This window comes from Tenrec ecaudatus, chromosome 8 (genome assembly GCF_050624435.1).
Source record: "Tenrec ecaudatus isolate mTenEca1 chromosome 8, mTenEca1.hap1, whole genome shotgun sequence".
NCBI lineage: Eukaryota > Metazoa > Chordata > Mammalia > Afrosoricida > Tenrecidae > Tenrec > Tenrec ecaudatus.
In genome coordinates this window covers 5,086,849-5,158,937 of record NC_134537.1, presented here as the reverse complement: position 1 = coordinate 5,158,937, position 72,089 = coordinate 5,086,849, and the positions used below count along the sequence as shown (strand labels likewise).

General features: G+C 38.6%; 1 protein-coding gene across 3 annotated transcripts; it reads right to left on the bottom strand.

Annotated features, from left to right (window-relative positions):
• Positions 1-17,757: 17,757 nt before the first annotated feature.
• Positions 17,758-67,893, bottom strand: TSC22D2 (TSC22 domain family member 2). 3 transcript variants are annotated; one of them, XM_075555931.1, is made up of 4 exons: positions 65,263-67,888; positions 52,616-52,687; positions 20,353-20,404; positions 17,758-19,341 (listed from the first exon to the last, which is right to left on the bottom strand). In XM_075555931.1, exons 1-4 carry the CDS (start codon positions 66,858-66,860, stop codon positions 19,081-19,083), a joined length of 1,983 nt encoding a protein of 660 aa, XP_075412046.1. In that variant the 5' UTR covers positions 66,861-67,888; the 3' UTR covers positions 17,758-19,080. The 3 variants fall into 3 exon arrangements, 2 of the variants coding, with proteins under 2 accessions (XP_075412046.1, XP_075412047.1); XR_012785703.1 differs by lacking the exon at positions 52,616-52,687 and adding an exon at positions 38,561-38,720 and having other exon boundaries at positions 19,254-19,341; positions 65,263-67,893; XM_075555932.1 differs by lacking the exon at positions 52,616-52,687 and having other exon boundaries at positions 65,263-67,886.
• Positions 67,894-72,089: the final 4,196 nt, after the last annotated feature.

The following is a 72,089-nucleotide window of genomic DNA, read 5'->3' as shown; positions in this document are numbered from 1 at the left end:
TTAGACACTGGTTTTTCAGTTTGTTTGTTTTATTTGTTTCTATGTGTTTTTAAAATGTTATTATTAATAAATCATTTTATTGGGGGATCTTACAGCTCTTATAACAATCCATACATCAATTGTATCAAACACATTTGTACATATGTTGCCATCATCATTTTCCAAACATTTTCTGCTTTAGCCCTTGGTATCAGCTCCTCTTTTTTTCCCTGCCTCCCCTCCCCTCCCACCCTCGTGGGCCCCTGATAAATGATAAATTATTATTATTATTTTTAACAATTTATTAGGGGCTCATACAACTCCTATCACAGTCCATACATATACATACATCAATTGTATAAAACACATCTGTACAGTCTTTGCCCTAATCATTTTCTTTTTTTCTCCTCTTTTCTTTTTTTACATTTTATTAGGGACTCATACAACTCTTATCACAATCCATACATATACATATATCAATTGTATAAAGCACATCCATACATTCCCTGTCCCAATCATTCTCAAAGCATTTGCTCTCCACTTAAGCCCTTTGCATCAGGTCCTCTTTTATTTTCCCCTCCCTCCCCTCTCCCCCCTCCCTCATGTGCCCTTGGTAATTTATACATCGTTATTTTGTCATATCTTGCCCTATCCGGAGTCTCCCTTCCCCCCCCCCTTCTCTGCTGTCCCTATCCCAGGGAAGAGGTCACATGTGGATCCTTGTAATCAGTTCCTCCTTTCCAACCCACTCACCCTCCACTCTCCCAGCATCGCCCCTCACACCCTTGGTCCTGAAGGTATCATCCACCCTGGATTCCCTGTGAGGCAAAGGACATTAATAGAGGTCTAAATAGAGGCATGTACATCTATGTTCAATATATGATGATGGGGAAATAGATCAACATACATATATTTATATGTTAAGTATCAAGGTATCAGACAGACATTAGGTCTCTACTCAACTACATTCCCTCAACACAAGAACACTTTGTTCTAATAACTCGGCATTCTGTGATGCTCACCTTCCCGACATTATCATTGAAGACAAAAATGGGTGCATAAGCAAATGTGGTGAAGAAAGCTGATGGTGCCCGGCTATAAAAAAATATAGTGTCTGGGGTCTTAAAAGATTGAAGATAAACACGCAGCCATCTAGCTGAGAAGAAACAAAGCCCACATGGAAGCACACCAGCCTGTGTGATCATGAGGTGTTGATGGGATCAGGTCTCAGGCTTCAAAGACCCAGAACAAACAATCATCTTGATGGGAATGAGGGGGAGGGCGGGTGGAGACCCAAAGCCCATCTGTAGACAACTGAACATCTCTTCACAGAAGGATCACAAGGAAGAGACGAGACAGGGTGCAGTAGAGCACTGCTGAAACATACAACTTTCCTCTAGTTCTTTAATGCTTCCCCCTCCCCCCACTATCATGACTCCAATTCTACCTTAAAAATCTGTCTAGACCAGAGGATGTACACTGGTACAGATAGGAACCGGAAACACAGGGAATCCAGGGCAGATGATCCCTTTAGGACCAGTGGTGTAAGTGGCGATACTGGAAGGGTAGAGGGAGGGTGGGTTGGAAAGGGGGAACCGATTACAAGGATCTACATGTGACCTCCTCCCTGGGAGATATCTGGACAACAGAAAAGTGGGTGAAGGGAGACGTCGGACAGGGCAAGATATGACAAAATAATAATTTATAAATTATCAAGGGTTCATGAAGGAGGGGGGCAGGGAGGGAGGGGAAAAATGAGGACCTAATGCCAGGAGCTTAAGGGGAGAGCAAATGTTTTGAGAGTGATGAGGCAATGAATGTACAAATGTGCTTTACACAACTGATATACATATGGATTTTGATAAGAGTTGTATGAGCCCCTAATAAAATGATTAAAAAAAGAAAAAAAATTCTAGCTAGACCAGAGTATGTACACTGGTACAGATAAGAGCTGGAAACACAGGGAATCCAGGACAGATAAACAGGACCAATAATGAGAGTAGTGATACCAGGAGGGGAAGGGGAAGGTAGGGGAGAAAGGAGGAACCGATCACAATGATCTACATACAAGCCCTTTCCAGGGGGACGGACAAAATAAAAGTGGGTGAAGGGAGTCAGCGGTCGGTATAAGACATGAAAAAACAAGAATCATTTATAAATTATCAAGGGTTCATGAGGGAGGGAGGCGGAGGGGGGAAATGAGGAGCTGATACCAAGGGCTCAAGTAGAAAGCAAATATCTTGAAAATGATGATGGCAATCTATGTACAAATTTGCTTGACACAATGGATGCATGTATGGATTGTGATAAGAGCTGTAAGAGCTCCCAATAAAATGATTAAAAAAGGGAAAAAAGGAACAATATTATAGGAACAGGTAATAACTTAGGTAGGACAGGCTTTTGGTTAAGTCCAGTCCATAATTAGCTACCGGATCTTGAAAGCATCCTGCCTTTTCCCATATTTCAATCTCTTAAATTTCAGCCTTTCGCTACTGTTTTAGAAGCCACTTTAAAGTAGCTCTGCCCCCCTGGGACTGGCGATGTTTGATGGCGGGCAGTGGGATAAGAGAACTCCTCTCCTTACTACAGGGGCGATGACACTTTGAGAAGCTGCATATTTGGTTGCTTGATGATTAACAAGAGTATTTCCCCTGATTTATCCTGTTTGGGGGATCCTTTTAGTAAGCCTTTATTTTTACAACAGCCCCCTCAGTGGGGAACAGCAGACTATCGAAAGGGTCTGCCACTGTAGCTCCATTTTTAATAGTAGTTCTAGTTATTGTTAGGTGCTATAAAGTTGGTTCCGACTCCATGGTTCTTCGTACAACAGGATAAACGTTAGCCAGTCCTGTAGGATTCTAATGTTGGAGCCAATAGTTGCACCTGCTGTGTCAGTCCATCTCCTTGAGAGTCTTCTTCTTCTTCACGGATCCTCTTCTTTACCAAGCCTGATGTCCTCCTCTTGGGATTGCTTGCACCTGAAAATATGACGGAATTACTTGAGATGAAGTCTTGCCATTTTCACTTTAAAAAAAACCAACATTTTATTAGGGGGTCATACAACTCTTATCACAATCCACACATATACATACATCAATTGTATAAAGCACATCTGCACATTCCCTGCCCCAATCATTCTCAAAGCATTTGCTCTCCACTTAAGCCCTTTGCATCAGGTCCTCTTTTTTTCCCCTCCCTCCCCGCTCCCCCCTTCCTCATGTGCCCTTGGTAATTTATACATTGTTATTTTGTCATATCTTGCCCTATCCGGAGTCTCCCTTCCCCGCCTTCTCTGCCATCCATCTCCCAGGGAGGAGGTCACATGTGGATCCTTGTAATCAGTTCCCCCTTTCCAACCCACTCACTCTCCACTCTCCCAGCATTGCCCCTCACACCCTTGGTCTGAAGGTATCATCCACCCTGGATTCCCTGTGCCTCCAGCCCCCATATGTACCAGTGTACAACCTCTGCCCTATCCAGCCCTGCAAGGTAGAATTCGGATCATGGTAGTTGGGGGGAGGAAGCATCCAGGATCTGGGGGAAAGATGTGCTCTTCGTCGGTACTACCTCGCACCGACTGACCCATCTCCTCTCCTAAACGGATCTCCAGTGGCCGACACTTGGGCCTTGGGTCTCCACTCTGCACTTTCCCCCTCCATTCAATATTGTATATATATATATATATATATATATATATATATATATATATATATATACACACACACACATACATACATACACACAAATATACATATCTATTTTTTTTGTGCATGATGCCTTATACCTGGTCCCTTTGGCACCTCGTGATCGCACTGGCCGGTGTGCTTCTTCCATGTGGGCTTTTTTGCTTCTGAGCTAGATGACCGCTTGTTCACCTTCAAGTGCCATTTTCACTTCTAAGGAGCTCCCAGTGGGAGTTATTCCAAGAAAGATTTGATTGTTCTTCTGGAAGTCCATGGTATATTCAATATTAATTTTTAAAATCATAATTTAATGCATCTAGATTACATGTTTGATCAATTTGAGACTGAAGAAATTGGAATAATTCTTTAATTTCTCTGTCATTGGTTTTAGTGGTTGGTGAATACATTTGAATAATAGACATATTGACTGGCCTTCCTTTGAGGTGTGTGGGGACTAACCAATCACAGACAGAATTGAACTTCAAGCTATATCTTGAAATGTTCCTATCTTTTAAAATAAACCTCATTTTATTGGGGGCTTGTACAACTCTTATAACAATCCATCCATCCATTGTGTCAAGCACATTTGTACATTTGTTGCCATCATCATTTTCAAAACATTTTCTTTCTACTTGAGCCCTTGGTATCAGCTTCTCATTTTTCCTCCTCCCTCCCCCACCCTTTTCCCTCATGAACCCTTGATAATTTATGTTATTATTTTTTAATGTCTTACACTGACCAATGTCTTCCTTCACTCACTTTTCTGTTGTCCATCCCCTTGGGAGGGCATTATATGTAGATCATTGTGAACAGTTCCCCCTTTCTCTCCCCACTTTCCCCTTCCCCTCCTGGTGTCTCGACTCTCAATATTGGTTCTGAGGGGTTTATCTGTCCTGGATTCCCTGTGTTTCCAGCTCTTATCTGTACCCATGTACATGTTCTGGTCTAGCCGGATTTGTAAGGTTGAATTAGGGTCATTATAGTGTGGGGGAGGAAGCATTAAAGAACTAGAGGAAAGTTGTATGTTTCAACAGTGCTATACTGCACCCTGACTGGCACGTCTCTTCCTTGTGACTCTTCTGTAAAGAGATGTCTAATTGTCTGCAGATGGGCTTTGGGTCTCCATTCCAATCTCCCCCTCATTCACATTGATATAAGTTTTGTTCTGGGTTTTTTATGCCTGATACCAGATCCCATTGACACCTCATGATCACACAGGCTGGAGTGCTTCTTTCATATGGGCTTTGTTGCTTCCAAGCAAGATGGCTGCTTGTTTATCTTCAAGCTTTTAAGACCACATATGCTATATCTTTTGATAGCCGGGCACCAGCAGCTTTCTTCACCACATTTGCTTATACACCCATTTTGTCTTCAGTGATCTTGTCAGGAAGGTGAGCATCACGGAATGCCAGGTTGTTAGAACAAGGTGTTCTTGCGTTGAGGGAGTACTTGAGTAGAGGCTCAATGTTATGTACATAGATCTATTTTCCTATCGTTATATATAAATATATTTACATATGTCCATGCCTGTATTTAGACTTCTATAAATGCCCTTTGCCTCCTAGTTCTTTCCTCTATTATGAAATGTTCTTTTCAATGGTGAATGTGACACCATTCCTCTTCAATTTGTTCTTCTTTCCTGGAGTATAAACCATGTAACTGTTTCAAAAATGGCAGATAGCCATTCAATTTCAGCTCACCAATGTCAATACTGTTGCTCTGGGTTCCATGTAATTTTTGATAATTTCCAATTTTCCTAGATTCATATCTAGGATGTTGTCCCAGTTACTAAAGGCTGTTTGTAGCTGTTTCTTCCCACTTGTTTTGATATGTGCCCCGTCATCAGTGAAGGTTCCGAAAGTTTTGTTCCAACCACTTTATTTGTGGCTAACTTTGGTTTAAGGAGGAAGCTCCTCTCCAATTGTATTCAAGTTCTTTCCCACCCCGGGGTCGCATCTCTCAGTACTTTATCAGACAATGTTCTGCTATTTTCATGGGTCTTTTCTTTTTTCAGAAGTAGATAATCACGTACTTCTGATTGTAGGAATGTTGTTAGTTGCCATCAAATTGGCTCCAACTCATAGTGGCCAAATGTTCAACAGAATAAAACACTGCTTAGACCTGTGTCATCCTAAACAATTGTTATTCTTGAGCCCACTGTTGCAACCACTGTATCAATCCATTTCCAGGGTCTTTCTCTTTTTCGCTGGCCCTCTAGTTTCCCAAGCATGCCACCCTTCTCTAGGTAGTCGTTTTTCTGATAACATAGCCAGAGTAGGTGATAGTAAGGCTCCCAGCCTCACTTCTAAGGAGCATTCTGGCTTCCTTCCTTCAAGACACATTTGTTTGGCCTTTTGTCAGTCAATGGGACTTTCAGTATTCATTGTCCAATTTCACATGCAAGTGATTGAAAGGACCATGGCTTGGGTCAGGCACACCTCAGTCCTCTCAGTGACATATTTGCGCTTGAACATTTTAAATAGGTCTTGTGAAGCAGATTTGTCCAAAGAAATACATCATTTGAATTCTTAAAAGCTTGTTTGGAAGGAGAGTGCAGTTACTTGTATTCCCTTTGATAGTTACATAATCTCACGTCAACTTGAGGGTGTTGAGTGAAGGGGTGGAGTTTAGCCCATCAATCAGGACACAGCCTAATGATGCCTCCTTGTGGGTATGACCTTCTCATGAGAATTCTGGGAACTTCCTCGCTTTCTGCTTCACTTTCCTGTTGAGACACTCAGAGAGCAGAAGAAGCCACAAGGTGACCTACACCAGCACTGAGATGCTTCCACTGCCACTGGATCCTCACCACTTTCCACTCACCAGCCAGCCTGTGATCTTCCTGCATTTGGTATCATCGCATATGCTGCAGGAGTCTGAAGAGGAATTTATGGACTAATCTGGGACATATGGCTAATATTGTACTTAAGGACTTGATCTGGACTGGGCTGTTTCTCAACATACAATTGCTCTTTGATAAAAAGCACTCTCACATACAAAATGAGTCTCTGAATTTGTTTCTCTAGTCAACCTGGCCTAATTCAACCCTTGCCCGAAGGACTGTCATCTTTCTAGGGAGAAGGTAGTCTTCAATTGAGTGAGCAGCTTCAAGAGGGACAAAATTAGCTTAGTGAGGGAGGAAGGGGTCAGGATCATATTTCCCCTAGTCTTCATGAGCTGCCCTCAGCTCTTTACTTCCTCATTGCCTTCATTTGCATTAGCTATTCTGTGTGCAGAGCCATCTAACACCCTTGTGGAGCCCTGGTGGGATAGTCCTTAGAAGCTGAGCTGCTAACTGCAAGGTCGGTCGTTTGAATAAAACCACCAGCTAACACTGTGGGAGAAAAACAAGGCTTTCTACTCCTGTCAAAAGTTATAGTCTCGAAACCCGCAGCGGGGTGGGAGGGGAGGGTTGAGTTTAACATCCACTTTGGTCTTTTCTTTCTGGCCTGTCTTTTAAATCGTCTTTTGCTTTCTCCATGTGTGTTGTTCTTGCTGTCCTCCCACAACTCGTCTGGCCTTGGGTTATTAGTGTCCCAGGAACCAAAAATGCTCTTGAGACCTACTACAGGTTATTTGTACTCAAGGTCGCATTTTGGCTCTCACTGACTCATCTTAAGTTTCTTGAGGTTCAACCTGAACATGCAAATGGGCAATTCATAGTTTGTCCCACAATGGATCACTGGCCTTGTTTGACTGAGGACATTGAGTTTCTCCATGATCTCTTCCCACAGCTGTAGCCAGTTTGACTGGAACGTAGTCCATCTAGTGAGGTCCAAGTGTATAGTCACTGTGTATGTTGTTGCAAAATGGTATTTGTGATAAAGAAGTCATTGACTTTGCAAAATTCTATCATGTGACCTCTGGCTTGAATTTCTACCACCGAGGTCATATTCCAATCTATTCTTTGTTTTGGTTTGGACTCTCCATCGAAACCTAGGCCCCTATCGTTTTGATTTAAAAAAAATAGTTTTGTTGGCATATATTTCGCATCTCATACAATTCAATAGTTCAATCATATAAGAAGGATTGTGTGGTTCCTATTATTACATGAAATACCTTTCATGCCCTTTCCGGCACCAGAGCATCATACTAACCCCCAGAGTAGTGCAAACTGACAGATGAATGGTGGATTGGTGGAATAGTTTCAGGGGAGCTTTAAGATCTTCCTGATTCCTAAGTCATAACAAAAGTATTCCCAAAGATAAAAGAATAGCTAGCATTGTATAAATAGTGGTAGACTTTCCTAAGATTAGTTTACAAGTTCTTGTAAGAGCAATAATCTCAGCTTGTGGAAATGAGGTAGATTAGAGGTGGGCTTGACTTTCAAGGTCCTCCCTCAGTCATCTTTGACTTCACATCCAGCTTGGTAACGAAAGCCAGTAGAATCTGGTTTTAACTAAGAGCCAGCGATAAACAGAATCAAATCAGGATTATCTAAAGGGATTTCTTTCAGATATTTTTGGAAGCCAAAGTTGCTAAATCCAGGAAATTTTACATAAAGTGATTTTCATGATCAGTCTTAAGGAAAAGGGTAGCAGGATTTAAACAAACTTCAGAAGGTAGTCTGTTGTTGCATCCAGCCAGAGGAAAACTTCACAGGAAGTGAGCTGCCTGGCAGAGAACTGACTACGGTACGGAAACATTCCAGAAAGATTCCTGGGACTGCAACGCTCGTTGGTGATCTCTATGAAGTTGGAAGTTAACAGCTCAGAAACAAGGAAAGTACTTTGGCTACGGGGTCAAACTGAAGCTTATATCAGATTAAACATTTTTGCTTTTTCCCATATTTCTGGGTCAGAATGTCTACTGTCTTCAGAAACTTTTATGTATAAACAAGAAAAAAAATCTATGTAGTAAGTAGTTAGGAAAACCTAGTGCAGGTATGCTATTTTTATTTTTTATCTTCCTTTATTTATAGCCTTCTGCTTTTCCAGTGTTAATTGGAAAATAATCTGGTTCAGAAGCTTTGACATATCTCTGAGTTGGGCTAACAAGGGGATATTGAGTTCAAGTTCCACAGCCGTTGCAGAGCCCCAGGGATTATGGAAGACCCCCCCACGTCAGTCAGCGGTTGTGGTGAACCAAGTATTTTCAGACACAGTGAAACAAAGATCCGAGGGAAGTAGTTAGAGGGGGTCCAATGGTCTCTGCTTGACACATGCTTGCAAACAAGAAGCTTTGCCCTTTTGGATCCATTCCAGTTCAAATTTCTCATTGAGAGTTTTTGGGACATCAGGTAAGTTTAAGGCTGTTCTTCCCTTTCTGTGCGTTGTCAATGGAAATTCCATTTGGATAAAAGGCTCCCACCTAACAACCAGACCAGGGTTTCAGGACGAAGATTAAAATGATATAAATCTTCCATGGGCCCAAGGAATGTCCCAAGGTTGAGAAGGAACCCGTGTTGGTGGTTGATTAGTGGCCCTGAGGTTTTTGTACCCCGGGGCAAGTGCTATTATCAAGATGTGAGGTTTAATTTTGACAGGGAGAGTCCAGGATCAAGGGCAAATGGGCTGGGCTCTCCATTGGTATGGTTGCTCTTTGTGAGTTCAGTGGCTCCCTGAGCTTGTGTTTCCCCCCAGTGTCTTCATTCAATGACAGACTGAAGGGCATTCTGGCGAGGTGTCTTTATTGAGCGGTTTGTGGTAGCAGTGTCACAGCAATAGGATTTTTGCATTATTGGCAAACATCTGGTTTGAAGTTGGAGTGAGGGTAGATGGGACTTGCAATTGTTAAAACGTTAGTACCATATTAGTTTGTCTTTTCCAGCCTAATCCAGTTTAAAAGTCTAATAAGTTAATTCATTAATGAAGACTGCTTCCCCCCTCCCCCCAGTTATTCTGTTGCAGTTAACTAATTCAGTTTTAGTTCAGGATACAAACTAGTTAAACACACTGAATATAATGCTGCTTCAGCCCTGATTTCAGTAGTTTTTAAAACATCTGGGGTGCTCTGTAAAAGCTGTAACTAACCAGAGTACAAAATTGTAAACACGTTCATTTTTGTTTGCAACTTAAGAGTTTTGGGGACTTTTCTGGGAGAAAGCTTTGGGGATCACCTATGAGAGCTCGGAGAACTGTTGATCTGGAGTCTTAGAAGTTCGGTGCAGGGCATTCACCTGTGTGATGAAAGATCTGACTCGCAAGCTCCAAAAACGGACTCATCGCATCTGCAGTCCTACTTCGCTGAGGCTGCTGACACACGGATTAGTGGATAGAAATCTGACAGCGCTGGCTAAGTTCTCTTCAAACGTTAGAGGATTTCCACGGGGAACAGGGAGCTTCTTTACCATACTGTGGTGCTTGGCTTTAGAGGTCAGAAACTGTGACCTGCTAGGTGCCCTGAAGGAAAGTCCGAAAGATTATCAATACATTTAGATGATTCCTCTTGCCTTGGTTGGAAGAAAGGACAGATGTGCAGAGAGCCTGTTATCAGGAGCATGCAGAGGTAAACGATTTGGCTACCTTGATGTCTCCGAGGAGTTTCTAGGTAGCGATCCCTTTGTGCCGACTTAATCTGGGGACTTTCATTTCCAGCTCTTATCAGTACCCATGTGTATGCTCTGGTCTAGCTGGACTTCTAAGGTAGAATTGGGGTCGTGACAATGGGAAGGAGGATGCATTGAAAACTAGAGGGAAGCTGTGTTTCATTTGTGCTAAACTGCACACCACGGGCTCATCTCTCTTCCTTGTGACCCTTCTGTAAGGGGGTATCTAATTGCCTACAGATGGGCTTTGGGACTCCACTCCACTCCCCCTCATTCACATTGATATGATATTTTGTTCTGGGTCTTTGATGCTTGATACCTGATCCCATCGACACCTCATGATCACATAAGCGGGTGTGCTTCTTCCATGTGGACTTTGTTGCTTCTCAGCTTTGTTATCTTCAAGCCTTTAAAACCTCCGCACATGATCCATTTTGAAGAATAGCATTTATCATCGTCTCAAAGTCAAGATAAAATTCCCATTGGGGGTTTTGGGTAGTGTTGGTTTTTAACCCAGGTGTGGCCGACTTGCAAGCGTTTGCGTTTTAATGGGTGCGTAGCCTTAATGCTCTAATCTCTTCTCTGGTTCATCCTGCCTCAGGAACCTTTTAGATGGTGGTGGGGAGCACCCCAAAGGTTTTTAACTGCTCACCTCCTCTCTGCAAAGCCTGTAGCTTGAAGGCGTTGTGATCCCTTGTTACTGTAACAGTGCATCCACATAAGCTTGCAGGAACAGAAGAGATCAGCAAGCAAACTCAAAAAGCTATGATACATACCTGTGGTGACCCCGACACTTCATGGCGACAGACAGCTCAAGTGGTTCAGCTGGTTATCAGGGCCTGGATCTTCAACTTGTGGAGGGCCGAAGCAGGTGCCATAATTTTAAATCCTACTTCTGACACCAGAAGTGATGCTGAATAAAAGATCTGACCCACTGTAAAAGCATAAATGGTGAGGTTAATTGAGGAAAGTAGCAATGAGAATCGGTCAGCGTACGTGGACAGTCCACACATGGACGGCCATCGTGTGTGCACCACTGTGCTGGAGGGAGAGGATGAGTTTAAGGACAAAAATAACAGGAACTCACAACTTTTCTGAATGACTGATATTAGTCACAAGGTTATCCTGAGATCCCAGAAATTTCTGTCGAAAAACCATAAAACATTTCAAAATGCTTTGCAGACATCCTGGGGCTAGCATAGAGAAGTGTTTTACAAAATGAGTTTGGGAGCGGGGCTGATGTAAGCATTCCTTCTAAGTCAGAGCCAGTTGTGCAAGAGAGGGAGTGGGCAGCAAGATCCCTGGAACAATCTATTGTAAACTTAACTACATTCCTGGTCCCCCTCCCCCTTATTTTCTAAGGGCAGGTAAAGTGTTACAAGCTGTACCACAAAAGCAGAAACAGGGCTCAAGGGGGTGGGGGCCATGGAGGGTAAAGTAAAATGGAGTTGGAGCCTGACTTGAGGCAGTCAGGTTAGTTTTGCCAAATGTTTCCTCAGGTTTGGGGTCTGCTTCCGTAGTGGGAAACCAGAGGAGCGAGACAAGAAGAAAGACAAGAGAAAGGGAAGAACAATGCAGAGGAGGGAGGGAGGGAGGCTTGACGAGGAGCACCAGTGGAGACAGTAGCAGCAGACAAGAAGGAGACACCTATTTTACTTCATTTCTAATTTATTAATGTCATCTTACAAACAATACATGAATGCATACTCAAAAAAACATCACGTTACAGATGAAGCTAATGCACGCCACCAAACTACAGTTAACAGTTTGGTTAGAGCCCTTCCAAACCTTTCCCATACATTTATAGAATAGTCATGTACTTACATAAGTGTACTGTACACTGTTTGCCAATGTGAGGTGTCTGTTTCAACGTGAATGGTATCCTATGTATGACATGTAGAGTTAACTTCTTGAAAATAAAGCTTAAAATTGTATCTTAGAGATTTTTCTGTTAGTTCACATAGAACCCTCTCATTCTTTTTCATAGATGCCTAGTATTTTGTAATAGGTACTTCATCCTCTTGATGGGCATTTTGGTTTTTCTAATTTTATGTTTGCAATTCTATTCTAAATTGACATCATTGCATAAACCACCTTGTGAATATTGTGTTTCCAGAGGTATAGATTAAAAAATAAAATTTCTGGGTCGCAGTTAGTGAATTTAAAATTGTAACGGATCCTACCTCATTACCTTTAAAAGAGGGGAGCCAATTTATATACTTGCTAGCAAAGTAAGGTTCCTATTTTCCAACACTCCTGCCAGCTCATCTTTTTATACACTTTAATAATATTTGCCAATCTGATCTCTCTTTCATGCACATCTTTATTTGGCTGAAGTTGTGCATCTCTCCTAAACTGTACACCTTTTCACTCGTGTGCATATTCACAGGGACAATTTCTACAAGGCATGTGTGACTCAGAACAGGATGAAACTCACTGCTAATTTAGCTGGAATTTTTTGTGTTAGAGATCTAAATTTATTTTTTTTCCCAAATGATTGCATTGTCCCACTATTTATCGAATGATTCACTCTTCCTTTACTAATTTAAAATGCTGCTTTGATCATGTTTCTAGATTCTCAGTTCTATTAGAGATTTGTTTCTGGCATGAGGCACCTGCGTTCATTTAATTTGGTTCACTGAATGGTGGCTTGATTTTTCACTGAAGAAAATGAGCGTGTTGTTTATGTGACGAGACAATATACTTATGAATACACAAATCCTAGTGAAGCTTAATATAAATCAGTTCAATTACCTATAAACTTAAGACTATTTAAAAGTATGTAAACTTCTCTCAGATAAGACAGTTCCTTTTTTTGTTGTTTAGGGACACATCATGGATCGTATGCAGAGGTGAAGTGGACCAGGAGGTACACCACCCCTCTCCCTTGTCCCTGAGTTGTCCTCTAAGAAAGTAGGAACCCCACCTTGGCCCAAGTGAGATGGTTTTCACCAGTTTCTCTCTTTCATAAAATATTATTTGATGTTAAAGCTTTTTGTTGATTTACAGTATTGGGGTTGTTTTCCCTTTTTTTCCCTGGCAATGCCAAAGAGTTTCACACGGCATGGCAAACATTACTGTTGGTTTACATGAACCCTCTTTTACTCAATAAATGATGTGAGGTCTATCTTCTATCTACAAGCATGTAGTCCTAATAAACAATATGGCACTTCAGCATTGACTTTTACACAAGACTCCTGCAGGGCACAAATCACGTCCTATTCACTTCTCTATCCCCAGATATCTAACACAGGGTGCAGCACCTGAATTGAAGTAGATTTAAATTGCATTTCAGTATGTATCTATATATAATATCCAATAAAACCTAACTTAGCAAAAACTGTTGCTTGAGCTTTGCAAGTTACATATATTTCTTTTTCCTGTCCATTCAAGACTGCCACCTGCCCAAATACACTTTAGTATTTTTAGTAGGAACACTAAAATTAGACATGGACTTAAAATTACTTTTTTTTTGCATCAGGGTGGGGAAAATGCCACCTTGCTGTCCGTAGACGCACTCAGGTATTATCTATCTATAGACGAGCTGCTTGCCTGGAGTGATGGCAAGAAGTGTGATCTGGGAAACATTTTGGGATTCAGTGGATATTATTAATACCTTAGTTTCTTTTGTTTTTGACCTTATTTATGTGGAAATATTTTAGGCATACAACAAAATGTAAAGGTGACAGCATTTTTTTCCCCCTGGGGAATAGTGGTGGCATGGGACTTCTTAGAAAATTCAGAGTTTTTAAAATAAAATGTTGTATTTTAGCAGTTTTTTTTCTTTCCCATTTCAGCGATCATGATGACTTCTCTAAGAAATGAAGGTGGTGTTTGTAAACAGGCGGTGTACTATAGCTGATTCTGAGATCACAAAATGGAAAAGCTCCCCCAACTCCGTCGGCTGCATTTCTCTGGTAAGGCATAGGACCCATCAAGTTAACTCGCCAGCCCAAGTACGTGTCAGGCAAATTCAATGTGCAAGTGAGCTGTGTTAGCGCACAATACAAGCCGCCCACTTTGCTATCACCAACCCTGAAAAAGTGCTTTTATCTTTACGTAGGATGATTTCATTTAAAAATAAATGTCTGTGAACTTTTTTGCTTTGTACATTTAATTCCAAAGTTAGCACTTTTTATGTGGGAACACAGCATGCCATACCATTTCTTATTAAGAACATGACTGTAGTACCTTTACAATAATGCTTCCACTGACGAGACCGACTACATATATTTGTTTGCAGGGTGGATTTTGCTACAGACAGTTTGTGAACTGGGGTAAAAATTACATATACGATAGGGTGCATTCTGGAAAGTCACATAAAAGAGGGTGCACAAAAAAATATACTAATATTGCTAGGGAGTAAAACAAGTATCACCAGGAAGCTGGAGGCAGATGGCGATGGGGGGCTAGTTCTGTCTAGGCAGGGGGCTCACAGGCAAGAATGAAGATGGTAGATGGGCCTGTTTGACAAAGCAGTATACTTCAATCATCAGAATCTGCAGTAAGGCCTCCACTACCCTTCCTGGGAGCAAGGAATAGCTCTGAGGGACAGGCTTTGAACCTTCTGACCCTAACCACCATAAAAGGACTCTATTTGGTTTACCTTTAGGGCTGCGCTCTCAGGGGCTTAGTGACTGCCAAGTCTCCAGATTGCCTCCACCCTTTTGTTAAATTCTTGAAATTCCTTTAGCAGGAAACAAAAACTTGTTTTTCCTAGATATATGGCTGTTGGAAGGAAAACATTAGGCTCCAACTTAGAAGTATACATCGGGGTCCCTGATTTTCTTCCTCGGGAGAACACGAAAGATTTGATGCTGGGTACCAGAAGGCCCATCATGGGGGGACTATGGATACACTTCAAGCAGTTCACATAATCCCCCTTTGCAATTTTGCATTCATTTAGCTTCTAGAATACCGCTTGTTCTAAATTTTTCCACTTCCAATGTCAGTCTCCTGTCGGTCCCTGACTGGAAAGGCTAGGTTCTGTTCTTTTTAGAAAATCCGAATCTAAACATGAAACCCTGAACATCATTAAAGGGTCATTCCTGCTGTCTGCACTTAAAGCCACTGGGTAGGTGGAGTCTAACAGCTGCTCCTAGACAGGCCAAGGCGCTCAGTCTCACAGGAGCAGGCACTTTCATCTTTCTCCTGTGGAGCAGCTGTTGAGCCTGAACTGACAACAGTAGGATTGATCAGCACCAGGCCTAACCCTCACACACAAAAATCATTTTTCTGCCTCCTGTGAAATCTTGTGGCTGCTCTAAGAGCCTTGGCCATATTCTCCTTTAAATCTTTGCATGGTAGTTTTTTGTGCTTGGAATGACTGTCCCGCCCGTTGGCTAACTCACGCACGCCCACCAAGACTCAGGTGCTATCTCTGAGAAAACCTTCCCTACCACAGCTAACCTCGCCTATACATACCAACAAGCACTAATCGTTGCCCGGTGTCATTTGGCTCATCTACATCCTCAACTAGACTGTGCATCTTTAGATGTGGGCTATCCTTTTTATCTTTGATAGGATTACTGAAGAAAATGGAGCCATTTCACTAGGTACCTACCAATAAGATTCCTTTAACAAGTCCTTAATTTTAAATCATCTTAAAATTGTTTCCAGAAAAGTATTCTATTTCTGGTTCTACAAAAATATAACCTATGAAGTGCAGAGGTATTCTGGTTATTCTAATTTCAGAGTCCTAACGATGCCTTTAAAAAATTATCGACAAGTTTGGAACTTGGCTAAATACCGCAATCTCTGATCTATGATTCTTTGTATATGACAGTTGGGAAGGACAATCTCGGGGTATCTAATGGTAAAACATCCTTTATCTCAGTACTTCTAATTATCTCAGAATATTGGAAATAGAAATTGAAACCTCCAGCAACTAATTTGGACAATCAGTTCAAGAAACTGCGTTCTTGATGATGGCTCCATGCCCCGCCCGTCCCCCCGCACACACACCCCTGCAGTATGGCTAATGATTAAGATCACATTGGAACTACTCAAAATTTTGAGGAAAACTAGGTTTGTATTGCAGACATGATGCCATATTAGGTGCAAATTAACTGATTTTCTGGTTGACTACATAACCCAATGAAAGGCTTATGAGGCACTTTGGTCTGTGGGTTTTACAGTAAACAAATTAATGGTAGCTGGTATTCCTGTGCCCCCAAACTGGGACCTCATTTGACTCCAGGCATGTCGAGCAGGAAATCCTTAATTTCTGAGTTAAACTGTTCTAGTAACTGTTTACAGTAATTACATTTATTCCTGGCTTTGAAGGTGGGTGCATCACCCACCCATCAGTCAATATCTATAAAGGCTTCCTTCTATAGTTCGCAGCCCCACTCCCTGGGGTAGGGCATAGTGGGGTGGCCCAAAGAAATGGAGGGCATGACGGGAGAGCCGAGGACACGCATTACTTTTTTTGTTTTGTGCATTACTTTTAAATTGCATTATCTTCATGTCGCTGCTTATTATACCGTTTTATCGATGCAATCATTTAGTTAAACCTTGTTTTTAATTTTCCAAACACCCTTAATTGCACTTCTAAATCATTTCTATAGATTTTACTGAGACAACTATTAATATTTAAGGCTCTGAAGCATATTGCCAGATCACTTCCTAGAAGTACACAGAAAAGCCTATCTTGTTGTATGAGGCATATATATTTTTTAAGTAGAAAAAAGTTAAAGTGGTAATTATAACTTTAAACTTTAAGATACAATTTCATTTGTGACTTATTACTTTTATGATTATAAAGCGTTTTTCTTTCACAAGGACAAAACTTCACCAAAATCTCAAAATGTTTCCTAATACTAGTTTTTCTCCAGTTGTCTAAGATTGCACTGATAGCATCAGAGGGACATTTTCAGTAAACCGTTTGGTTAACATTCCAAAAGTGAAATTTCACATTCTACCTCAAATGCAGTGGCTTCATTTAAAATCTCTCTATATTCTTAAGGTTCCTTAGTCAAGCCTCTGCACTTTGTTCCTTCAACACTAAAATTTTGCTAATTGACCAATATATCTGAACACAACTAAAATAGAAAATATTTGGTAATTCCACTTTTATCCCGATTTCATGCCTCTGTGTGACTAACCTGTGTCTTTATCAAATCGATAGCTTTCTTTAACATGAAGAATTAATTACTGGGTCTCACTGTAACTCCCGCTGAACTAATTGGCTAGAAGTACAGCGCATGTTAATTCCTACAGGCACCTCTCTGAATTCAAGTAAAAGTTTTGGTAGACAAGGATTTCCTACTTAAGTATCATTAACATATGAATAGAGTACAAATATTGCTATTTTCGATTCCTTTAGTCACTTGAAAAATTTTAAACTACCATTAATGACATAATTTCATTTAAGGAACATTTTGAAATGTGAAAATACAAATCCAATCAAATTAAATTTTGAACACATATAGAGCCAAACATTTCAACAAAACTGCAGTTTAATTTCAGAAAATGTGTTAAAATATATATTTATACATCAATTTCTGACATACACTTACTGTGTTAGTATACACAAAAGGATGCTTTCTCTTGAAACTGTATTTATGAAATGTACATTTTAATTTAAATACTCAGTATACACTGCACTTAATCTGCATGTTGCATTTATTAAATACATTAAAATTTGCAATGTAACAAAACGTCTTCTGCATACGAAATTCAAAACACCATTTTAAATGAACAAAAAGATGGCTCACTTCATTTTTTTTTTTTTACAACTAGTGCATAGTACACTAGCTCAGCTCCACCAGACCACCTGCTCATTCTTTTTATTCAACATTGTTCACAGACTAGTACATATTACAATAAGAGTGCTGGATAAAAACATGAGGTACGAAAGTGGTTCAAAGATTATAGGTCATGCAGATCATGCTAGACAGCAAAGAAAATTGTGACCGAGAGAACACTAAATAAAAATACATACAGAATGTGCATTGTAAAAACAAAAAACCAAAACTAAACAAAAACATAAAAAAAAAAGAAAAACCCAACTCCATTACACAGCTTTGCTTCTTTGGTTACAAAGTAGGTTTGAACAATTTCACAGCTTTTTATTCCCACCCCCCCCCAAAAAAAGTCATACGAAATGTCAAAAAGCAGAGGAATCATGGCAATTTCTCTATTAGAAAGTAGAAACAAATGAACCAAGTTTTCTTCATTAAAATAGCCCAATTATTCATCATGTCACAATCACTGGTGACTGCCTGTACAGTTGCACTGTGGTCTCCATACTTACACTATACAAAATCTACATTCAAGCTGGGTCTTTACTACCGAAAATAAATACCAAAGGTAAATTGCCATTAGTGTTAGAAATACGGCAGGATTCTTTTGTTCAATTATTGCCTAAACATTTTTATCTATTAAATGCAATCCTGTCTTTCAATTCCTTTACTGATACTTATATTTATTTAAAAAAATTAAAAAAGTTCTGTGACATTGTTCATGTACATTATGAAAATAGCAGCCCTGTAATAAATAAAACACAAATAAATGAAAACGTATGTAGGTAAATGTTACTGATACTCAAAGAAAAGTGGCTCTTTAGATGAATTGTTATTTATAATGTGGTGAGAAGGCTCAGGGTAATCCACGGATAATCGGAAACATGAGAGCCACCAAAGCTCTTAAAGACCCCACTCATGCGCACCAGGTAAAATGCAGACTGCTCCTATTAACACACCCCATCTATCAGTCTCCTTTAGAACTGATGACACAGAGCTGGACATCCACAGCGCTGCATGACATCTCAAAGAGGGAAAGCTCTTGCTGAATGATTGTCTAATACTGAAAAGGCCAAACACACAACCGAAGCATGGCTACTTGCTTTCGTATACAGTGGAAAGAACACCAGTGGCACACAGGATAGATTGCTTTCAGTTTTTTTTTTCTTAATGAGGCAAGAAAGCTTTATGCTGAGGAGACATTCGGCTGCTGTGGAGGCTGCGTTGGCTGAGGAGGCTGTGCTATCACTGCTTGCTGTTGAGAAGTGCTACCAGGATTGGCCTGTTGGGCTGGGAGTTGGGATAATTGATCATTGTTTGAAAGAGATTTTAACAGTGCATTTTCTCGTTCAAGTAAAGAGTTTCTTTCAACTAATTCCTTTATTTGTTCCTTTAGAACTTCCACTTCTTCTCTTACTGCATACATCAAATGGCTTTTCACCAGATCCTGTGAAAAACAAAATCAAGAATGTAAAAAAAAAAAAGTGAATATTCTAACCTACTGATGCCTTATAAAACACAAGGCATGTTTAATATTAGTTTTCCTGTTCCTGGTTTTAATGTTTCTAATGTGTATCTACACTGGTCATTGAGTGGAAAGAATCAGAGCTTGTTGCATTTGGTTTTGTGTGGGTTCCAATATTTTTTAATGATTTCTAAAAATACTAGTTCCCCTAAATTGCTGATTGTAAGCTTAAAATTCAAAGCCACACACCTTGATGTTATGAGTAGCGAAGTAAGGGACCAGCATTGAAATGGGGGTTATGTGATGGTAAAGTGCAGGTTGTCCCAGGACGGCTTTACAAAGGCACATCAACAAACTCATGGGGGAAAAAAAAGAAGCAATCTTTCCAAACTTTTGGAAGCTGTTGCTTATAGCTAAAGTGACTTCCAACTTTAACATCTCAAGATTTACTTTTAACACTTTGAGAGTGAAACATTAGCTATTTTGAATCAAACGATTACATAATGTGATCGAAATAGCTTTAAGAGGAGCAATAACAAAATAATCAACAGTGATAGTCAGAATTAAAATTGGTGATAAATATATGAAATAAAAATAAATAGAAACAACTCTTAAAACTCTGTAAAAGTGTCTGTAAATGACCAACATGGTGACAAAGATTTTCCCATGAGGTTTTATACTCCAACACTCTTTAATCTTTTTGATGCTGAAATATTTTTGGGATAAACTGCATTTTAATTATCTATATCCAAAAATGGGCTTTTCTCAGTGATAATTATATGGCATGTGAGATTAAGTCAGATGGGGGAATATTAATTGTATTTCTACACTAAAATTTTTCAATATTCTAGTATCTTCAACCAAATTTCATTACAGAAAAAAATAACTTGGTCATCTTTGGTTTAGAGAAATTACATGTGGGTTTTAGTGATAAAAACAGAATGCTTCATATATCAACAATCTAAAAAATGAGGACTATAAACTTTTACTTACCATTGCTTGTTCTATTTTGTTGTCAATGGCTACAACACCTCCCCCAGATGCACTGGAAAAAAATAGAATATTTCAGTATATTACTCTAAAAAATTTAACCTCTCTGCCAAGTCTCAAAGTAATATAAAAACATTCATGTTTCACTTAATAACAAACATAGTAATTTAAAATAACATTAAATCCATTATCATAAATTTAAGTTGTCTCTTATTTTCAAAATGAGAAAAACTCAGTAAGTATATGTCTAAAAACCCTTTGCAGTTCTTCATTCTCCACTTATATATTCTAATCCTAGGGATTACATATTACATTAAAATTCAGATGAAGACTTATTCTATAATTTAGTATTATTTTGGTATCTGGCTTTAAAATTTTTAGATATGGCTTCTAAAAAATGATTCAAGTATATAGTTTTTGAACAAAATAGTACTTGCCAGGTTGGTTAACAAGGAACTCAACAGTCGGGATTCTTTGACATGCTTTGGGTATAGGTTCTCACTGGCAAAAGTCACCTAGTATGGTATTTAGACCAGTATTTTTCTCCCCTCCCAAAACCCGTGGTAGTAGTCTGGCTGGTTAAGTACATTCTAAATTCAAATATCACCTCATTTTTTTTTTATGATATTAAGTACAGAAAGTTAAAAAATCGTCTTCTTTGGTAGTTTATCTCTCATATGCATTAATTTTAGCAAAGAGTAGCTAGCAAGAATCTACATCCACTTTGGTGTTTTGTTAATTTTGAAAAGTAATTAATAGGGTTCTTATTACTTCTCTAAAGAAAAAGAAATCTGAATTTTTTTGTCTATCCTATCAATATTGTAAGAGGATTAAAAATTTTTTAAATTAAACTTTATGAAATTCGCATTATAAAATGTAGCCTGCCTAAGAAGACTTATGTGCTAACATTTAAGATTACTTTAGATGATGTGGACCCCTTACTGTTATCAGATTGGGGGCTCAGGACAATCCTGTATTGATGTCATGATGCTTTTTATACTGTAATCCAAGCAGACCTGTTTATAACCCTGATTCTGTTATTCACTATCTGTGTGAACCATCAGCAAATCAAATCAACTACTTAACTTCCCTGGGCCTTGGCTTCATCATCTGTAAAATGAAGGAGTTTAGTGTGAATACCTCAGTGGTATTTCTCAATCCTTGAAACTGAATCAACACATGAAAACAGACTTTTATCATGTAAGCATTAACCACATTAATCACCGTGTATTACTTTACTTTTTGCTGCTGACCTTTGAAGACAAAAAGGGCTCGGTATATTTAAGAACTGTAAAGGATTAACAAATACCTATACATGTTAGGCTTCAAACTTGTGTAGTGACCGCAAGTGTGGCTATGTAGTACTACAAATTATAGGTAAATTATATTAAGCTTAAGACTTCAATGTAAAGTTCAATGGATATCTATTAAATATTGGGCCACAATTTGACAAAACAAGAATCCTAGCAGATGGGAAAATGCTTTAATAATTGTCAAAGAACCGTCATAAAATTAAAGCTTCGAATCTATTCCTCAATTTTTTGCAAAATATTTTTACTATGGTCATTTAAAAATCTTGATTAAATGAACTATGGGTACGGAATAGATAGAAATGTAGGGCTATAAAAAGGCAAAATGACCACATAGTTTACTTTCCATATGAGGCATTGATTGAGGCTTCCAAAGAATGAACTTGAATTTAATGTTAAATAAAGCCAAAGTCAATGGAATGAATTCACTAGAAAAGTAAAATCCATTACGCTTAACATATCAATGTTACACTACAGTAAAATGGTTGGCTTTCAAGGCAGTTCAGCTCTCTTGAATTTGTCCCAAATGGTTCCCTGTCCTGCCTTCTTCCCTCAGGCCTTCCTTACGCTTATCTTTTTTTTTTTTTTTAAACAATTTATTAGGGGCTCATACAACTCTTATCACAGTTCATACATATACATACATCAATTGTACAGAGCACATCTGTACATTCTTTGCCCTAATCATTTTCCTTACTCTTATCTTGAGAGATTACTTGCAACCTGACTAGGAAGAAGTCGGTTATGAACCTTCAGTTTCACAAGTTCCCCACATTTCCATTCTCCTAAGTTGTTTCAGCGACAGCGCAACTCAAATGACTACTTATAATAAAACAGCATACATTTTTCTTAAGTTATTTCAAAATGGACTTGGACTTTTGTAGACTCGTTATTTTAGTTCTCCCTTGGATTATCAGTGTGAATTAGCAGGACAACTGGGTAAAGGAAAGACAATTATTTTAGGGAGTCCTCACAACATGCTGCACGATGCCCTCATTTTACAACGAGAAAACTAGTTTTACATAACATGCTCTAATACACAAAGCTATTAACGTCAAACTTAGAACTCTAAAATATGCTTCTTCCACGACAAGACTGAAAAGAACGTGACTACAAATAAGACCTCAAAATAAATCCAGACTGGTACCGTACATACTTATGTATAAGCAGAGTTTTCCAGCATATTTTTAATGCAGTTTTTATGGTAAAATTAGGCTGATATTCGAGTTGGCTTATACTCAAGTATATATGGTATATATTATTGTGAAAAGTGCTTTAACTGAGAATCAATGCTAATGAGCAAGGGTCTAAGGCGTCAACTATTTTCTTAATGTGCCATTTATCTTATCTAGCCTATTCCTAGAAGAGGTTCCGCTGGAGAACAAGGGAGTTCACTTCTTAGAAAAGGCACTTGAGTCATGATCTTTAAGCAGTCAGTATAGTTCACCTTCTTGCTAAGACTTAATATTCTTTTGGTTAGAAAGCTTAAGATAATCTAAAAAAATTCAAATATAAGCAAAATAAAGTTTTAAAAAGTTACTTTGCTTTATTCAAAGGTGCTCTGATTTCCTGTGTTGAAGCAAACCACAATTTAAAATCCACTAGGCAAATTCCCTAAATTTCAGAAAATAATCAATTGGAAGAAGAATTCCTTTGCTTGAGATAGTAAAATCTCTATATATGCTTCCGCTCATATCCCCTTGCCCAAACCTGATAAAAACAATTCCTTTCTGTCTGTCAAGTAGAAGTTACCATCTTCCTAGATCAGTTTTGAGGAATCATATACTGTTTAGGTAAATCCCCTACTGTCTTCATCTCTAAAACAAGTACTCAGTGCTATAATAACATCACTATTGTTAAAATGCATACATTTTAACCTACACAATATTTTGCCCTTTGTCCACAAAAGGTCTACTTTATTGGGTTACAGAAAGAAAATTAAGGCAAATTAAGTTGCTGACTACAAAAGTTACCTAACAAATACATAGCTTGATAAGCCTCTTAAAGTTCAATTTTAAGCAAACTATCACAGAGAGTAAAAAAGATTTACAACTTGAGCACATATTTGTCAAAATAATAATAATTCTCCCTCCAAAAGGGCCTTCATATAGTAATTATATTAAACAATTTAAAACTACAGTTAAGCCTATGTAAGGCAGAAAGCTGCCAGAAGAGGAAAGCACAAACACTTCTTCTAATTGAGAGGACTAGCTAAGGAACTGGGAAAAAAAAGGCAATCCGTTAACTTCAGATCACAGGTTCAATGCTTTAATGAAAATACCAAGCACTAACTCTGGCAAAAGAATTGTTTTATAAATAGGAAAGTAGTTGTCTATAGTACAACTGCTTCAATAGTTTAATTTCTACATTCAACCTAAATATCAATGTCAACTTTTCTATTATCAATCAGTATTTGAAAATTCTGGCCCAATACAAAACTTTGCGGTCAAGAAAAAAAATTTCTGACGAATAGCAGATTATGCTAGTAACTTTAAATTTATGTATTCTACTATTAATCATAAGATCCACCAATGTAAAAACTGCTAATCTTTTAATTTCACAATAAAAAAAAAACCCCTGCAAATTGCTCCACAGTGACTTTTATTATGGGTAACAAAACATTTTTCTATTTAAAGAGCTTTTTCATCAGTGTCTTCAATATACTTTTATAACACTTTAATTTTAGGTTAAATTTCTGGTTAAAAAACGTTTAGAAAGAGAAAAGGACAGATATACTTTAGTTGTATTAATGTCATTTCTTATAATTACACTATAGTTATGCAAGATGACCATCGGGGAGACAGGATGAAGGGCACACTGGATTATTCTATATATTTTTGGGGGCGATTTCTTTGAATCTATTAATTATTTCCAAATAAAAGTCAAAAGGAATTCAGAATATATACAATATCAAAAATATATTTAATGAATACAAACTCCCTCTCCTGTATCAGATTCCTTTTGTCCTGAGTCAACTATATTGTTTATAGTTAGAATGTTTATAAAGCTAATTTTGGAAACGTCTCTTTAACATTTTGGGGTATATCATGTCTGCAAAAGCTTTTTAAAATATAATTTCCTTAAAATATGAAGCACTTTTAGAAATCTGTACGATTCCCATAATAGAAAAATGAATAAAATTCACATGGAGAGTTCACAACTTAAGGAAAAACACACTCAACATCTCCCTTAGAAATACAGGTTAAAACCCCATTAAAGGACATTTTCTAAAACAGAGTACGAAGCATATTAAAGTTTAATACACTGCTAGCATGCGTGTGGGAGAACTGACCCGATGTGCTGCTCTGAGTGGTATATCGAGGAAAGCCTTAAAGCAATCCAGTCCTATCCACAGTCTCCTCTCCCTCCCGCCGAGGCGTCAGCCCCACAACTGGGAATTTCTCCTACAGACATATTTCATATACAGGAAACAATGTGTTTACATGGTAATTCATCAAAACATTGTAACAGCAAGGCATCTATCAATAGGGAACAGGTTAAATAAATCATGGCATATACATTTACCCAAGGGGTTAAAAAACAACAAACCACGAGGTGCTCTAAAGCTCTTCTTTGTAATGTTATCCACAAACAGTTATGATCCACACAGTTGAAGGCCTTCATACAATCAATAAAACACAGGCAAACTTCTGTATTCTTTGCTTTGATATTCCTTGTTCCACATCCTCTTCAGATTCTGGTTTGAACTTCTGGCAATTACATGTCAATGTATGCTTGTAGCTATTTTAAAACTATTTTCAGCAACATTTTGCTGGTGATATTAAAAAAAAAAATCAACTCACTGCCATCAAAGTTGATGCTGACCTCCCCACCCCACCCCACCCCCCGCCCAGGTTTCTGAGACAGTAACTGCTTACAGGAGTAGAAAACCCCGTCTTTCTCTCCTGGAGCAGCTACTCTTAAACCGCAGACGACCACTTGGATCACAAACAGCCCACTGTGTGCACACTACACCACCAAGGCAATGACGAACTTTTACAGTCCTCTTGATGGCCTTTCTATAAATCTCTTCCAGGTAGTTGGCCAGGTTATTTCCAAATTTCATAATAGAAGAGTAAGCCATTTCTAACCTGTGTCTGTTGGTAGAAACATTATCAATTGACAGTCCACCAATTTTGGGTTCTTGTTTTCCTCCAATATGCCTTCAGTGCAGCTTGGATTTCTGTCCTTCAATACCATTAGTTCTCGATCTGATCTGATAGCCAAACATCAATTAGTTGAATGATGACCAGCTCTTTGTGATACAGTGATTCTGTATATCTTTTCTACTTTCTTTCGGTACTTCCTGTGTCATTCACTTGCATGCTTAGAAAATCCTTCAGTAATGGTAACTCAAGGTTTGAATTTTCTCGTTGGTTCTCTCACCCCAAGATATGTCTATTATGTCCTCACCTTAGAGGTTTTCTAATTCCAGGTTTCTGCACTGGTTAGGATGTTTTATCCTGGCTTATTAAGCAGTGCTTTGCCATTTGTTCAGCCCTTTTTAAAAACTTCCATCATCTTCTCCATTCACTTTAATATGCTGAGATCAAGAGCAAACTGGAGAATCTCTTCTGATATTCTGATATTCATTTTGTCTTTTTCATACCTTTTCACTTTATTGATGTCATTCATAATTCTCAGTCTGTATATGAATTAAGATGCAGTTGTTCATATAAAATAGTGCATAGTTAAAAACTAGAAACGGTGAATAGCACAGCAATATGCTTTCTCCTTATGTATTCAATCTGTATGCTGAACAAACAACCCAAGAAGCTAATCTATACATAAATAAGATGCTATGTCAGGTTTAGAGGATGATTTATTAATGTGCAGTATTCAGATGACAAACCTTGCGAGCACTTACTGATGACTAAAACCTACAGCATTGAGCATGAATTACCTGAACATGCAGAACATGAAAACCTTCAACTGGATAAACATCATCATACCAAATGAAAAGAAACTGAAGTTGTCAATGATTTCATTCTACTTGGATCAACAATGAACATCCATGGAAGCAGCAGTCAAGAAAACAAATGATGAATCCAGGACAGATAAACCGCCCAGGAACAATAATGGAAGTAGCGATACCATGAAGGTGGGAAAGAAGGGGTAGAAAGGGAGAAATGATCACAATGATCAACTTTAACAGCCCCCTCCACCCCCACCTCAGGGGGACGAACAATGGAAATGTGGGTAAAAGGAGACAGCAGACAGTGTAAGATATGAAAATAAGAATTTATAAATTATCACAGGGTCACGAGGGTGGGGTGGGGAGGAAAGGAAAAAAGAGGAGCTGATAACAAGGGCTCAAGTAGAAAGAAAATGTTTTGAAAATGATGGCAACATAGGTACAAATGTGCTTGATACAACTGATGTGCAGACTGTTATGAGAGCTGTAGGCCCCCAATGAAATTTTTAAAAAAAGAAAGAAATCAGTGTATTACGTTGGGCCAATCTGCTGCAAAAGGCTTCTTTAAAGTTTTAAAAAGCCACAGTATCACTTTGTTGACTAAGGAACCACTGACCCAAACCATGGTTTTCAATGACCTCATAAATATGACAGACAAAAGAGAAGGCAGAAGAACTGAGTCATTCAAAGAGTGTTGTGAAGAATATTGAATTTACCATGGCAGCCTTGCTTACCTGATAGCAATGTCAGGTAAACATAAAACTGTAAATTTTGCAGTTCAAACCCACCAGCTACTTCTCAGGACCAAAATGAGGCTGGCTGTCAGCTGCTGCAGAGGGTTACAGAGCCTGAGAAGCCCTATAGAGGGAATTGACTGTAGCAGTGGATTGGTTTATTGGTGTTTGACTTGCTGGAAAATGAAGTCTTCATAGATATCCAACCATTGTGCTCCTTAGAAATAAGATGGTGATGCCGCGGCTTGCTTACTTTGGAATATTCTCATCAGGAAAAACCAATTGCTAGAAAAGGACATCATTGTAGCTGATCAGCAAAAAGGACAGAAAGCCCCTCAATGAGAAGACTGACAGCACTGCTGCGATGGACTTATACATACTAATTATCATAAAGAGGAAATTGATCTACAGAACATTTGTTCTTTTATATGCAGACAACATAAAAAATGGAAGATGTTGTTCTGTTTAAGGAGATGGGGATTAAGGTATCCTGTAGAGCTTGAAATAAAGATTCAAAAGCTTGTTCTATTATCTCTTTTGTGTGAAAAGAGGGAGAATAGAAATATATGGGATGGCTTCAAAAAATTTGTGGAAAATGGGATTTCTCCAAACATTTCAAAGCCCTCTTAAATGTACTGAAACTTTGGAGGGACATACATATGTACACTAAGTGATTATTTACCAGGGGCCTAAAAAGAGTTCATGGAAAAATTCCATTACCTCTTAATTCCATTTTTCCACAACCCTTTGAGGCCACCTTACATTTGGGAAGGCAGCGGTGGAAGCAAGACTACTTTTTTCATTACACTCTGGAGATTATGAAAAAACACAATCAAATGAAAATGATTCATGTAGGATTTAATACTTTGTTCAATATGAACTCAAGACATGGACAAACAGGAAAAGTAACACACGGAAACAGGAAAGGGAAGAAAGCAGGGAAGCTGAGGCATTAACTCCTGTTTCTCTAGAAAAGATTTCCTCCTGGATAAAGATATTTAACATTCTTACAGTGAATCTCCCTTTTACTAGAGCATATTTGTAGTTTTAAATATTTATAATTTGTAATATTCCTTAGAGGGGGGCCTGGAGGTATAGTGGTTACTTGTTGGACTGCAATCCGAATGGTCAGCAGTTGGAAACCACCAGCAACTCCACAGGGGAAGACTAGGATCTCTACTCCTGTAAACATTTACAGCTTCAGAAACCCACAGGGGTCAACGATGAGTCAGCACTGACTCAATGGATTTAGGCTGAACTATAACCACCTAATGAATATACCATTAAAATGTTTTACAACTCCCAACAGTTATTTCAGTTCATTTTAAGTTATTCTCCTGAAGTCTGTATTTTCTGGACAGGCTGGCTGTCTCACATGTTTTTCCACCTGTGACAGAACACAGTCTGACCGCTCTTTCTCTCTAATCTTACCGAGTTAGTGTTAAATACTTCAAAGTTTCTGGGCCTTACAGAGTTGGGCTTGTACAGGTTTTACTGTAGAATTTTGTGGTAGGCATCTGTGATAAAACAGGCTATATTGATTTAAAAATTGTGAAACTAAAATTGTTTTACAAAAAATGTGTAGATACAAATCTTTTTTCTAGATCTTTTAATAATTCCTAGTTATGCCATTTTTGAGGTGACCATTATAATATTTGGTAGTTAAGTTGATATAAACAGGTTTTTCTTGTTCAGTCACGCTAAGGAGATTTAATTTAAAAAATTGAACTAAAATTCTATTAAAACATCCAAGATAAAAGATATTTTAAGAATCTCACCCAGATAACTTGGAGCTGATAAAGTGAAATTTACATAGAAATCTTGCCATTACAACCCAAATATTCTATACAAACTAAAAGTCCAATTAATATTCATTATGTCAAATTAATTATTTAAATATTATAAGAATATAGTATCATATCTACAAAAGATAAATCACCAGCTAGTGATTTCTCATTAAGCAAAGTCTGACCGGATGAAAAGATTATTTCCTTCCTCGGAGTCAGACTGAAACAACAAAGGGTGTGAGAAAAAGGTAGGAGGTGGCATTTCCTCCAATGCTGAGGTGCTTACACTTAAAGCACCTCTCTTAAAAGATATTACATTGTATTGTTTACAGAGCAACAAGTAGTTAATTAGAAGATTGCCTAAATCATTATCAGAGTGAGAGATACCCAAGATACCTGGGCAGGGGGTTTTAGACCCAAATGAAAAATTTGACACTATGGTGTTGGCTACTTTGAATTACCTCTGCAGACTGGGAAAATAGTATATGCCTCACCATTACCCAGATTTAAATGTGTACTGACTCAGACATAAAAAGGGTGTGTGTGTGGGGGGGGGGAGGGGAGGGCGGGAGGTTAGAAAGGATTTCAAACTTTTGTCAATTAACTTCTAGTTTAGAATCCCTGATAGAAATCTAAACACTGGTTTTTCAATTACCCTTCTTATAAAATACAAAATTTAAATACCAAAGAGCAGGTAAATGCAATAAATAATATAAAGACATGTAAACTGCTAAGTTCAAATTACTGCAGTTGGGTTAGAAAAATAATTAAGAACAAGGTTTCAGGAAAGTAACATTTCTTCACTTTGAGGACATTTAAGGGGCATAAGAATTTTTTGTTGTATAATGATATGAAAATGAACAAAATTGGTTAAAGAGTACAAAACAACATCAAGGGGAATTAACATAAAACAACGTAATACTTGCATTCCATTTCAGAAACCAACCAGCACCGATAACTTTTAAGTCAGAAGGACATAGTATAAAAACAACCTTACTTATATGCTAGGTCCATAGTAATTCAGAATATTCAGCAAAGATATATAAGTAGGCAATAAAATAGTGAATGGATAAATCATAGGAAATTAATAACTTGCTTTATTACTGAATGCCTGCTACATTTTTGATCCTACTAATCCTTGCTTTCTACTCTTTCTGATGTCTGCTTAATTTTTAAATTGGGAATCTTCAACTCCCGAATACTGCCCCTGGTTTAATCCCACTCTTTTGCTCACACCACTTAATGAGTATTTTCAATATGGACATTCTTTCATAGGTCACTTCAAATACTTTCTACCATGTAAAAGCTTCTCTAGCCATGTCAGAAGCAAGTTAATTAAGTCATATAGTGAAGTCATGTGGCTCACCCGACACCCCTTTACTCATTACTCATTCCCTCACTGCCATTAAGTCATTCCTACTCATCCTGACCCTCTAGGGCAGGGGCAGAATCTTCCCTCTGGGTTTTTGAGGTTGCAAGTCTTTACAAGAGCAGAAAGCCTTAGCTTTCGCCCATTGAGTGGCTAGTGGTTAAAAATGACCTTGTAGTTAGCAGCCCAAATTTACAACCCACCATCTGCCTTCAGTGTTCCTTATGTTTGACACTAACCACATACATATTAGCACATGAGGAGTCTGTCCCTGACTTGACAAAATTCGTATGCACTATACAATATCTACCAGGAGACTAATAGTCATTTACTATATGCTGATGGACCCTGGACTCACAAACTTGATGTGAGTTCCAAACAGACACTTTTGTGTAGCTGGAACCCGAGTAGGCTGTGATTAGATCACTTCCCAAGTCATTTACTGCACTTAATGGCTAAACTGAATTTCTCTACAGCAGCCCTTGGTATGCTGCTGCCATTTTAATTAAACTCCTAACAGAAAATTGGGGAAATAGTGCATAATTTTGAGTGTAAAGCTAATCTGGCCTTTTTCTTTGTTGCCTCGTATCTAGTTCTGATATCTAGGCAACTAAAAATCCTTTAGGAAAAAGCTTTGTCTCTTATTTCCTAGGTAGTCAAATCTCAAGTTACCTTGGTCCTTCTGATGAGACTTTCAAACAGAATGACGATCTCCCTCCACTGTCTCCCAGTAAAGGCCAACACTCAATGGACACTGCTAGGAAGAGCATGAAGCCGGGCAGTATTTGCATTTGGAAAGATCACTAACTGTGGAATTTCTAATGCATGTTGTAGAGCTTAACTTTTATATCAACTTTTTAATGATCTCAATCAAGTTACTCTTGCTGGGCTTTTCTCTTAACTCAAGCTCCTCTCAATGCCTCCCTTTCAGTGTGAGCACTCTGTTCTATAAGACACTCCTGTAGCCAGCCTTGAGACCAGAGTTCACCAACTAGCTCGAAAGACCAAAGGAATTTATCCAAATGCTACTGGGGGAGGAAGAAAAAAAGTGATGAAAAGACAGTAGTATTCAAGATAGATCTTGAGGAAAAGTTACCCAGGCAGGCAATGGGCGAGGAGATTGCAAAAATGCTTGGCTAAAATAAAGAAAAAGCAATTTATTGAGGTAATGAAAGCATGAGAATCTGTGAGATATTAAAAGCATGTGAAAGGGGCCACCGTAGTAAGGCCAGGATAACTGGGGTTTTGGTTTAGAGCAACTGGGAGTGAGGAGATAGCTAGGTTACAGTAAGATATCAAACCAAACTCATTGCCAATGACTCGATTCCGACTAAGTAACCCTACAGGACGGGACAGCATTGCCCTTTCAAGTTTTCATGACTAATTCTTTAAGAGTAGAAAGCCTAGTCTTTGTCAGAACATTTTTGGGGGATGTCGGGTGGGGTGGCATAAATGAAAGATTAGCAAGGAGCAGAAATGAACACCAGAGCCTCTTCTCTGGTATTTGACTTTTGGTAAACAAAGAATAGCCTCATTTCCACTTTGTTCAGGCCACAATCTCACAGCAAGCCTTTAAGGTAGGGACAATCTAGAAAATGGGATTGAGGTATTAAAGAAGGGCTATTTACTTAGTAAAGAGAGAGTGTCCATGAATGCTTCGTAAACACCATCAGAGCTTTTCCAAGATGGAAAGCATTTTTCTTGCACCTGTCTTCTGGGAGAGCTCTTCACATGTTGGTTGGTGTTCCTGAGTTTTTTGCCTACTTCTTTCCTGACTGTTTCAGCGATCTCACCTTCTCTCAGTTTGAGCCACCTACAGTTTGTGACAACTCTCAAACCTAGTCTTCTAGCAGAGATTACTCCACCTCAAAATTTCGTTATCCTGGGTGAACTACAATTTCCCCCCCCCACATGTATTCTCAGGCTCCTCTATCTCTATCTACCCCATTTTCTCGGTTGTGCCTACCTTAATACAGGATTGCGCTCTGGGATTTCGGCCTCAACAAAGTGGACACAAGGCTATCCTTCGTTTACTTAAAGTTAAACAACAGACAAGTGGCTCTGGTGTTCCTTTCTCCTCATTTCTAATCTTTCATTTATGACCACTTCTCGAAGGCCCTGAGATATTCTTTAAAATAACTTTACAGAGAAAGCATCATTCTATGAATAATATATTCAACAATGTGAAACGATATTCACCTAATCATGAGGATTATCTGACGAAGGCACATAGCTTTGGTTCCTTAGTTATTAACTCATCTTCCTCCTATCATGTCCCTTTCTAATCTGTCCCTCAAGCCCAGGGATGGAAATAAATTAAAAAATGAAGACTATCAAAACCTGTTTCAAAATAAGGATAAACTAGATGCACAAAAGTTAGCTACTGTGAGGTTTTTAAACGGTAAGGCTATTCACTCTAACAGTCTACAGGGATAGGACTATACATATCAGCACCTTTAATTATTTGGACAGAATATCAAGATAGGGGTTAAAGCTGGCCTTTATGCATTTGGGAAATTTAAAATTAAATATATACTTTAGGTTGGGCTTATGGAAAGAATTAGATTTTTCAATCTTAACAAATAACGAAGAGAGCACATGTGAACACAAGCCCTGAAAAGTGAGTCTATGCTAAGTTTACTATCATTTAGTTCAACTCTTTTTTCTCTAAACTTCATTGTGAGCGCAGGCAGTGTATCTCTTAGCCTAGGCAAAGATAAAGCAGTTTAAGAGAACAAGCTTTGAAATTAGACAAGCCAGTTTCAAATCAGGGCTCCCTAGTAACTTAACATGTTGAAACCAGTTTCCTCACCTGTAAAACAGGGTCACAGTGGTAAACCAACTTAAAGGGTTACCATGAAGGTTTTGTAAGACTACTTATAAAAATAGCAAACACTTGTAAGAAGTTTAAAATGACCAGCCACTCTAGAGAAGAGAGATGATATTGTCTGCTCCCAGCAAGATGCAGTCTCAGAAACCTTACAGAGGATGAATTCACTCATTGGCAGTTGGTTTGTCTTTTTTGTTTATTAGGGGCTCCCATTACAGAGTAACTTTAATTATGCATGAACATTAAGATCCTGAGGCTACTGTAAGGTACTAATAAAAACCAGTTATGGTTAGTATTGAGGAACATGGTCTGTATATGTTTTACCCAAAAGAATAAATTTATTTATCATCTTTAGAATCTCAAAGTTCCTGTTTGGATAAAAACAATCTTGGTTTCTGATGGAAAGGAAATGTTCCCAAGGAACACAGAAATACCACTAAATTAATTTATTTCAACATAAATAACTTATTAAAGTACTTAAAATTAACTTATGCTTTCATTTAGTACAAACTACATTAATGCTTCCATACCAAGTACTACTCTAGTTAGGAACCACTGTTTTTAGATTTACCTACTTTACAATAAGTGTAATGTAGGTCAATAAACTATAAGGTAGCCCACTTTAAAATCTAAAGTTTTTTTTACTCAAGCAAAACTGTAATTTTTGGAGACAAAAGTTTTTATACCTAACAATTTTTCTTTCTTTCATAATCTAATCCCTGGAGTTGTACTTTTTGAAGCAGAAATTTTTTTTCTTAAAAAAAATCATTTTATTGAGGGCTCGTACAATTCTCATCACAATCCATACATCCATCCATTGTGTCAAGCGCATATGCACATTTCTTGCCATCATTGTTCTCAAAACGTTTTCCTTCTACTTGAGCCCTTAATATCAGCTGCTCATTTTCCCCCTCCCTCCCCACTGCCCCCTACCTCATGAAGCCTTCATCATTCACAAATTATTATTATTTTGTCAAATGTTGCACTGTCCAGCATCTTCCCTCACACTCTTCTCTGCTATCCATCCACCAGGGAGGAGGCCATACGTAGATTCTTGTAATTGGTTCTCCCTTTCTACCCCACATTCCCTCCACCCTCCAGGCATTGCCACTCTCACCACTGGTCCTGAAGGAGTCATCTGTCCTGGATTCGCTGTGTTTCCAGTTGCTATCTGTACCAATGTACATCCTCTGGTCTAGCCAAATTTGTAAGGTAGAATTGGGATCATGATAGCGGGGAGAGGAAGCATTTAAGAACTAGAGGAGTTATATGCTTCATCATTGCTACCCTGCGCCCTGACTGACTCGTCTCCTCCCCACATCCCTTCAGTAAGCGGGTGTCCAGTTGCCTATCGATGGACTTTGAGTCTCCACTCTGCACTCACCCACATTTATAATGATATGATTTTTTGATAACTGGGCACCATCTGCTTTCTTCAAAGCAGAAATTTTTTAAAACTAATTTTGACATAGTATAAATGACAGAAAATCGCAATTTTGTACATATCTGTGCACATAAATTCTTTTAAGATGAATTCTACAAATATTATGAGTTGGAGTCTGCTCAATTTAGTCTTTAGAGAAAACATCTGTCATTGTAAATGAGAGCGGCTACCTCATCTAAATTCTTTAGCCTCTCACCGTTCCTTTTGTCCAATGATTTTTTTCATCAAGAAACTTTACCACATAGGTCTTTTTACATTAAACTTTAAAGGTATGGGTTTAGAAAGACCTGTTTTGTAAACCAAGTAAAAAAATAATAAATCATAAATAACTATTTGTGGTTTCTCTCAACCAACCAATCTCATTTTCCATTCGACCAAACGGAATTAAAAAGAAGTGTAAAGAAAAGATCGTTCTGAGTAGGGTGAGTGGGTGGGGGAACTGGAGAGGAGCAGGCTGAAGAAACACACAGCAGAACCACTTGACAGAACTTTATGCTTAACTGGCTATGAGGGGGTGATGGAAGTTTGAGTATATGCAGAACTAAATAGGCTAGAATTGGAAGCAATAGGTTTTTAAGAGTATATAGACTTTCTTGGAATTATACAAAGAAGGTCAGAAGAGGGATTGGGCAGCACCTTGAAGACACGAATGAATAGGGAAAAATGACAAAAAGGAAAGTCTGCTAAGAGAAGATGTTAGAATTCCAAACGGATCACATATGGGTATTAACTTTGGCCAAATGAATATATATTGCAAACACTAAAAGGGATTTAAGTACTTATCCCCATGACTTCAATTAATATGCATATACACATGTACTCAAATCTCGAAGGAATATGCAAACATTGAAGTTGTAACTCAATTCCAAAATTGGACTAGGTATGACTGTCCTTATTCTACTTCCCAAAATTTCAATTTTGAAAAGACGAACATTACTACTGAACAAGTTACGATTCAAATGTATAATCTAAGGCTTTAAGACAGGATATAGAATTCCTATATTCCAAAGACCTATTAGGGTCATTTATGCATTCTTCACTATAGCACTGAATAAAGTTTTACACAGATTATTGCAATTTAACGGAAGAGTAAAACTAATTCTTATGCAGCACTATTATTCTGGATTAACTTTTAGACCTATTGAGCCTCTCAGAAACTTCATTATAAATAAACACTGAAAACCAAGGACAAGGTTGTAAGGTTTGGAGATCATCTGGGGGAAAAAAAAACCTCATAAAAATTTTGCTAGATAAATGTGTTTTAAAATAAGCACGAAAAGGGGTATTTTATAAGAACTATTCAGAGTTAATGACAATGGTAAACTCTGACTTAGTATTTGGTCAGAGGTTGAACATGTGACTCACTCAAACCATGAACATTTGCAGTTTAAGGTAGCTTCTTAAAAATGCCTGTTTGTTACTTATAAACACTAAATATTGAAGAGTGAGCTACTTAAATAATTACTATAATAAAATAATATTCCAGTGTACTAGGATTCTTACAAAGCCAATAGACATAAGCATAGTGCATACACAGTATATAGGCTTATAATCATAAACAGTGTAGAACAGAAGTTTTCTTTTTTTCAGAAGTTATTTTCTAATGTTCAATTAAAGTTATTTTGCAATATTCAATTTAGATGTTTAAACAATAAAAATGTAAACTATTTCTTATAAAGTGCTTTGAAGAGTGGTTTTGTAATACTACAAATCAAGTTTATGTATCCACATTTTCATTCAGTATCAAAGCCTGCTTTTCCTCATCCTTTAAGTTTTCTCAAGTTTTATGTGCATACCAGCAAACAGACCAAGAACCCAGGATCCTGTTAGAAAGCTGGGTTCAAATTTTAGCTCCACTACTTAGAGGGCATGTGACCTGAGCAAGTAAACATTCTAAACTTTCCAGTTCTTTCTCTGTACTGAGGACACTGATCCAATCTATCAAAGACAGCTGTTGCAAAAACACTTGGTGCTGTGAGTGATACACAGCAATCAGTAGCACAACACAACTACTTTGTCTGCAAATCCAATGGACGCTTGAGCCTAGGAACGGACAGTGTAGAATTCCTCAATGAGGAACAGTTAAGCTGTGATCTGTTCTCATCAAACAGTCAATTAGAATGCACTAGTTTAGGACAAGCATCTGAGTTACAGTACCATTAGTCACATATTTGCTTGCCTACCAAGATTTGTTCTGTAAACCCAAAACATCCACTAGCAGTGCTTCCTAACTATTTCTGATACTCTGATAAAACCGCCAAACCCCAACATATATAAAATTCTACTAAAAATTCCAGGGTTAACAATCCCTTGAGTCTATCCTATCCATTGTCTGCAGATCTCCTACACTAGAGAAAGTTTTCATTATTACTAAAATTATGTTTACTACAGAAAAGGAAGAAAACAAATGTTTACAGAGTAAAAGTAAAGCACAACGGTTAACCGCTTGTTTTTAATTTTTTTCAGACTACCATGGATTCCCTTTACTGGTTTAAGAACCCTTAAATTTACAAAATATAATCAACATAAAGTCAGAGAAAAGCATTTTAGAAACAAGTTGGAATATTATTCAAAAGGCGAACTAGTTGTTGAGTGAGTGAGTGAGTGAGTGAGTGAGAGTGTGTGTGTGTGTGTGTGTGTGTGTGTGTGTGTGTGTGTGTGTGTGTGTGTGTGTGTGTGTGTGTGTAAGTAAGAGAAACAGGAGTCCTGGCTGGGTAGTGGTTATGCATAAGATCACTCAGCAGTTTGCAACCACCAGCCCACTCTAAGGGAGAAAGACTGGGCTTTTTACTCCGTAAAGAGAGTCTCTGAAACTCATTTCCATCCTGTCCTACAGGGTGTCCCTCTGAGTTGGCACCAACTAGAGAGGTAGCAGAGAGTTTGTTTTGTTTCTTGGAGTTAAGAATAAAGTTAGAAAGTAGAGCCTTGTTAGGTGATAATGATCTACACTTTTCACCTTTTTTTGGGAGGAAAAGTAACTTAAAAAAATATTTACTAGACTTGATGGCTATGTGAGCCACAGCTCAACCCCACTGTCATATGACCTTATACACTTAATTTAACCTAAGTGCTTCTTTATTTTTATACTGTAAAAAATGTTGGTCTTTAGGTTAAAGATTTTAAAGGTCTCATCCTGATCTACATTTTAGAGTTCTTCTGACAAAAATACAGCTGGGTAAAACAAGGCAAAACTAGAAGGTATACAAAATAAACATTTTTTCCCCTAAGCAGTAAGCAAAGTCTACTGAAATCTAGTACTTTTAATTTGATATTAGAATTTTTGGGTGTTCTCAATATGAGAACTGAAAAAAAGTTTTAGTTTTATTATAGAGGCATTTAGAAGAAAAATGCCTTTTATTGAGAAAAGTTAAGACCCCCCCCAACCTCCTAAATTAATAATTAGTTTAACTATGTTTTATGAAAAAGAAAAGCGGGTATTATTTCTCTTTTAATATAAGTTACACGATAAATTTCTCAAAGAACTCTGGAGTAATAACTAGAAAGCATCTGCAATTCATTATTTTATTGTAGGCATCTGCAGTAGTTGTGATAGTAATATTTATATAACATTAATAGTGGACGTCAGTCTCTATTTTTACAACTGATGAATTTACTAAATACCACTGCAAAAGATACGGATTGATTTAGCCTCATAAGACTTTCAAAGGATTGCATACTTCAAGTATTAAAACTTATTTTCCAAGTTTTAACTTATATTTACTACTATACTCTTATACACAATGTGCTCATTTTGTTCATAAATATCATCTCAATACAACAACATCAGGTATAATACATAAAATCTAATCCATTAAGTCTTACCAATTTATGACCTGATGAGACACTCTTGTGGACAACATTCAAGTCCTTAGAAGCTAGAATAACCCTCCAACCATGTGAGGGCATCACAACTTTTAAACTTTCGGCTTTCGATCATTATTATGTCACATTCCTCCTCCGATGCTGAATTCTAAAAAAAATTCTAGCAAAGAGTTTAAGTAAATAAGTGTTTTAATCAAATAGCCTTTAAAAAATTTTTTATTAGCAAAGTTTTATGTTTTACAATGATTACACAATTGTCATTTTGTACGTATTTTTAAAAATGTAGACTATTTCCATATATGATCTGGATACTTGAAATCTCAACATGGACTTTCAGCCATTACAAATATTTGATAGTAGAGCACCAAGTAGAAATGGAATCAATTAAAAGTTTAAAATCACGATCCAGAAATTATGACACAGCACCGTAACCTGCTTCGCAGTCTGTAGAATGGCGTTTTGAGTTCTAGTTTGGCCAGCATCCGCATGGGACTTATAGCACAGGCGGCTGGGTCAGGAGCAATCTATACTGATCATTTAAATGCTCAATATAGCCGAGAAGCTTTATAACTGTATCTTAGTTCAATTGTTCCTCCAATTTTAAAAGCAGAAAGCATGATGGAAAGAGTAAAATTTTACATGTAATACTGTATTCTACTCAACAATGGGCCTACTGCTTATCAATGTAAAGGCATTAAAAAACCTGGGGGTTAGAGAAAGAGTTAATGGCAAAAATGGCAAAATTTTCACTGAGAATATTAAAAAATTTATTAACTTTTTACAAAAGGTGTTCAGCTGGGATTTTAATCTCTGATGGGTTATGTATTTAAGAATGCCTACTGTCTCTTAAGAATCCATATTTATATTTTCAGTTGCCAGTATTTCACCAAAAAAATGGCAACCTTGTGTACTTGTAGGTGTATTTTTGCTTAAATTTAATTACCTTAATTAATTACATGAGGAAAGGGGGAGGAGTAAAGATGTCCATTATTACAGAAGATGAACTGTATATGTGTATAAAGCTTTAGAAAATTTAATTGATAGGATTAAGGAAACTCTGCAGTTATCTCAAGACAAATTATATTTGACCAGAACGTAGGGGTCTTATGCTGTACAGATTCTAACTTCTGATGAATTTTTTATTACCTGAGGCCATTTGAACCTCCCATACAATCTCAAAATCTACTTGGATTTTTCCAATTTACAAATATAACTTTTCCAAATGTAAGTTCACAACACATTTGACCTTCAATAAAACCATTTAATGTCACTTTGATAACATTCAATCACCTGGTGAAGGTAAAATTCCATATTTATGAGAACAAGCAATAGTTTAAAGTTGTGGTCACTTCATCAACACATCACCAATGTTTTTAGAAAGTTTATGCAACTGTTTCTTTTTAACCAAAATATTGCCGTAATTTAAAAACAGCTTAATTTGATAGTTTATTCATTTGTGGGACAAGCCCCAAGAGAAGATCAATATCTAGTTGTATTATGTAAGGTACCATATATACTCGAGTATAAGTAAACCCAAATATCAGACGAGGCACTTAATTTTACCACAAAACAGCATAAAAATAGGATGATGTACACGAGTATATATGGTAAATACTTCCTGATATATATAGAGATAATATATATATATATCTAAATAAATATGCTTGCCTGTAAGGCTTAGGTGTCTTATTCATTTATAGAGTCTGTCAACAAAAAATTACTGTTAAAGAAATGCCTATAAAGCCTTTGGAAGATAAAATCTAAGTAAAACTTAATCATTTTACAATGAAACTTAATGAAAAACAGAGTGTAAGCCTCATTAAAACCCACAGTAAATGTAAGAACTGACTTGGGAGCTGTCTACACTAAAAAGAATGTGATGTAACTAAATCATTTACTCCTTAGCAAGGATTTTCAAAATAGTTTACTATCAAGTACAAAGGTCACATTTGAAGAGTTACATTAATTTTCAGCATGTAGAAAATCCTTATTAAAAACATAAAAGTAACAGAAATGTTTATGGGTGACTATAATTAAAATTAATCAGATATCTATTAAGATTTTATAAAAAAAGAACATTTTTACTCAAAGAGTATTTAACTTAGTAATCAATACTAATATATCCATCATAATCTTGATTTTATGCAAGATCACCATCCTGGACATTTTCTGTAGTGATGTTTTGTCATTTATTTGTGAGGAGGAAAATCTCATTTGACTAAAAATGTGCTATTCCAAGTTCTTATAGTACAGTCCAGTAAGATATTACGTGTTTACTATCATTTAGCTAAAAAGGTATATGATTTACAACTTCTAAGAAATTAAATAGATATGCTGAATCAAATACATCTTATTTAAAACCCTGTAAGAGTTCCTTAAGAAATCCACTACTTAATACAAAAAAATGTATCTAAGTACAAGCCTTAGTTCTTTTAACGTACTCTAAAAATCCTCTAAGACTATATTCTAGTTTAGTCACATTTTCACTGTATTTTCAAAAAGCCCACTACATTGTTTTGGGAAATTTTTGGCACAAGAAACCAATGCTTGTGTTAGGAATACTTATTCTTCAATAGCGAAAGCTTACGGGGAGGGTGTAGGGTAAGACTAAATACTCCCAAAAAATATTATGTACAGTCTTTCCATAGATTATATATTGGGAAAATAGGGCTAAAATAGCAGACATATGGAAAAGAATAGTCCATATGTACCGTTGTAGAATACGGACACTGGTAAGACAATATTGCTCCAAGTAATTTGCATATAAAGACACAAATTACTGGACATTCACCTGCTTATGGCTGATTAAAGATATACATGGGGCTTCAAAACGTTCATGGAAAAGTAGTATTAAAAATTATGGAAATTTCTCTACCAACTTTTTGAAGCCCCCGTGTATTTCAAGAACACAGATATGTTAAACACTACAGTTTTAAGCAGGGTTTTTACACGGTATGCATTTTATCAACTGCACACTATTGGCAGATAAGCAAATACATAAAGAATTTCAGTAACAGAGCTCTGAAAAATGTCACTGGCATTTTTAGAAGATCATGTTCATCCACAAATGATTTATACTCCCTGTCCTTTCAAAAGAAGCACCGGCAGTGCTATCTGATAAGTGCAAGGTTAGCAGTTGATGAGGCTGTATGCTAGAAACCATACATAGGGTGGCTATGTATCAGAATTGATTGGATTGTAACTTGTTTTTAGAAACAGTTTATAAAGAATAGAGAAGAAAAAATTGAAGTTGGGGGTGGTAGAGGAAGTACACATGGAAAACAAAATAGAGGCCAGTTATACTACACAAATTTGTCAGTAAAGATCTGCACATTTTGCCAGCAAAAGGCTGCACATTTGACTTTGAGTATACTAATAAAAGCCAACATAAAGAAGGAAGTACAGCTGTTTCCAAAGACATCACACATTATGCTTGAGTCAATATCTCATTTCTTAAAAGTATGACCATCCTAGAAAAACATTCAGCAACAATATTTCTGGACCACATCAGTAATACCTAAAATAGCTGCTAAAAATAAACAATTTTCTGAAGAACCATGGTTTAAGTCCCTTCAGGAGTGTGGAGGACTAGGGAGAGTCTATTTGCTTTATCTTGGTATTGCTGAGCAGATAAGTAGAAAAATAGGATGAAAGTCACAAAGGTTTTGTGTGAATACCTTTGCTGCCAGCAGAAAACAGCCAATGACCGCAGATAGCTTCAATAGGACCAATACTGAAGAAATTCTTACAGATATCAATTTGTACTTTAGGTAACTTTGTGGAACACGATAGTCATGCTGCCTGCAAGCATGTTTTATTGAGGACACCAGTCAATATAAGCGGGTCATATATCACCGAACTAAAACTCAAAATATGTAAAATTATTGTAGTATTTATAATAACTCTAAATTTAGAAAACAATCAAGAAATGAACTGGCATTATATATGAGTTTGAGGCTATTTATCAACATACATTACACAGATTATCTCATTAGCTACCATAGAGAGACTCTCGAGACGCCATGTACAATAACATGTTCTGTCACATTAAAACAAAGTTGGTAGTTTTCAAACCCCTACATGCTTCCACAGAAGAAGGATGAGGCTCTCTGCCCATAGTTACAGCCTTGGAAATCCTATCTATATAGGGTTGGTATGAATCCGAATCCCCATGAAGACAGTGGGATTTTTAAAATATTGTATCATATAAATCTAATATATCCCTTAGAATCATTTGGAATATTCATACACACGCAAACACAAGGTAAGAGTGTCAGCTGGCATACAACTAGTCAGTTCTTTTCTTACTATCTACTTAGAATACCAAATCTTAATGAAATAAAGTCATTCTACCGGTATTTCATATTTTTTCTCTCTTAAATTTCATCAAATTACCTCCAAGTTTGCAATTATTTAAAAATAGTTCAACATTGCCCCTTTTCTTTGGTTAGGTGATACCATTCTCAGAATGTTCTGACTGCCTCATTTCCTTGAGACTTTCTCTTACTCCAAAAATGTAGCGGTTATCAACCCGAGGCCCTGGGGCTTGATTGACACCTTTACCCTTCCTTCTCTCCCCTTAGCATCCTCAGGCCTTTCCAAAATCTGAACTGTAAAAAACAAACAAACCATCTTCAATGGCTTCTACTCTAACTGCTCTACTGAACTGCACATCGGGGCAGGGGGAGTGATCTGGTTCTTTATCAGCAGAGCTAAAACTTATTAACACTTTTTAAAAGATAACGGAGAACAAGAAGCCAAAAGACTGAGTACCAGAGAGATGTATTTCCAGCAGTGCTAAGATTATGCTGTTCCTATTGAAGACTTATATTCTGTATTATTTCTGATCCTGAATGATAATGTGCTACTTTGATATCATGAAAAAATGAATAAATAAAACTGCAGATCTGTAGCTACACTCTATTTCAACCTGGCTTCCTATGAGCTCCAGCTCAACACCATTTTCTTCTTCCAAAAAAGAGCTGTTCGAAAAGTGGTTGAAAGGAGACATCGGACAGTGTAAGACAGGACAAAATAATAATAATTCATAAATTATCAAGGGTTCTTGAAGGAGAGGGAGTGGGGAGGGGCTCAAGTAGAAAGAAAATGTTTTGAGAATGATAACAGCAACAAATGTGCTTGCCACAATGGATGGATGTATGGATTGTGAGAAGGGTTGTAGGGGCCCCCAATAAAATGATTAAAAAACAACCTGTTCATTAATACTTCAAAACTGCATCACCCTTCTTTCTCAATTATGTGGCATTCTGGAGATAAGTTCAATTGCTTCTTCTCTATCCAATAAAACAAACCAAACCAACTAACCAACAACAAAACCCACCCAAATCCTTAGTGACCTTATAGGGCAATTGCCCCTTTGGGTTTCTGGGGCTGTAAATCTTTATGTGAGGAGAAGTCTCAACTTTCTCTGGTGGAGCAGTTGCTGGGCTTGAACTACTGCAGCCCAACTAGTAATCCCTACCTTCTGAACACCACTCCATTCCTCATCTCCATTGTCTACTTCTGGCTTAACTCTCCAGTATCACTCAAACTCTGGCTGGCTTCTAATTCAACCTCTGTTCCCTGTTATTTTCAAATTGTAGACACCAATCAGATTTAATCTTTATGATCATCACATATATCCTGTACTTTCACAAGTGGGTCACAGTAATTTCCTTCCATTGGTATGCCATTTCCTTCAGTCTCATGTGCACGAGCATATTCTATCCAGTTTACAAGTTCTAACTTAAAAAGTCATCTCTCAATGAAGGCTTACCCAATTCTTCAAGTTACACTTGAGAGGCAATAAAGTGCATAAAGTTTAAAATCAGGTATTGAACTTTAACCTGCTCCTTTCCAGTGACTTACTTATGGAAGACAGTCAAAATTCCATTGAATCAAGGAATTTTTCTTTGACATTACTCCTTATTTTCATTCGGATCTATCAACACAAAGGGTTTCGTCTCCTGGCTGGGAAAGGTGACCTCTCAGAGGACCACCTAAAATACCTATAGAAAAAGCCTCAAATGTTAAATGTCTATACTGAGACATATACATGTTGCTAGAGAGTGTATTTGGAACACCCTAGGCATAAACGTCAAGTAGTTTTTATGTGGCCTGTCAGCTTTCATTAAAACCCCAATGACCTACTTCACTACATGCAACAGACAGTTGGAACTTCTTATTGTATACAGTTTGTTCTCTCATTTTTTACTTCAAGAGAACATGACCTTTAAGTACTTTTGAGTATCAAATTCACTATTGTACTTTTTTGCTTGGTTCTGTTTTTTTAAGATGCTGTCAACTACCACCCAGGTTTTATTATCCATGTATGTATAGTATTGTTACATGCACAACATACACATAGTATGTTCCTGCATATTGTGTGTGTGAAACTTGCATATTTACATAAGCACACTATACAACTTTTTTTTAATATGTTGCTAGTTTTAATCCTCACCCTTTCCAATGATTTAATGTTAAGTCATCTTGGAGCCTATTAACATGGCGGCTTAAGTCTGCCCTTGAATGTCTAAGGCAGTCCAGTCCCTCTCCCATTTAAGACTCCCTCCCTGCTCTGCAAATCACTTTCTCCAATGCAAGTGTATACCACTTTTTCTGCTCCCAAATAGTCCTTAGGCTGGCTCAACTAAAACAGTGCTCAAGTTTGCTGCAGAGACTACTCAGGAGGGCAAGATAGGTATACTTAGCCACATAGATTCCAGTCTGCTGGTTGGCTACTCATGGTTCATTTGAATCTCTCACACCCACAGATGGCCCAGAGAGGTTCAACTGGTCACTTAAGGGCTTCCTGGGGGCCATGGAAATGAGTGCCTGAACCTGCACTGTCTTGGCATTTGGCTTCACATGAGGAGGACACTGTAGGGCCTAGGAACGCACAAATCTAAGGGACCAGCCTGTGGTTGGCCTGTGGAAGCTTTGCCTGCAGCTCTCTCTAGTGTCCTTTTCCATCACGATGTACCTGAGAGCAGGGTATGAAGGCGCTACCAAGAATTCCACTGCTCTCTGGCGTGGCTGCAAACTGCCAGGGAACAAACAGTTTTACCTAGTTTTTCAATGACTTGGGTACCACCAAACATCCATGACTTCTAACAATGTTACTACACAAATCTAAAAATACCACCAAAAGCAACATTTTTGGACTACTGAATGAGGGTGAATAGGTCAGAAGCTTGCTTCTTGAATGTCTCAGTGTGTGATGTTTGCATGGGCCCATAAAAGCAGAACGTTTCCTGCAATTTTATCATTTCCATCCACTGTGTGTCGTTGTAGGTTAGTCACAAACTTGACCCTTTTTCAAATATGCTCAATAAAGAAACAATTCTGTTACAGATGGGCATTGGGGGCATGACTGAAGGCATGTGGGTCCCTGGAACAGAAAAAGGGAATTAGCAGAAAACCCAATTTTACAGGAAAGTTTGTGGAATTCAAATAAGGCCTGTAGTTTAGTTAATAGTATTGTGCTAACGCTTATTTATCAAGAGCCCTGGTGGTATGGTGGCACACATGTAGAAATAATTAGTCCAATGAATTGACCATGTATGCATGAGTCTCCACAAAGCCTCAGACCAGAAAAACTACATAGTACCTGGCTACAACTACACCAAAGTGTCAGTAGTTCAAATACGCCAGTTGCTGAGAGACAAAGACAAGACTTTTTACTTCTGTAAAGAATTAGTCTAGGAAACCCACAGAGGCAGTTCTATCCTGTCCTATAGGGTTGCTGTGAGTTGGAATTGACTCAGTAACAATGAGTTTGAGTTGGTTTTTGAAATTTGTTTTAAAAACTGTACTGTAGTCTCGGTTGGATACCAAGGCCAACTGGCACCACAAAGTTTACAACACAGTGTTCCACATTAGTGCCTGGGCTCTTAAAAGCTTGGGAGCAGCTATCTGGGTGCTCATATTGGTCTCTCCCTTCCTAGAGTAAAGAAGAGTGATAAAAATCAAAACATACATGGAAATAGTTCAATGACCCAATGGACCACGCAAACATCAGCCTCCACAACCCTCAGACAAGAACTAGATAGTACCTGGCCACCACTACCAACTGCTCTGAAAAGGATCACTTAGAAGGTCCTGGACTTCAGAAGGGTAAATGTGGAACAGAACATAAAATCATAAGAGGCCAGGTTTACTGGTCAGGTAAGAGATTGCCTGGGCCTTACCCTTCAGGTTTGGAACAGAACTCACTTCTGCATTAGAATCATCAACCATTTCAGATCCAAGGGGCAGCATTTGCCCAAGGACAAAGGTCAGAGGGTTAGGAAAGAGGAATGGAAACAGGAAACACAAAGAGGAAGCAGGATAAGTGATGGTACATTGTGGGGATTGCAATGGATGAGATGAATCAGAAAGTATATGAATTACTGATTTTAAAATGGTGACAAATTCTGTAAACCTTCACCTATTTACAATAAAACGTTTTAAAACATGGTACTATGGTTGTGTAAGATGTTAACATTAGCAGAAGCTGGGTGAACAATAAACAGAAACCCTCAGCATTATTTTTGCAGCTTTAAGTCTAAAATGATTGTGAAATATAAATTTCTAAGTTAAAAAAAGAAAGCCTTTCTTTCAGTTTCATGGATCATATAACCAGAATAGGTCAAATTAAATCAGGTAGGTTGCTGCTACTGCCATCAAGTCAATTCGGAGACACTGCGGTACTAGAGGGCAGAGTCCCAGCTTCCAGCCAGGCCTGTCCTGGAGTCTCCAAAGCTGTAATCTCTATAGAAGGAGATCTCAGGTCAATTCTCCCAAGAAGTTTCCAGATGGGTTCACCACATCACTTTCAAGTTAGCAGCTGAGCATTTACGGAGTCACCACCAGGGTTCCTTTACGTAGGAACAAGAAATAAATTATTTAAAAATATATTTGGGACGTTTATAAAATAGTTTGAGTTAAATCCCCAGGATACTTACAATATAATTATTAGGAGGGTACATTTAACCATTAGCATAAACAGTGAGTGAAAGAGGCATTGGTGGCACAGTGGTTACATGTTGGGCTGCTGATTTCAAGGTCAGCAGTTCAAGACCGCCAGTCTCTCTGCAGGAGAAAGGGATTTCGAGTCCCGTAAAGAGTTATAGTCTCAAAAAAAAAAAAAAACCCTCCAAAAAACAAAGAGTTACAGTCTCAAAAATCACAGTGGTAATTCTATCCTACCTATAGGGTTGCTATGAGTCAGCATTGACTCAATGACTGTAAGTATCAGAAAGCAAGATCGGGGTATGTGGGGGTGACTAGACGGGGGCAAATAAAGAGGTCATAACAGGGAGTTACAATACTGTGTCTTCAAACTGTGTAATGGTTACCTAGGTGTATATAATCTGAGCTGCATATTCAAGAATGGCACTTTTCTAATAAAAACTATTCTTAACAAAACTTCCTCTAATACCTAATATGGATCAACATTCAAAAATGAGCTTACTCAAATTCTGAAACCTGAATCTTACTGTGGGAATCAATGACAGACATAAACTTGTCAGAGAAGAGCAAAACAAAATGTCTGGTACCTCATAGAATGTACTATATATAGAAAGCTTAGATATGATATACTCTATATTCAATACTGAAATTTAACAGGGGACAATGACAGTAAATACTAAAGTAACATTAGGAATACTTGATATTATTTAGATAAGCGCACTTTTAAAATCTAGTACCTTTAAAACTTTATGTAAAATATAAGCAAATATTCAGTTTTAAAATATCTTAAAAGGAAATAAGATATTAAAAAGCACAATAAATTCATTTAGACATTTTTTCAAGTTACTAGTCCACGTGTATTTCTTTCCTTTATCATTTTTCTCTGTAGTGGTGCTACCATGGAAAGAACAAATTTAGGAGATCGGGCACCGGGCATAATTTACCCATCCTGGTTAACTACATTGATGCACTTTCTTCATTATAGCAGAAACACTCAAATACTTGTCTATGGGGTTAAACTCTCACAAGGGATCCAAATTCTTCCTTTAGTCTACCTAAAAAGTTCCTTCTCTCTAGTACTCCTTTACACATTACTGGGCTGATACTTATTAAGCGGTAGAAATGGTTTGCTCTGAACTCTTACCCTGAATTTCCTGCAGGCAAAGGGGTCCCAAATGAGAGCCTGCTCCCTTTTGATCATCAGGATAGAGTTCTAAACTAAAGCTTTTGGTTTTAAGAAAGCAATGTGAAGAACTAAATTTGGAAAGTCAGTCTTTATACTGAGGGGAAATGCCAACAAATTTTAAAAGTTACTGATCTCAAACACACAAGGCAGACTATTGCTACAAAAACATCTAGAAAGTCGAAAGTGGGGGAAGGGAGACATCAGACAGTATAAGACTTGAAAAAATAATAATTATAATTTGAAATTTATCAAGGGTTTGTGAGGGAGGGGGAAAAATGAGGAGCTGAAACCAAGGGCTCAAGTAGAAAGAAAATGTTTTGAGGATGATGATGGCAACAAATGTACAAATGTGCTTGACACAATGGATGGAAGTATGGGTTGTGATCAGAGTAGTAAGAGCCCCCAATAAAATGATTTTAAAAAACTAGAAAGTTAACTACAGAAGTAGCATTACTCATTTTAATAAACAGTCCATAGTAAAAAGTTTGGGCTTGCCTAAGAAAAGCTTGAATTATTTTTGATCTACCAGTCTAATCTGTGCTTACATTTGAAGATAGTGTCAGCTAATTTGACTTCATGAGGACTCAACAAGTGGCAATTAGAGAATACAGAAAATAAATGATGACACAGGAAAAAGAGAAAGGAAGGCTTCCGAATAGTCTCAATTTTAGGAGAATAACAGAATAAAGCACGATTATCAATGGAAGAAGAGAATACTAAATACAGGCAGAGGTAGACAAGTTGGTGAAAGTTCCTCAACTTGCTAATTTTAAATGGAGAGGAAACGAGGGACTTAGAAGTTAACCATCTGATAAATTATCATACATTTGGGTAAAAGCTACTATCTTATTACATTTCTAAATTATCTCAAAGACACATACTGTACATTGGGCAAAACATTTGAATGATTAAACCTTCATGCTGATTCACCTTAATTTGTATTTTCAATGAGGAATACTGTATTTTTTCCACAAATAGCACACCACAAACATATGAGGGAGCCTCAAAAAGTACATGGAGAATGGAATTAAAAGATCATGGAATATCAGAACTTTTTGAAGCCTATTCATAACAACATGTGAAAATGAAGAAGTTTATGTTTTAGAAAGGTTTGGCATAGGGAGGCCAAGCATCTATTGAAATATCTCAATGTCATTTCCAGAAATGAATTTTGACTTCATTTACCTCAGAGTGCAAAAATACTGTTGCTGATACTTATAAAGGTATGTGGTAGCCTTCTCTGGTGGCATTTTTGAATAAGTGCTGGACTAATAACTCCAAGCTTGGTAGTTCAATACTACAAACAGCTCCATGGGAGAAAGATTCAGCCTTGGAAACACTATCTAGTGTTGGTATGAGTTGGAATTGATTTGATGTCCTTATGTAACATAATTCAATTCTGGACTCGATATAGAAATACTTGTGGCTGTAGTTCCATTTTGGAAGCATTCTCTACTTTACTAATGGAACTGATCAGGGTGGGATTAAGACCTGACCTTAGTAGAGGAGTGTACCAAGCCACACCCTTTGTTTCCTTGGGGCATCTTTGAAAGTTCTAACTAGAATCATTTTACCTGGAAAGCCATACCTCTTTCTAGACTGAGCTAGGGTAGACGTTAAGACAACCTGCTGTGACTTTCGAAACTTTTTTGGCTTCTGGCTCTGGACACTGCATTTGGTTGTGTCTACCTGACCGTTGGATTTGGGACTGAACAGTATCCACCATCAAGAGAAACACTTTCTGCAAGCTTTATGAGTTTCTGTGGGATATTGCAGTGAATCACAAAACCCAGGGACATGAAGAAATATACTCATGGGAGGAGTGAAGGTAAAATGGAGCTGAAAAGCATCTTGAGAGAGTTGTACACTTAGGACATCTGTAATCTCCTTGGGTAGGTCGGTAAACTTCTGGGGACTAGTCTGGTATTAATTCTTCTAAGGGAGACTTCAGAGAGTATAAGACATAGCAAAATAATAATAATTTCTAAATTATCAAGGGTTTGTGAGGGAAGGGGGCTGATACCACGGGTTCGAGTAGAAAGAAAATGTTTTGAGAATGATGATGGTAAAAATGTACAAATGTGCTTGACATATGGATTGTGATAAGAGTTGTATGAGGCCCCAAAAAATGATTTAAAAAGGAAAGGAAAAAAAAAAGAAACTGTTAATTGAGACGGCAGTTGCGCCCCCCCACCCACAATACTAAAGGTCTAAGCCATGCACTGAGTTTGGGAGTAGTTCCTGCTAATCAAAATAAACAATTGAAGCTATGTTTATATTAATTTAAGCTGATAGCTGTTTCTGTCCCTGTTGCTTTTAAAGTCATTGATCAGAACCTTGAGCCCACTGACGCCTGCCCATAAATCACGTGCTATCAACTGGAAACAATGTGAAGTCATCACTGGTCTACATCAAATGGAGATGCTATCAGTAGGAATCCCCAGTGACATAATCATCACAGTCGTCTTCTGACTGTAGTTTTTACTTGGAGGTGTAAAAAAAGCAAAACCAATACATGATTGCTCATCTGCTCAAAAGGTGAATCTGAAAACAGTATCTTAATGTATTAAGTTATGCTGAGCCTGCCTTCCATACTCTTTTTTTTTTCTAATTTGCACCAATGTCTTTGATCACCGATCACAATTCACCTTAGTCTTAAAGATACTATAAAAACATTCCTGCTGCTTGTAAAATTTTTTTCAAAAAACCCAAGTCAACAACACTGGAATAACGTGCTTATGACAATGCACGGGGGCTCTGCAGTTTGAAAATTATACATTTGTTGTTTGAGTAAACATGATATTTAATTTTAAATCAATGAGACTACACACACTTTAAAATCTCTTGCTTTAAAGTAACTACATTAAAATATTTTTGGTTAAGTACGGAACACATCACCGAAAGACAGCTTGTTAGAAAATTTCACAAACAAACACAAGCATATCAAGTATAATAATGCCAGCATTTCTAGGCAATATAAATCATGTCTTAGTATGACATGTACATGCATTTAGTAATAACAGTCTGCTCTAATAAAAGAGATTAAATTGAGTCCACGAGTGTTACCCAAAACTATGCCAGAAAATACAAGTGCGTTGGCCAGGCAGAATCTAAAGAATCTAACAAAGCTTTGTGTGAATTTTTAAAAAGATTGTTTGTGATCAGCTTCTCGTAATTAAAACAGAATGGTGGAGTGCTAATAAATATTTGGCAAAATAAATTATTGAACAGAGCATTAACACTTAAAATGTGTTTTTAGCAGAAAGATAAACCAATGTCTTGCCATAAATATACTCCAAGACTTTTTCCTATATATCAAAATGTCAAAAATAAAATCTAGTAACATATATGTTAGAAAGGAAATGATTTTCATGGTTACAAACGATTAATCTAGATCTCCAGCAAACAAATTTGATGTTAATTTTTTCACCAAGAATTTTAAAATGACCACTTTGAAAATGACCTTAGTTTTATAGTCTTATCCTTCCTCAAATTTCTTTTGAGATAACATTTCATTTTGTCACTAAGGCTTTTATAGAAGAATTATATAAAATAGCACAGGTAATTTAAAAATTGTAGATCATTTTCTTTAGAACAAAATTTTACACTAAAATAAACATGAGTATGTGGGTCTTTCATATCATACAATTTAACAAAATATGTAAATCCTTAAGTATACTTAAAAGTATGAAAATGTGGTAAAAAGAAAAGTATATTTACAACTTATATGCTATATAAAATATAGATTACACTTTTGGTTTATGTTGCTGCTTTGTTCCATGTTAGAGATCACAAAGTCTTCCCTCCCCTAAAGTAACACATAAAGATCCGTTTTAATGATGAGAAACCAAGTACAGTGCAAAGCAATTCATGCATACACTTTTGCATGTATGCATTCTATATGTAAGTATTCATACCTATCCCAGAGGTTCTTTGATTCCTGAAAGGTGTTCAAATGGAAAGCCTGGTAGAAAGCAGTTGAAGGATTCCTGTGAGATCCAAGAATCAAATGGAAATGAGGTTGAGAATGTACAGTAAAATCACTATTTTCAAGTTAAAAGATGGGAGATTTTCTATTTCTAATACAGTGTAATTACTTTAATTTTAAATGAACTTGCTTAAGCATTTTGCAAGAATTTTTAAAACTATTCAAAATCCAGCCAACTGTGACAACAGTTTAGTACAATTCTGAAAGAATACAGAAAAAATTTAAATGAATTTAAATCTGATTGTTTGCGTATGTACGCTCATATGAATGTGCCTGGTTCTTATCCTATTATACCAGAAACTTTTATAAACCTCTATACATGTTTAGCAATTTTTGAAAGTACAATGGTTATGTAAAATAAGGTATGATTTCATAATCTAAATACTTTTATCTGTTACGAGAGACAAGCTTCAAGTGAACAATAAAGGGTCCTTCATTGGATTGTGACACCAATTTCCATTTTCAGAATCCATTGAGAAGAAAAAAAAGGAAGGGGTTTCTCTAGATTTGCCTCCCTCCGCCCATGGGCTGCAATTGTAATGGCAGTATCCTATTAATTAGTACAGTGCTCCTTTAAGGAATAATCAACTATTTCTACCAGAGAAAGCAGGAGACATTCCAAAGGGCTCTTACATTCCCTCGGGTTATCACCATAGAATCCTAACTGATGGGCTCATCTGGTTAAGCTCACAATACGTATGATTCATTGGCTTCTCAGGAGACTATTCTACTCTCACTTCAGCATATATTCACAATACTTTCCACCCCAGTTTGTTACTAATTAGGGAACAACCAAAAACTTCTAACTTTTACTGAGAGAAGTCTTGACCTATGTTGCAGTAGTAGCAGCAGTAGCTGCTCCTTAAGGATGTAAGTGCTTATAATGTACCAAGAGATACATGTTTTAAGTGCATTATTTTAAAACTCAATTCTCACAATAGCTTCTTTTAAGAGTTAGGTGTTATTATTTTCATCTCACAGATTAGTCAGAGAACTAATAATCGGAGAGAAGTAACTTGCCTGATGAAATAAGAGCTAGTCAGTGGCATATTGCTCTCAGAGTTTATGCTCTTAATGCATGATGGTAAGCATATAGGAGAGTTAAAGTTTAACTTCTCTAGTCTCTCTACCTGTGAAATAGTGATATTAAAGGATGGTTAAGTAATTAAGAATACATATAAATTTAAAGGCCTAGTATAAAGTTGGGCTAACTGCCAAGGTTGGCAGTTCAAAACCACCAGCCTAGCAAGTCCTCAGGAGAAAGCTACTCTTGGAAGAGTTAACAGTCTCTGAAACACAGGGCAGCAGTTCTATCCTGTTCTATAGGGTCGCTATGAGTTGGCATTGACTCGATGGTAGTGAGTTTTTTCTGTTTCAGTATACAGCCAATACTCAATAAGTGACAAATATTATTTCACTATCAAAATGAAGTTCACATACAGCATTGCAAATAAGGTCCCTAATAAATGTTGAAAGCAAGTTTCTGTCCTATTAATATTTTAAGAACATTTCCTACAAAAATAGCAATCAAGTATCAACCATCAATAAGTGATTTGTCATGATTTGATAAGTTTAAAAACTCAAGATTAAAATTCATTAATTAAAAAAAGTTCATTAAGTTTTGGTATCTATTGAATCTTTAAAGAATTTTTTAGGATGCATTTTAAATTTTAACCAGTAGTGCATGGATGTCCAAAAAAATATGAAGGATTCTAAGTAACAGGAGAGGAGCTCTGGTAGTGTAGTAGTTCTGTAATCCCACAAGGCAGGCAGGTAAAAACTCCCCGGGAGAAAAATGGGGCTCTCTACTCCTATAGTCAGTCTCAAAAAGACTCCATAATTCACAGGAGCTGTTCTACCCTGTCTTACAAGGTCACAATGAGTTGGCCATCGACTCAATGACAGTTGAGTTCGGTTTGTAGCAGGTAAAACTTCTTAGGCTGCTAACTACTGTTGATATTAACAGCTTGAATTCTTTCAAGATATATTTATTAGGCCTGCCTACCACTGTATTAGAAATCAGTGTGCCACATTCAAAGGAGAATCTTCAAACCAAATGAATTAGCTGCAAACTCCATCGTGATTTAAAAAACTAATCCAGGCCCCCCTAGGGCCTTAATGAGCCCTTCTGGCACTGTTGCGGCACCTCAGGACAAAGATGTGGTGGTATGCTCCGCTCCCTTAAGGTTTACAATCTGGGAAACCCTGTGGCCCAAGACCACATAGAAACCAGTTTGCAATCTAAAGAGGTCTATTTAGAGGCCTCTGATTTTAAAAAAAAATGGAATTGAGAGGAAGGTTGCACAAAAGAATAGAGTCAACCTGGAATAACTCTCAAAATTTGGAATTAAAAATTTATTAAAGTTGACAGGAGTCAACTTTAATATAATTTTAATATATAACTTTAATATAATTTTAAGGATGACATTCTTTAACAGCTTCAGAAAGACAAACTTCAGATCTCCAGGGACTTTGGGGGGTGGGAGAGGGGGGGCAGGGATAACCATGTGATTTAATTATAGATCAAAATCATGCCCAAAATAAAATGGTCTTACATGAAGCCAGATCACTTAAGTTAAAAAATTCCAGTATTTCTTCAGCATAGACTATTAGAGAAATCCTTATCCTGAGAATAAATAGCAATATAGAAGTGAAAGAAACTTAGTTTCAGTTAGTAATAAATTTTGGTGTGAAAAGAACCTGTGATGCAAAGGAATCTAGAATTTTTAGAATGCGTCAGAACAGTTCTAAGAGATGGCAATAAAAATTATGATATATATCTATCTCCAAGATAAAAGGCCATATAGATTTATACACTATGAACTGTGTAAAAATTTATATAGTCTAGAATCTAAAGATACGGCTTTAGGTTTATTGCAAGAATAGAGGAAATTTTTGGTTTCTGGAATACCTCAACAAAGATGTTATCCATAAGCTAAGGGATTTTCAGCAAATAGCAACATGAATTAGATCAAAACACTGATTGAAATGAAAAGAGTTAAGTTTGTGAATCCTAGGCTGATCAAGAACTTTGATGGGCAGAGGGAGAACTCCATTCATAAATGAGTAAAATATGAAAATCAAAAGTAATGCTACAAAATCACTGAACCTTTCAATGAACCAGTTTTTATGTAGGTCTGAAGATGGTATCTGTATCTGTGGAAGCCTAGTGGCTTCCACACTGGGTTGCTAATCACAGGATCAGTAGTTTTAACCCAATAGCCACTAGGCAGGATAAAGATGACACTTTCTGCTCCTGTGAAGATTTAGTCTCAGAAACCCAAAGCTACAGGTTTTACCGTTCTACAGTGTTAACAGACATCAGAATTGATTCTCCAGCAGTGAGTTTGAGTTTCTGAGTTTAACTTTCCAGAAGTCTGGGCTAGTCAACTTATACATCAAAACAGCAGCCTTTGGACTTAAATTACCGTATATACTCCTGTATAAGCTGAGTTTTTCAGCACAAAAAACGTGCTGAAAAACTGAGGTTCGGCTTATACACAGGTCAGTGGCATGAATGGGTATCATCTGGTCAAGCCCAACTAACAAAAGGAGGAAATCTCATGAAGCCTGACTTAAGAGTTAATAGCAAAGTGGGTTCAAGATGCATGGGAAGACATTCCAGAAAACATGGTGCGATGTGCCTTCCAGAAATGTAGTATTAGCAATGCTATGGATGAGTGAAGACTGCACTTTGTATGACAGCAGTGATGGTGATAACGGCAATCTCAGTGAGGACAGCGTCTATGATGACCTCACACCAGCTGAAGCTCTGGCACTGGGATACAGATGATGATGAGGAATACAGTTTTGAAGGATTTTAACTCTACATTTTAGCTTGGTTGCTGATTGAGCTTAGGGAATAGTACTCTTAACGCAGCATTGTTGATACCTTAACTGTTTTTATTGAACCTATTTTCCACCCACTGTGATGGTTTACTAATGTTAAATGACTTGCCCTTTTGTTTTTTATTTAAAATAAATATTTAAATACATTACCCCACTGATGTCTCAATTTTTAGTAATTTTATTTTCATTTGTTTTGATTACTGAAACTCACCAATAGCTTCTGCATTTTCCACCCTAGGCTTATACTCGAGTCAATCAGCTTTTCTAGTTTCCCAGGTAATAATTAGGTACCTCGGCTTATACTTGGGTTAGCTTATATTCAAGCATTTACGGTATGTTCCTTTTAAGAAGTCTTTGAGTTTTGGAAACAAAAATAAATCTGAAGGGGCAAGATTAGGGCTGTAGAGTAGAGGAGGTATGGTTTCCCAACAAATTCTCACAGGACAGCCCTGAAAGTGAGCAAGCATATTTGCAGTGATTGGGGGTGGGGATTTCTTGGTACAGTTTCCTGGCTTTTTCTCACCAATGCAATTTTTAATACTCCTTTAGCTTCATTCTAATAAACCCTTTTACTTTTAAGAAAGTTAACAATATTATCTCTCTAAAATAACCCCACCAACCCAGTATAACCCAACTATAGCCAAACTTTCTGAGCTGATCTGACTTGAATTTAACTAGTTCAGTAGATGGCCGCGATTGGGCCTTTCTGAAAGACAAGTGCATTACTGAAGGAGTTTGTCTGCCGCCACATTTAAATACGTTTCTGTTTGGAATAATTTCTAGCATGCCTGAACTGGAGCCTAAGTAGCAATATATATATAATATATATTATTTATATATGTATAATTTACCCTCATATTGCTGGATTTGATTATTAAAACTCTTCTCTTCAGAATGGCAAAACACTTGAAAAAATTTAAGAGCTGAGGGAAAACCTCTATTAGGGATCATTTCAAGACTATCATACTTGAAACCTGAAGACATCACCCTGTTAACTTAAAAATGCTTTAATTTTATGCAGTTTTGACCACAGATTATCTTCTAAGAGATAAACTCTAAAAGCAAGTTTTCTAACAATGTATTTGTGGTATCACTAAAACCACCTACACCAAACTATAAAGCCAACAAAGTATGGCTTAGGAAGATTTAAGTGTGGTTTATTCAAAATTTATTTTGGCTCCCTAAGTGAAAATGTGATCTCCCTATTGATAGATGTTTTTCAAAACTAATGGGGAAAAAAAATTCTCTTCTCCCTGACTTTCTATATAGAATATGTAGTTTATCATGTAAATTTTCAAGTACCTGAAAGAAGCACATCAAAGTAGCTTTAAGGCATGTCCATTTTGAAGGTGCTATCTTTATAGGGTACTTAAATAGTGCAAGGAAGGAAAACACACAGAGACATGAAATTAAGCTACCAAAATCAGGACTTTAAAGGAAGTCCTAAAACTCAGTGAGCGCCCTCTCTTATCTACGTCAAAATCAACCTCAGGGACCTCTCAAAGAAATCAGGAAACACAAAGAGCAAAGATCAAAACATCCAATAGATCAGTGGCCACCATAGACTTCTCTTTCTCCCATTTTAAAATCTGCCACGTAAAGAATCAAAACTTGTAACTCTGGGAATATTCATGAGTGCTGGGGATTGGATTGGGAGAGGCCTAAGTCTGGATCTATGTTTTGCCACTTAAAAGCTGTGTGACTCGAATTTTCAGAGCTTTAGTTTCCTTAATCCATTGAAAAGAGGAGGAAACCTTTCCTTACACATTGTTGAAAAGATCAAATGAAATTATATAAACACAGAGCCCTACAGAGTTATGTCTCGTTTGTATGTTTAATATAGGATTATAGTTTCTACATTATGCCATGAGAAAGTCAATTTTTGGTTAAGCATCTTAATAAATTCTAAATATCTCATCATGGAGGTAACATTGAGGCAAAGACCAGTACTTAAGGAAACAATATTTAAGCTTAGAGCTAGATACACTACACTATTTAGTACATTCCATTGAAAGAGTACTGAGGCTTCTGGGACCATGCTACTCCCCCTACTTCATCCATACACACAACTTTATCACAAAATCTTAATTAAAAGTCAATAATCGTTGGAAAGGACAAAGGAATGATTCCAGGAGACATACATCTATAGCTCAGAGACGATTGTGTTATCTAGTATTTCATATTTACAACAGGGAAATATCTACTATCTTGCTATTTTACATTAATGGTTTGCATTAAAGACGCTATTTCCTCATTAATGATGCCCAGCTGGCAATAAAGAACCCAGAGGTGCAAGGCTTTGATGTTAAGGATGTATGTCCTCTGGCTTGGTCACAATTCTCAATTGTTTGGCAGTTGGGCAATAGTGTAATGTGGCATTTATGAAAAAGAGCATGTAGTTCATCCCTTATTTTGTGATCTGATGTAGTTATCCTCCATTTTTGCATGACATCAATTTTTGCAGAACTACCTGATCTCTAGAACCTAGCCATGTCAGTAAATGAGGAATCGGTGTATTGTTTTAATTAACAAAAATTAAAGACAAAACCCCACCTCTACCAGTAATCATAAACTTTAAATAAAACCTAAGTTCCTTACTATCATGACACTTAAGTCCTTGACTCTGGTTCCTATCAAGATTAATTACATCACTTCCCAAGTCTGACTTATACGTAATCTTCACATAGTCATATAAACTGTCCTCTCCCTCTGCGGGGAAACCCATCCCCCCTTTTTCCCATCAGTGACCTACAGTAGTTGGTTACTCTCAAAAGAATGCAAGTGACAATAGTTTATTTCTGAAGATAGCAACTGGTGACTAGAGAACTGAGATGAGAAGCATTTCAATTTTCTCTTTGGTATATTCTGAACTGTATAAACTTGATACCTTTTATGTAATACATCAATGTTTAAATTAAACAAGTCAGTCTACCACTATCTCCCACCTCAGTCTCAATTGATGTCCCATATATTCCCACCAACACCTTATTCTCCATCACAAATCCATCAGACAATTCACATGTGATAATCATTTTCAGATAGTGGGAAATCTCAGATGGCAAGTTAGTTTATTTCTTACCTCTTAGAAAGCACAAAGAAAGTTGAGTGACATTAAAATATTTTCTTGAGAATTCAACCTCATTGAAAACTTCATTTTGTCACTAATTCTCTGGTGGTAGGAAAAGGAGTGTTAGCAAGAGAAAGGTTTAAGGTAAAGATAGCTGCTCTCCCCATGCAGCATTTCTAGTGTATGGACTCACAGAGACGGAGGCAGCTGATTAAGTCTCATTCTAATTTTTCCAATGAGGAAATATAGGAAGTTAAAGAACTTAATTAAAGGAAGGTAGGTTGTAGAAGAGCCAGGATAACATATTTGATATATTTCCTATTATATTATGACTCCATAGAAATGAGGAAAACCCTTTCCTCACACATTGTTGACAAGATCAAATGACACACCCCCAGGCAGAACTGGGGTTTTGGGAATCTGCTCAAGGGGAGTCCCTCTGGGACATGGGGGTACAGTGAATAGTATGACCCTTTGCTGGGCATGCCTACACAGTAGGGGATGCTGGGCCCCGTGAGGGTTTCCTGTACAGGCTCCAATAAAATTTCTTCCCTTTTTCTTAAAAAAAAAAATCAAATGAAATTATATAAGCACAGAGCCATACACAATTGTCTAGTTTATATGACTGCTCTACAGATTGGCCTTTATCATTATGGGTTGTTCACAAAGCACTTGCCTACTTCTATTCAATCCTCTCAAACTCTCCTAGAGCGATCCTCTTCTTTTTTTGAATGGGAGCAAAAGGCCGAGAAGGCTAAGTAACTAGCTCGACAACTGTATGGAGCAGTTGGGTTTCGGTCCAGGCATATTCAATATTCAACCCTGCTATCTGACACTCGTAAAATTAATACAAATTGAAACATGTTTAATTTATTTGCTGGAGTCCCCCTCTCCATTTTTGTTTTGTTTCCAAGGCCAAGTAGACCTTACACAAAGCAAGAATTTGTTTTGGTTTAGCATACAAAACTACTTGGTTAAAACAGGATTCTAATTCTACCCTAGAAACTAGTGGGCTTTCTCTTGAGTATTCCCAGATTAAACTACTCGTTATAGTAAATAATGCAGAGTCACAGTCCAAAATATTACAAAAACAATTTAAAAATACACTATTACATATAACTAATATGATTAAATACAAAGTCTCTCCTTTATAATGTTCTAATATTCCAGCAATATTCTATAGCCAAATTTTAGTGAAAGCTTCTGGGAAGAGGCTTTAAATGAAGTAACTTAACATTCATACTTCACTTTTTGACCAACCTCCTCTGATTATTGCAAATTAGCAAGACTTTTACTAATTGCACAGAGCCTTGGTGGTGTAATGGTTACATGCTGGGCTGCATGATACAAGTCAGCACTTCGAAGCCGCTCCATGGGAGAAAGATGTGGCTTTACAGTCTCAGAAAAACACAGGAGCAAATTCAATCCTGTCCTATAGGGTCCCACGAGTCAGAATTGACTCAATGTTTAAAAAAAAACCCAGAAACTTTAGCATAGTCCAGGTGAACAATGAAAAGTATTTTAACTCATTGATCTACATAGTTAGTTTTAAAAATTATCTTAAGTAGAAAGAAATAAAATGTTTATGTCTTATGGGGCCTTTAAATCTGAAATTAAGCAAGCAATCCAGAGCAGTATAGCTGAAATTTAATTCACTTAAAATTATGATAACTAATCATTAAGATTTTTAAAATTGAAAATCTGCCTGGCAGGCAGTTGCATTTAGCTAGAGAGGTACTGCTTTTGTAATGTCTCTTCTTCTCCATAAACAGTAATACAATTAAATAGTAAATATTATTCAACAAAGGAAATGTACTAGTCCAAAACAGAGGAAATAGACCACTCTTCTTTAAGAAGTGCTCATATTCCTTCTGAAATCACATTTCATGTCTTCTGTGTTTTCTTCTGTTTGAGCTGTCAGCCAGTCACCTCTTCTCCAATCCCTGACTTTTCATAAAGTCAAGATCCTTTACTACAACCCACTATTAGCCATCCCTCTACTAGGAATGAGACTCACTCTGGTTTTATGACCAAAGTGATAGATAGATGGGGTTGCTCTTTGTTACTGGAGAACAGGAGAGGCCATGCCAGCTTCCAATCTTTTCTGGTAGAGAGAAAGACTAAGCTCCCTTCCAAAAGTCTAAGTACCAGATTCATACACAGTTAACATGTTTCACTATTTCCCAATCAGTGCTATGAGAATTCTCAGTAATAGCACACTCAAAGGCTTAGATACCCACAAAATGGTAGGTAGTGTTTAATTTAGATTAATTATAATGTTGGAAGGACAAAATTACCTCCATAATTCAATAAAAAATGGAAGTTCCCAAGAAATACATATTCAAATAAAGAGGTTTCATTTCTAAAGACTATTACACTAAGACTTTCATACAACAGTGCTACATCCTTATAGATTTAATAGTAAAGTTAGAAGAATGTCTGAAACATTCCTTTCCAGCTCCTGGCATAATCTGCACAATCCTTCCTTTAAACTTCAAAAGACAAAAACATGAACAGAACTACATGTGACATGTACATCACATGTAAAAAAATATAGGCTTGCATTAACATGTACCAGGATATGCCACTTAACATTCACAATCTATAATACTTCATCAGTAGTCATTAACAAACTACACAAAACCATTAACAAGGTGTAAAGATATGTGCCTCTAAGGGATCCTTACAATCAGGTTTCAACAATTGTGAACTGCAGTTGACAGTTCACAATTGCTGCCATTCATTAGAGTTCCTGGAATGCAGGCTACAGAGTTCACACTGGTCAGCTATCTATGGAAAAAGATCAGCACTGTTCCTTTTCCAAAAAGGACATTAATGGTGTGCACCCCCCCCCCCACCTACAGAAAAGGAATGTGTTAAATAAATTTTGTAATGTTCACCCAATGAGTACCCATTTTTTCTGGGAGCTGTATTATTTTCAACTATCATTACATAATTCAGTTTACACAAAATCAATTTTAAGAGTATGACTTGTCCATAGCCTGCCTTTTCACAGAATGGCTAGAATGTTATCATATAAATATTATGGTCATTAATAAGATAAGGTCAATAGTGATGCTAACAGAAAAGAGCTTTAAGACATTTTCTTACTTTGTAACATGACCATCAGCCATTTTAAAGGTATTTGCAGATGAAATTCTTGAAATTATTAACTTTTTAATAAATGCAAATTATTCACAAGATAATTTTCTCTATCAACTTTAACAACCTCAATACCTTTTTTGTCAATCGCCCATATTCCTTCCCAAATAAACTTACCACTAATAATTACTTTTTAAAAGACTTAAAGCAATTATTTATAAACAACCATTATTTCCTATTTCCATAGAACCTGCACTTTGTCAACTGAATTATAAAGTTTATGCCAGAAATTATTCAAGACTTCTCACCTCAGTTTTACATTTGAATAACTGCAAGTAAAATGAAGTAGGATTTTCGTATTAGAAGCCTACCCCAAACCCCTTTAGCCAGAATTCACCTCTGCAATTAAAATGCCTAGAGAAGTGTGTTATTTAAGTACAAACATAAAACTTTAAAGGCTGTTGGGTGTTTTTTGTTCTAAAGACTACTTTTATTTAATGGATTTATTCCTTCACCAGGTGTGTTGGTCCAATGACAAAACAGTCAAATGTGTTAAGATTACATTTTAGAAAACTAGCATATGTTAAAAACCAGCAAATACAATAAAGAGATTAGGAAGGCACATTTGATGAGACACAGATTTTAGACCGGGGGCGGAGGAGCATCAAGGACCTGCACACACCTCCAAACCCCTGCCCTGAAATAATGGTTGCAATATGAACACTGATACAGTAGTATCTATGGTTCAAGTAATCACGTTTGGAGATTAAATTCTTGAAATTATTAACTCTTTTTAATAAAGAGGAGAAATAAATGCAATTCTGAGGTCAAGTCCTGAAGACTACAGCCCAGAGTTTCCATGTGTCAACAGATCTTTCTGGTTCCTGTCATTTCAGATGAAAGTTCTGGGGAAAAATAATTACATATACTGTAAATAGAGAGATGGGAAGGGAAAATAGTTTTCACTCATGGGTATGTATGCATGTAGGGAAGGCAGCCATCACTTCTGGCTGAGAGATGGAGGCAGTGCATAGGAGGCAGGGAGGTTATAAACAAATGGTTATTTGCCAAACCATCCCTCCAAAACTGGCTTCGGGTAGCTAGGTTAAGTGACATTCTAACCTAAATCTACATTTAGAGCATGCCCCTGTGTGGGAAAGGTGAAGTATGAAGGGGACTACAAAAGAAGTGAGGGTTTCTTCTGAGACTAGCTTGTGGAATCAGTTTCTTTACTTAGTCGTCTCATTCATATAAACAATCTCAGTGACTAGTTACCTCACTTATGGACTCGTGGTTTTCTAATTGTTCTTAAATGGTAGAAAGACTTCCATAAAGAAGTCACTTATAAAAAAAAAAAACACAAACCAAAACAACCAAACAAATTTTGGAAAGGCAGAGATGAATTGCAGTGAGCATTTCAAACCAACATTTTACAGTAGAGCAAGTGAAAAAACTTTAAAGAACCAGAAAAGGTTTTAATAGAGCTCACTATATTTTTCTACATACCAGTTATTCTAGAAATCCATAAAAATAGCTTTGACCTTTCATCACCATATCTAAAATTAACCTCTCTCAAAACAAAAACCCAGCAACTAAATGTCTGTAAAGTGTCTGAAACTTTCTCTGTAATTTTTAAAAGTCATTTTAAAGCTTTGTACCAAACGCAGTTTTAAACATTTGCTTACATAATATATGCCAATTTTTCTTAAAAATTCCCATTAGATTAAGCCAGAAGCAAAATTGACTGTGGTGGAATTGGTTTGACAATACACCAATTTTCCATGAACCACTGAGCTCATCCCGTACCTAGACGGAGTTGATTATTGGCATTTATTGAAATTACTCCACAGTTTTCACTACCGTGAAGTCTGTTTTCATGCTTCCCTTTCCAGAGCAAAGAGAAAAATGGAAGATCAGAACATCTGTCCAAAACACTTGGTAGCTTAAAAAAAAAAAAAATCAACCAACCAGAGAAGTCACTGGAAAGGCTGACCTTCTCCACCCTTGCAAAGGCTCCCAGCCACATGCCCTTCTTCCACGTTGGATCTGCCACTTCATCACTCTCTCGCCCAGTCCTTCCAGACACACTGGATCAGGTTCCTCGCAGGGTAGTTTTTCTAAGGCTTGCCTGGCTTTCCAGAATGGGAAACTTTTTAAAGTAATTTCCAGTCTCGGGCTCTTTGCTCACTGACAAAAACAGCAAAGTGCCACCAAGGCTCCAGTGTGATCTCCAAAAGAAGCAGTCTTGGGGAGCAGAACCTACTAGCTCTAAATTTTGAGGAGTAAGTAAAAACCATCTTTTTGAGTAAGCAATGTTTGAGCCGTCACCCCCCCCCTGTCGTTTTTTCAATTGTGACAAGCCGATTCTCTCCTACCCATCTGTACCTCACCAATCTGAAACGGGTACATTTGCCAAGTTTAATAACCACACACTCGATTTTGTGAAGGGGCTGAAATCTGGGAGGGGTGGGTGTGGGTGGAGGGGGGATCTGGATATCCCCAAGCCCCCAGTGTGGCCCAGCATCTTTAGCAAGCACTGAAAAGCGATCCGTCCATACCTGTCGTCATCGCCGTCCACGGGGATGGCTATGCTGAACACGGAGGTGGCCAGACTGTTCATGGGGGTGAGCTGCAGGGGGTTGGCCAGCGCGTCGGCGACGGGCGGCTTCACGGCAGGCTTGTGGTCAGCAAGGAGGGCGAGCGGCGGCTGAGGTAGGGGCTCGGATTTTCTTCGGGTGTCGTCCACTTGTCCGGACGCGGCTGCAGGCGGAGACTGGAACTGGCCCGGGCCGGGCTCGGCGGGCGGGAGGCTCGGCGGGGCGCTGGGGGGGCCGGCGTGCGGGCCCAGGCCGGCGCTCAGCGGCGCGGGGGCATTTGGCATAGTAACAGAAGCGGTGGGCACACCGGGCCCGCTGGGCGCGGGCGCAGCTGCAGGCACGTTTGGGACTCCGGGCACCGCGGCCAGAGGCCCGCCAGGCACGAGCGCCGCCGCAGCGCCGCCGCCCACCTGCGGGCCGGGGGCCCCGGCTTCGGCGGCCTGGGAGGACGCGCCCACCGGAAGGCTGGCGGCAGGGGCGCCGGCGGGCGCGGGCCCGGGCGGCGGCAGGCCGGCCACGTGCTGCTGCAGGTAGTCGCTCGGGCCAGCGGGCTGGCCGGGCAGCAAGTGCGCCGGCGCCATGGGAGGCTGCGGGTACGCAAACTGCTGCGGCGCTGAGGTGCCCGGAGGCGCCAGGACCACGTTCGCCGGCGGCAGCGCCGGGCCGCTGGGCCCCGCCGCGGGGGCCGCACCGGGCTGTGGGGTCGCCATCCTTGGCGCAGCGCCCGCGGGGAAAGGCGGGGGCAGCGCGCCGCTCGGAGCCAGAGCCCCACCTACGGGTGGAAGCAGCGGCGGCTGCCCGACCCCAAAACTGGGCGGTGGGGCGGGCGCGGGCTGGCTGGCTTTCTCCGCCGGGGGCAGCTGTGACACCGCAGACAAGGGGCTGTCAGTCCCGGAGTCGGCCCCGTGCGTCCCCTGCACGGCGGCCACCACCACCACCACCGACCCCCCGGTGGCGCCCAGGCCGCTGTCCCGCTCCGCGGGCTGGTCGAAGGTGCTGCTGTGTCGGATGCAGTCCCCCGAGCGGGTCAGGACGCTGCTGTCCGCGTCGCGCTCGTAGTACTCCATGCACGTCCACCGGCCGCGCCGGTACGGCTCCCCGCTGCCGTGGTCCAGCTTGATCACGCGGAAACGCGAACTACAGGTGGCGGGAGGCTGCGACGGCGCGGCGGGCCCCGGCCCGGGGGGCGGGCCCGCGGCCGAAGGGCCGCCCGGGGCCCCCACGCTCCGCGCCGAAACGGCTCCCCCTCCGTTGGGGGGCGCAGCCGCGGCGGCCGCCAGCTGCCCGTCCAAGAGCAGGTTGGGCGAGACGGTCCCGGGCGTCCCCGCCTCCCCGACGTTGTTGAGCGTCTCTTCGGAGGAGCTGCGCTCGCAGACCTCCTCGGGGCCGTAATCCGTGGTGCGGGAAACGTCGAAGATCTCCGAGGAGACGTCTTCCGTCCGGGACTCGTCGGGGTCGTCCAGGCTCTCGGTGTCCTCGGTGATGCTGGTGGCCACCTGGGCCGTGGTGACACTGGTAATCTGGAAGCAGCTTTTCTTCTTGGCCGGCATCTTAGACATGGTGAGCGAGGTGCCGGGCGCCGCGGCGCGCTCGCTCCTCTGGGAGCCCGCCGGAAGCCGGGCAGGGCCGAGCGCCGGCCCCGAAAGACAAAGTCCGAGGCCGCGGCCGCGCTGGGGTCTCCGCCCGTCGCCAACAGTCACGGGCTGCTCCGGCCGCCGGCCGCCCGCTGAGGCATCCTCCTCCCCCGTTTCCTTCGCAATGTCTGTCTCTCCGGGCCGGCCCCCGGCTCCCTCCGGCGGCGGCTCCGCCTTCCTTTGCGCCGCGACTCAGTCCCCTCAGTGGCGGCGAGAGCGCGAGCCTAGGGGCGGGCCGGTGGCTTCCTGCCCCCGCGTCCCGGGCGCCTGGGTCAGTCCAGCTCGGCGCTCGGCGCGGTCAGCAGGCCTTGGCTGGGGGTGGGAGTGGGAGGGCGAAGGGGCGGCGGCGGCGGCGTGAGGGGCGGTGCTGCCCCGCTCCGGCTCCTCAGGCCGGTGCCGGCGTCAGCTCCGGGCTCTCCGACGCGTAGCGGAGGGGGAGGAGTGGCGAGTCCCGAGCCCGGGATTCCGGATTCCGCCCGGAGCCGCCGGCCGGGAGCTGACGGAAGCTCCGAGAGCGGGCGGTGGGGGCTGCGGCCCTCCCTGCGCGGCTCTAGCCGGAGCTCAGCCCCAGAGACATGTTGACTGTCCCAGGCGGAAACCCGCTCCAGATAGGGGAGAGCGGGCCCGGCGCGGTCCTCCCCTCAGAGGGGGAGCCACCCCCGCGGGCGGCAGTCCTGGCCTTCCCTCGCGGCTCTGGAGTGAGGGGCGGCGGCGGACCACGGGCCAGCGAGCGGAGGTGCCTCGGTTGTGTGAGGTAGCGGCGGTGTCTTCTTCGCCCCTGTCCCCGGTGCTCTCGGCTCGCAAACCCTGGAGAAACTGAAATTCAAACTGCTGAAGCGGGCGGCTGCAGCTCCCTCCCCTCGACCAAGATGGGGCTGAAATGGCCGCGCCAAGGATGCTGGGAGGAGCAGCTAGCCCCGCCGGCCCCGCCGCCGCTGCCGACTAAAATGCCGCCGCTGCCGCAGCCACCGCCGGCGCCGCAGCTGCCGCCGTTCCCCGACGCGCGACGTCGTGACGTCACCGCCCCGCCCCTCCGGTTTCCAGCAGCGTTTCGCGTGGATGCTAGGGGGAGGGGGCGGGGCTTAAGGTTAAAAAGGGGAGAGGTTTCTTTATTCAAGGAAAAAAAATTTTAATGTTTGCATAGAAGGTTCTATAAGTGTCGAAGAGCTGGAGCTATTTTTAATTCCAAGACTTGGAGCATCTCCCCAAGGCTCTGAGCGAATATTTTTTTTGTCAGCCTGTTCCGAGACACCGGAACCTTGGAGGTCATGTGCCGTGTAATATTTAGCAAAATCTCAGTGAAACCAGGGCCATAGGAATGGGGGCTGGGATTGAGTGGGGAGAAAGAGGAAGCCGGCAAGAGCAATCGAATCCTTAAGCCTTCTCCTAAAGATAAATGTTGACCCTGCAGTCCGAAGACTGAATGTTGAAAGAAGTGGGGATGATTAACGAAAAAGAAGATGCAAGCCAAATTGAGTCAGAAAAATGATCTCTCCGCCAGAAGTTTGCTCCAATAATGGCATCAGGGAATGGTTTCCTTGCCCAGGGTGAGGTCAGTTTGAGAAAAGGTTAGGGGTTACCAACATATTCCTAATTTTCCTGGAGTTGCTGATCTCAGTATTGTACAGTTCATTTAAACTCTGGAGACTGTTTTTACTTTCAGCACGAAATCAGCTTGTGGGCTCCGAAAATGCAGAACCTACTGCGCTAAAGAGTTAGAGTTCTTCCTTTTGTTTATTCTGAAACCTTCAGTTGGATACAGAGTGTTGTATGATTTGACTTGGACCATGGACAAAGAGTCAGAGCACCCTTTCTAGTCCCAGTACAGAGAACAACCAGGAAAGTACTGGCGATTTTACCATCTTTTAGCTACTTTCTGATAAAGAAAAATTTGTAAGGCCATTGTTCTGAGCAGTTGAAAAGGGGGTGGATGCGTGGGTGGGTGGGTGGGGGTAGAGATCTTGAACTTTGACAATACAAAGGCAACTATCATTTAGAAAATATATAAGTAGTCTTGCTGAAAAGCAGTTTTGTTTTTAAATCTATTGCATCTTTAGCAACCTGATCATTATTTACATAAATTATTTTAAAACACATACACAGTTCTCTAATAGTGAAAATACAGAATTTTGTTTTATCCCACAAGAGATTTAAAACTTAAAGCGAGTTTTGTCTTCACCTGTAAGTAAGGTATAGAGATAGGCTTTTGAAGTTGTAGAGCTATGTCTGAGTAGGGATCATGTCTTCCAAATCCAAGGGACTGAGGTCAGGATGTAAAATAAGACCACATAATAACATCCCTGTTTCTCAGGGGGTAGGGAGGAGGAGTAAAGGAACCAAGTGTAATATCATGCTGCTATTGTGGCAGAGATAGCTAATGGAATGTTTCATTTCGAAATCTGTAATTTCGGTAATTATGAGACAGTTTTCCATCAATAAATTAGATCAACTGGTCAACTCTGATAAGAATTTATAAAAGCTTAATTTAAATATTGAATTAGTTCACTAGATGGTTCAAAGTGGTTATCAATGGGTGGGGTTGAGTTAACTAGTTTCATTACATTATCTTATATAAATTTCCTGTTTACTTGTGATGATACATATTTAAAGGAAAATCTTCCAAGTAATCTATAAGACTTCTCCTTAAAGAAGACGTAAAGGATTTATTATGAAATGAAAGTATAGATACAGATACTTTAGAAGAGATTAAGAAGCAAGTTCGATGCCCAGGAAGGATGAGGTTAAAAAAGATGTTACACATACCTTGAGAAAAAAATATGATTCATAAAATTCAGGTGTTTCATTTAAGTATTTCCAGATGGTATGTGTGCAATTGAACTCGAAAATGTTTTCTGAACCATGAAAAGCCTTCGCGGAATTCCTTTATATGTTTGCCCTTAAAACTGCTACAATGTTTAGGATTCTGGTTGTTGGCAAATAAGTTTGAAATGATTACACAGAGGGACCAATATCATATAACCATTATCAATTTACCAAAAAAAAGCTACGTTATTCAAAGTTGATCCCCAAAGGATTAAAAGGCTTCAAGTAATGAAAATGATGGAAAAGAGGATATTTTCTCCTTATACGTGCAAACACGAATGCTCAGTGTGTGGTGAGGTGATGATAAGTAATGTGGTCACTTGAAATGGAGAGATCCCTGGAGACCCAAATCTGAAAAGTAGGGGGTCTTCATGCTTCTGTCCTGGCTCCATGGCGATACCCAGAAACAAGAGGTCAAGACACTGGAATACCTGATTACTTTTTCCAGGGCCTCAAGTACCTATACTTGCTATTTCCTTTAAAGACTTGAAATTGAATATATGTAAGTATGGTAAGTACATTTAGGTAGACCATTGCAGAAGGGGGGGAAGAAAGGGGAGAGAAAAAAAGCCTTAGAAACTAAGTATTATTTTTACTGATGAGAAGAACTGCTGCACCAAGATCTTTTCATCAGTTGTAAGCATTTATCTCTGTGTCAGGCTTGGTCCTCTAGAGAAAGAGAAACAAGACTCCACATTGTAATAGGTTATTATCTAATGACAACAGTACCAGACGGTAAATTGTTACATAGCACTAGATTCTGGAAATTGAATTCAAATACCCCCCAAAAAAACAGGTCTTTTCACCACCTAATGAATGCATATTATATTTTAAATAATAATGATATGTTAAACATTCTGGGATAAGAGAAAAGAAAATCATAGAAATCGAATACCTGTCTAAGCTCAGAGAATTAACCTTTTAGAATTAATACTATGAGCCAACAAGTTTTTCTGGGATTTGGAAGTAGCTTATTTTCTATGTTTTAACATGCCATTGTTATAAAAATATAAAATGCAGGCATAGTTTTAGAAATAAAGATCAGTTTTCTAAATAGGTAGCACTTGATTTATTACTTTGATTTTCCTGGGGTTCCATTTCTGGAGCAATATCGTATTAATAACCCTGTGTGGGGAAGTCATTGTATTATAGTACCGTATATACTCGTGTATAAGTCAGTTTTTTCAGCACTTTTTTTATGCAGTTTGTGGTAAAATTAGGTACCTTGGCTCATACTTGGGTAGGCTTATACTCAAGTATATACAGTATCTAAAAGTTTTGCAGTGTAAAGAGGACTAAGGCAAATGAGATTCCATGAATGCCTTTTATAAAGAAAAGCACAATCCGATTGTGCATAAACTCTTACTTAACAAAGCGTTTAGGATTTTCACATCAAAGGAAATTTCTGTTTTTTGTAATTTTAAAGTTTGCAATAGGATGAAATGATATATTTTTATTGGTGAAGATTTCTTTGAATCCCAGGGACTTTAGGAGTTCACATTAAACTTCCTAAATGATCAAAACATAACAATACGGTGGAAGAAGGGGTGCGTTTGATTGATAAATACATCTACATATGAAGAAGCATCTTTTTTTAAAAATTCAATTCAATGTAGAGTCCAAGAAGTCAGTTCTGTAGTTCTAAGGCCTGGCTTAAATAATGCAATTCGTAGGGCAATATGAATGGCCACTTTTGCCCAACAAGCACTAGCAATCCAGTGTGATATTATTGGAAGTAATTTTTAAAATACCGTTTGTTAACAAAAAACACACTAATTCCTAGATCTACATAAGTTTATGAAGAACCTATGCTCCTGAAAAGTCCCAAGTACGCGAAATTTTTAGACGAAGAATTACTTTAACTTCATTCACGAGCTAGTTGTTTATCAGCATTCATTGGCAAATCCTTTGATAAAGGAATCATCATTCTATGAAGGCTAACTTGCATAGATGAATTTAGCGTGTGCATACATATGATTTTATGTAGTTTAAAGTGGTCATATACCCGTAATGTGAATTTGTAATTTAAATGGTCCCAAAACAAAATGGAAAGACATTACCGATTTTTGGATTTCTGGGTTATATATAGTCTTCTCTGTATGGTATTACTGCTGGCTTATTAAATTTTAAAGATGTTTTTAGGGTGTAAACTCATATAAACTAGATTTAGACTTGAAAATGGTCCAAATGTCCTTGACTGATAGCTATAATTCACTGAGGAGGCTATTTTTAATTTGTAGGCCTCAAAGGTTGAAAAGCACAGATAGAATCTTGACTAACTTGGAGTCCCCCATACTCTTTAATTCCAAAATAACTAGCTCTTTAGTCACT

Excerpts from the sequence above, each read along its gene's own strand:
- TSC22D2 (XM_075555931.1), bottom strand. The coding sequence starts at position 66,860 with ATGTCTAAGATGCCGGCCAAGAAGAAAAGCTGCTTCCAGATTACCAGT. Across the intron at positions 52,688-65,262 it reads GTGGACGGCGATGACGACAG|GAATCCTTCAACTGCTTTCT; the intron begins GTATGGACGGAT and ends TGGATCTCACAG. Across the intron at positions 19,342-20,352 it reads ACAAAATAGAACAAGCAATG|GATCTGGTGAAAAGCCATTT; the intron begins GTAAGTAAAAGT and ends TGTTTTTCACAG.